General features: G+C 45.7%; 7 protein-coding genes, 1 long non-coding RNA gene, 1 other non-coding gene and 2 pseudogenes across 22 annotated transcripts; 4 read left to right on the top strand and 7 right to left on the bottom strand.

Annotated features, from left to right (window-relative positions):
* Positions 1–7443: 7443 nt before the first annotated feature.
* On the bottom strand, positions 7444–8636 carry LOC732720 (hemoglobin 2). The gene is made up of 4 exons (NM_001112349.2): positions 8493–8636; positions 8261–8378; positions 8058–8174; positions 7444–7876 (listed from the first exon to the last, which is right to left on the bottom strand). The coding sequence occupies exons 1-4, from the start codon at positions 8585–8587 to the stop codon at positions 7631–7633; spliced, it is 576 nt and encodes a 191-aa protein (NP_001105819.1). The 5' UTR covers positions 8588–8636; the 3' UTR covers positions 7444–7630.
* Positions 8637–11331: 2695 nt separating this feature from the next.
* LOC100856921 (uncharacterized) lies at positions 11332–13729 on the top strand. Its single transcript, NM_001351772.1, has 2 exons — positions 11332–11591; positions 13286–13729. Exons 1-2 carry the CDS (start codon positions 11440–11442, stop codon positions 13365–13367), a joined length of 234 nt encoding a protein of 77 aa, NP_001338701.1. The 5' UTR covers positions 11332–11439; the 3' UTR covers positions 13368–13729.
* Positions 13730–17288: 3559 nt separating this feature from the next.
* On the bottom strand, positions 17289–22959 carry LOC103630619 (uncharacterized). Of its 11 annotated transcripts, XM_020539616.3 has the most exons (8): positions 21659–22876; positions 20833–20970; positions 20618–20683; positions 20418–20498; positions 19254–19333; positions 18971–19070; positions 17648–17804; positions 17289–17571 (listed from the first exon to the last, which is right to left on the bottom strand). In XM_020539616.3, exons 4-8 carry the CDS (start codon positions 20469–20471, stop codon positions 17357–17359), a joined length of 606 nt encoding a protein of 201 aa, XP_020395205.1. In that variant the 5' UTR covers positions 20472–20498; positions 20618–20683; positions 20833–20970; positions 21659–22876; the 3' UTR covers positions 17289–17356. The 11 variants fall into 11 exon arrangements, 9 of the variants coding, with proteins under 9 accessions (XP_020395205.1, XP_023156155.1, XP_020395203.1 ...); XM_023300387.2 differs by lacking the exons at positions 20618–20683; positions 20833–20970 and having other exon boundaries at positions 21659–21814; positions 22043–22876; XM_020539614.3 differs by lacking the exons at positions 20618–20683; positions 20833–20970 and having other exon boundaries at positions 21659–21814; positions 21911–22876.
* LOC100382584 (uncharacterized) lies at positions 21893–23030 on the top strand. The gene has a single exon (XM_020539621.2). The coding sequence runs from the start codon at positions 22215–22217 to the stop codon at positions 22788–22790; it is 576 nt and encodes a 191-aa protein (XP_020395210.1). The 5' UTR covers positions 21893–22214; the 3' UTR covers positions 22791–23030.
* Positions 23031–26173: 3143 nt separating this feature from the next.
* Positions 26174–28342, bottom strand: LOC103630618 (leucine-rich repeat extensin-like protein 3; annotated as a pseudogene). Its single transcript, NR_144527.1, has one exon. The product of NR_144527.1 is annotated as a leucine-rich repeat extensin-like protein 3 (transcript).
* Positions 28343–28632: 290 nt separating this feature from the next.
* LOC109940132 (uncharacterized) lies at positions 28633–29753 on the bottom strand. Its single transcript, XR_002262655.3, has 2 exons — positions 29645–29753; positions 28633–29069 (listed from the first exon to the last, which is right to left on the bottom strand). It is a non-coding gene; the product is annotated as an uncharacterized lncRNA (long non-coding RNA).
* Positions 29754–29858: 105 nt separating this feature from the next.
* Positions 29859–32173, top strand: LOC103631597 (osmotin-like protein; annotated as a pseudogene).
* Positions 32174–32847: 674 nt separating this feature from the next.
* LOC103630616 (uncharacterized) lies at positions 32848–45121 on the bottom strand. 3 transcript variants are annotated; one of them, XR_004850390.1, is made up of 7 exons: positions 45073–45121; positions 35130–35212; positions 34967–35044; positions 34653–34893; positions 34170–34245; positions 33972–34074; positions 32848–33415 (listed from the first exon to the last, which is right to left on the bottom strand). It is a non-coding gene; the product is annotated as an uncharacterized protein (transcript). The 3 variants fall into 3 exon arrangements; XR_555158.3 differs by lacking the exon at positions 45073–45121 and having other exon boundaries at positions 32848–33069; positions 33221–33415; positions 35130–35272; XR_004850389.1 differs by lacking the exon at positions 45073–45121 and having other exon boundaries at positions 35130–35272.
* Positions 45122–49054: 3933 nt separating this feature from the next.
* On the top strand, positions 49055–50793 carry LOC100285560 (cyclic phosphodiesterase). Its single transcript, NM_001158451.2, has 3 exons — positions 49055–49516; positions 50185–50239; positions 50321–50793. Exons 1-3 carry the CDS (start codon positions 49220–49222, stop codon positions 50521–50523), a joined length of 555 nt encoding a protein of 184 aa, NP_001151923.2. The 5' UTR covers positions 49055–49219; the 3' UTR covers positions 50524–50793.
* A 252-nt stretch (positions 50794–51045) lies between these two features.
* Positions 51046–52582, bottom strand: LOC100127518 (ZCN7 protein). Its single transcript, NM_001112775.1, has 4 exons — positions 52336–52582; positions 52071–52132; positions 51944–51984; positions 51046–51277 (listed from the first exon to the last, which is right to left on the bottom strand). The coding sequence occupies exons 1-4, from the start codon at positions 52579–52581 to the stop codon at positions 51048–51050; spliced, it is 579 nt and encodes a 192-aa protein (NP_001106246.1). The 5' UTR covers position 52582; the 3' UTR covers positions 51046–51047.
* Positions 52583–56024: 3442 nt separating this feature from the next.
* Positions 56025–58817, bottom strand: LOC103630621 (GDSL esterase/lipase At4g18970). Its single transcript, XM_008651668.4, has 4 exons — positions 58524–58817; positions 58236–58360; positions 57639–58149; positions 56025–57562 (listed from the first exon to the last, which is right to left on the bottom strand). The coding sequence occupies exons 1-4, from the start codon at positions 58765–58767 to the stop codon at positions 57453–57455; spliced, it is 990 nt and encodes a 329-aa protein (XP_008649890.1). The 5' UTR covers positions 58768–58817; the 3' UTR covers positions 56025–57452.
* Between the last annotated feature and the right edge of the window lie 9769 nt (positions 58818–68586).

Consider the following 68586-nt stretch of genomic DNA (forward strand, 5'->3'; position numbering starts at 1 on the left):
TAGATGTGTCTGTCTTTAGAAGAAGTGATGGTTCACTAGCTTTTAAGGGTGTATTAGACAGCAAACTTTACTTAGTTGATTTTGCAAAAGAGGAGGCCGGTCTAGATGCACGCTTAATTGCTAAGACTAGCATGGGCTGGCTGTGGCATCGCCGCTTAGCACATGTGGGGATGAAGAACCTTCACAAGCTTCTAAAGGGAGAACACGTGATAGGTTTAACTAATGTGCAATTCGAAAAAGATAGACCTTGTGCAGCTTGTCAAGCATGCAAACAGGTGGGAAGCTCTCATCACACCAAAAATGTGATGACCACATCAAGACCTTTGGAGATGCTTCACATGGACCTCTTCGGACCCGTCGCCTATCTAAGTATAGGAGGAAATAAGTATGGTCTTGTTATAGTTGATGACTTTTCCCGCTTCACTTGGGTATTCTTTTTGCAGGATAAATCTGAAACCCAAGGGACCCTCAAGCGCTTCCTAAGGAGAGCTCAAAACGAGTTTGAGCTCAAGGTGAAAAAGATAAGGAGCGACAATGGGTCCGAGTTCAAGAACCTTCAAGTGGAGGAGTACCTTGAGGAGGAAGGGATCAAGCACGAGTTCTCCGCTCCCTACACACCACAGCAAAATGGTGTGGTAGAGAGGAAAAACAGGACACTTATAGACATGGCGAGGACGATGCTTGGAGAGCTCAAGACCCCCGAGCGCTTTTGGTCAGAAGCCGTGAACACGGCTTGCCACGCCATCAACATGGTCTACCTTCATCGCCTCCTCAAGAAGACGTCGTATGAGCTACTAACCGGTAACAAACCCAATGTTTCGTATTTTCGAGTTTTTGGGAGTAAATGCTACATTCTAGTGAAGAAGGGTAGGAATTCCAAATTTGCTCCCAAAGCCGTAGAAGAGTTTTTGTTAGGATATGACTCAAATACAAAGGCATATAGAGTCTTCAACAAATCATCGGGTTTGGTTGAAGTCTCTAGCGACGTTGTATTTGATGAGACTAATGGCTCTCCAAGAGAGCAAGTTGTTGATTGTGATGATGTAGATGAAGAAGAAGTTCCAACGGCCACAATACGCACCATGGCGATTGGAGATGTGCGGCCACAGGAACAAGATGAGCAAGATCAACCTTCTTCCTCAACAATGGTGCAACCCCCAATTCAAGATGATGAAAAGGAGGCGTGTGATCAAGGGGGAGCACAAGATGATCATGTAATGGAGGAAGAAGCACAACCGGCACCTCCAACCCAAGTTCGAGGAATGATTCAAAGGGATCATCCCGTCGACCAAATTTTGGGTGATATTAGCAAGGGAGTAACTACTCGATCTCGATTAGTTAATTTTTGTGAGCATTACTCCTTTGTCTCTTCTATTGAGCCTTTCAGGGTAGAAGAGGCCTTGCTAGATCCGGACTGGGTGTTGGCCATGCAGGAGGAGCTCAACAACTTCAAAAGAAATGAAGTTTGGACACTGGTGCCTCGTCCCAAGCAAAATGTTGTGGGAACCAAGTGGGTGTTCCACAACAAACAAGACGAGCATGGGGTGGTAACAAGGAACAAGACACGACTTGTGGCAAAAGGTTATGCCCAAGTCGCAGGTTTGGACTTTGAGGAGACGTTTGCTCCTGTGGCTAGGCTAGAGTCCATTCGTATCTTGCTAGCATATGCCGCTCACCACTCCTTCAGGTTGTTCCAAATGAATGTGAAGAGCGCTTTCCTCAATGGGCCAATCAAGGAGGAGGTGTACGTGGAGCAACCCCCTGGCTTCGAGGATGAACGGTACCCCGACCACGTGTGTAAGCTCTCTAAGGCGCTCTATGGACTTAAGCAAGCCCCAAGAGCATGGTATGAATGCCTTAGAGACTTTTTAATTGCTAATGCTTTCAAGGTTGGGAAAGCCGATCCAACTCTTTTTACTAAGACTTGTGATGGTGATCTTTTTGTGTGCCAAATTTATGTTGATGACATAATATTTGGTTCTACTAACCAAAAGTCTTGTGAAGAGTTTAGTAGGGTGATGACTCAGAAATTCGAGGTGTCGATGATGGGCGAGTTAAGCTACTTCCTTGGGTTCCAAGTGAGGCAACTCAAGGATGGAACCTTCATCTCCCAAATGAAGTACACACAAGATCTGATCAAGAGGTTTGGGATGAAGGACGCCAAGCCCGCAAAGACTCCGATGGGAACCGACGGACACACCGACCTCAACAAAGGAGGTAAGTCCGTTGATCAAAAAGCATACCGGTCTATGATAGGGTCTTTACTATATTTATGTGCTAGTAGACCGGATATTATGCTTAGCGTATGCATGTGTGCTAGATTTCAATCTGATCCAAGGGAGTGTCACTTAGTGGTCGTGAAGCGAATTCTTAGATATTTAGTCGCTACGCCTTGTTTCGGGATCTGGTATCCAAAGGGGTCTACCTTTGACTTGATTGGATATTCAGACTCCGACTATGCTGGATGTAAGGTCGATAGGAAGAGTACATCGGGGACGTGCCAATTCTTAGGAAGGTCCCTGGTGTCATGGAGTTCTAAGAAACAAACCTCTGTTGCCCTATCCACCGCTGAGGCCGAGTATGTTGCCGCAGGACAGTGTTGCGCGCAACTACTTTGGATGAGGCAAACCCTCAGGGACTTTGGCTACAATTTGAGCAAATTCCCACTCCTATGTGATAATGAGAGTGCTATCCGCATGGCGGATAATCCTGTTGAACACAGCCGCACAAAGCACATTTTCATCCGGCATCACTTTTTGAGAGACCACCAGCAAAAGGGAGATATCGAAGTGTTTCATGTTAGCTCCGAGAACCAGCTAGCCGATATTTCTTACCAAGCCTTTAGATGAGCAGACCTTTTGCAAGTTGCGTAGTGAGCTCAATGTCTTAGATTCGCGGAACTTGGATTGATTTATAGCATACATGTGTTTATGCCTTTGATCATGTTCCTTTTGCATTGTGTTGTCTATTTATGTTTCTTAAGTTGTACATGCACTCCCCGGACCTCACAAGTCCTTTGCCAGTGATGCACAAATTTAGGGGGAGATGTGCTACAACTTGACCCTTCGAGACTAACTGTGTGCTTGAGTTTGCTTAATTTAGTCTCAAAGGAGGATTGAAAGGGAAAAGGTGAACTTGGACCATGCAAGACTTCCACTGCACTCCGATGAACGAGTAACTTCTTCCAAGTTCATCTTAGTACTCTTATTGCCTTTTACTCTTAGTTGAAGATTTTTGGTGAGGCAATGGGTTTAAAGGGCCAAAATTGATCCCGTTTTGGTGCTTGATGCCAAAGGGGGAGAAAATAAGGCTAAAGCAATAAATGGATCAGCTACCACTTGAGAATTTTGAAAAAGTAGAGTTAGAGTTTTTGTTTGTCAAAATACTCTTGTTTGCTTCTTATTATCAAAAGTTAGTCCCTTGTGGGGAGAATGGTTGACTATGGGAAATAGGGGGAGTTTTTGATACTGTGATCGATTTCTATTGGAACAACTCTCTTTATGTCTCTACAAGTGTGTTTGACTTAGAGTTAAGAAATTGAGGTCGATTTGCAAAAACAAACCAAGTGGTGGCAAAGAATGATCCATATATGCCAAATTTGATTCAAAACAAATTTGAGTTCTTATTTGAATTGATTTTGTACTTGTTCTACTTGCTGTATGTTGTGTTGGCATTAATCACCAAAAAGGGGGACATTGAAAGGGAAATGTGCCCTTGGGCCATTTCTAAGTGTTTTGGTGATTTAGTGTCCAACACAAGTGCCTAAGTGTCAAATGGTGGACAAAGTACAAATCAAGTAAAAAGGTATGTTTCTTAGACTTAGTACATTGTTTTAGAGACTAATGTATTGTGTCTAAGTGCTGGAAACAGGAAAAGAACAATTGGAAATGTCTTGGCTCGAGCAGCCAAGACTCTGCTCAGTCTGGGTGCACCGGACTGTCTGGTGGTGCACCGGACAGTGTCCGGTGTGCCAGGCTGGCTCAGGCGAACTTACCGCTCTCGGGAATAAATTAACGGCGTACGGCTATAATTCACCGGACTGTCCGGTGTGCACCGGACTGTCCGGTGAGCCAACGATCAGCCGGGCCAACGGTCGGCTGCGCGATCCGCGCGAGACACGTGGCCGAGCCAACGGTCGGGAGGGGGCATCGGACTGTCCGGTGCGCCAACGGCTCCAAGGCTGCCAACGGTCGGCTTCGCCAAATAAGGAAGGAAATCCGCACCGGACAGTGTCCGGTGGTGCACCGGACTATCCGATGCACCAGGCGACAGAAGGCAAGAATTGCCTTCCCGGATTGCTCTCAACGGCTCCTAGCTTCCTTGGGGCTATAAAAGGGACCCCTAGGCGCATGGAGGAGGACACCAAGCATTCCTTGAGCACTCTTGATCACTCACACTCCATTCTTGCGCACTTGTTCAACATTCTAGTGATTTGAGCTCCGTTCTAGTGTGCTAGTCTTTTGAGCTTAAGTCTGGGTCTTGTGTGTGCGTATTTGCTGTGATCTTTGTGTCTTGTGTGAGTTGCTAATCCCTCCCTTACTCCGTGCTTCTTTGTGAACATCTTTGTAAGGGCGAGAGACTCCAAGTTGTGGAGATTCCTCGCGAACGGGATATAGAAAAGAAAAGCAAACACCGTGGTATTTAAGTGGATCTTTGGACCGCTTGAGAGGGGTTGATTGCAACCCTCGTCCGTTGGGACGCCACAACGTGGAAGTAGGCAAGTGTTGTACTTGGCCGAACCACGGGATAAACCATTGTGTCTACCTGTGTTGATTCTCTTGTGGTTATTATGTTTCGCTAAGACTCTTCTCTAGCCACTTGGCAATACTGTGCTAACGCTTAACCAAGTTTTTGTGGCATTAAGTTTAAGTTTTACAGGATCACCTATTCACCCCCTCTAGGTGCTCTCACACGCGCAGGTGAGATCGGGCGCGACGACGTTGGGCTGGCGAGGGAGAGAATGTGTAGTGGGCCGAATGGGGTTGGTTGGTCCATGAAGCTTTTTATCGTTTTCTGTTTAATTTTTTTGCCTTTTCATTTTCAAATTTCAAAGTTGAATCTGGATCTTGCTATGAATTTCACCATTGGCCAAATGTTCAACTTCATTTCTCTAGTGTAAGAATAATATATTTTTATATATTTATTTTTATCCACAAAATATTTTATTTCTCCTCCTTTCTAATTTCTAGAATTCCTTTTACATTATTTTTGTATTGTCACAAAATGCACACAAAATGAAAATCCCAGCATGATGCATAATTTAGTGTCAAATATTTTATAATTATTTGTTTTTTAAATATGGTGTTCACATGTGAGGGTACAAAAAGGTCAAATTCACACATAGATAAAGTGAAATCGTTTCTCCTGTTATATTATCTCTACAAATTACAATTTGGGTATTACACATATAATAATTTGTTTTGAAAAAATAGAGGCATATATGCAAAGTTTAAAAAATAGGGACAAATCTTCAGTTACACCCTAAAACAGGAGCACTAACATAATTGGCCCCTTTTATAGGGTTCAGGCTTTGGTATGAGTACCATGGGTCCTCTTTAGCGTGTGCATTACTTTGGAAAAACGTGGCAGTTGGCGTGACCGAAGGCGGGCTGGCAGAGATTACGTCAGCAAGCGCACGAAAGCGGCGCGCCAATCGCCAACCAGGCTTTGGCCCCACCTGCAGGGCTCGTATCCTCCCCTGAGGTGGGCCCGGGGGCCACTGTCGGTACCCTGAAACAGGGGTACCCCTTACTACAGTATAAAGACGCGGTACCGCGCGACTATCTCTAGCCGCGTGGAGAACAGCACCCGACTCCCCCACGTGACCAGAGAAGGCGATATCCTCCAAGGTATCAACGGTGGGTCCGAACCCCCATGGGAAAGTGTTGGACCCGTGCATATGCGGACCAGACCTCCTGGCAGGGTCTAGGGCCTCCGCGGATACAAACCGGACCCCCGGGACAGGTCCCGGACCTCTCTGTGTGGGGTCTGGGCCACTCTCAGCAGGGTCTCGGGATTCTAGGATAAAGAATACCCAGGCCTTAATCAAGGCCAGGCGAGGGTTCAGAGCCGACACGTGTCCGGACCATACCGTGTACGTTACTGCTCCCCGCTCAGGCGGAGTCCCGATGCTGCCACGTGACCTACCGCCCGTGACGTAAGCCGGCGGGCGGAGCCTGACGTAAGGCCTCTGGGCCGCGCGGCCGCTGCATTTATTGCGGATAAGGCACGTCGCCTGTCTATTCTACTAGCAGGTGATGTGCCGCCTCAGCATTTAATGAGCCCTGCTACTCCGCTGGCAGGCGATGTGCCGCCTCAACATTTAATGTGCCCTGTCCACTCCGCTGACGAGCAGCGACCAGACCATCCTGCAGGCGGCGTGCCTGTCCAATCCGTTGGCAGGCAGTACGCCCGTGCTGCGGCGTACACTGTACTCACTATGGCCCGCGCGTTACCGAGGAAGCAGCCGCGAGATATTAATATTATATGGACTACGGACATTAGGGCGCTTAGAGATCTTCTAGGTGACACTGGCATTGGATACTTCTATTTGTATTCCCTCCCTTTTGCCCCTGGGCCTACATGTCGGGGCTCAGCACCCTTGTACGTGCCCCCCTTGAGCTATAAAAGGGAAGACACACAACGATACAAGGCAGATCCAACTTAGTCTCTCAAGCTTAATACAGCACACAGTGGAGTAGGGTATTACGCTCCGACGGTCCGAACCACTCTAAACCCTTGTGTGTTCTTGTGTTCATCATCCATCTAGACAGCAGACAAAACGCTTAGGCCCCTCCTCATCTTAGGATTTATGGCGGGTGCGTTCCGCCACCCGGCCGGAGAATTCCCTCTCCGACAGTTAGGGTTCGAGATTTCTAGTAGGATTTGTTAGCCAAACCTGCAGGATTAACTCGGGAACCGACTTATAACGGGTCCAGACCTCCCTCCCTTTATATAGACGAAGGGTTACAACCGATTTAAGCCCCTTACAATCGATCCAATTAAAACTATTTATCAATTTTTACCTTATTTGCATCGTTCTTCCAATTTAGGAGTAGAAGTAATCAAGCCTTAGTTTTACATCTAGTTTAGTCTTCACAAAATCTCTCTTCGACTCTACATCGATTAGAGAAGTGTCGGGCGACCTGCTGACCCGGAGCAATATCTTAGAACTCTCTCCCTCGAAGGGATCTCTCTCGAGGGTGAGTTCTAGTGTTCTTCGCGAAAAAGAAGACCCTCGGTTGCGGAAGCGTGCACCGGTGCCCAAGTTGCGGACTATACGACCCTATGTCGCGGAGTGTCCGTGACTCCACAGAGAGCACCGCTAGATAGTTTGTTTCAGTGTTTGGCGCCCAAATCAGCGCCAACACTTATACAACTAGAGATGTCACTGTTTCGGCCTTAAATTCTCACGACGTTCAGTCAAATTTCACTCGCATGACGGGCCTTTTCTGAATATTTTATTCATCATCACAAAAATGATGCGGTCGACAAACAAAAATGCAGCAGCATTAGCGACAGCTCCGTAGTTAGGTATCAGGCCAGCAGCAGTCCAAAAACACCCATTAACGCAGCGGTGCGCGTGCCACGGTCGCTAGCAGAGGAGCGTAGCAGGAGGCTAGGCTAGGAGCTAGGAAGCATCAACAGCCGCGGCGGCGTTCGTCGTCTCCTCCTCGGCGGCGGCGGCGTTCGTCGTCTCCTCCGCGGCGGTGGCGGCGTTCTTCGTCTGCTCCTCGGCGGCGGCGGCGTTCTTCATCTCCTCCTTGATGACGGCGGCCAGCTGGTCGTAGGCCTCCTCCCACGCCGCCTTCATCTCCGGCGTCCACATGTCCGGGACCGCGTCCCTGATGGTGTCCAGCAGCGCCGTCTTGACGACCTGCACGTTTAAAGACGAGCAAGACCGGTGGGTCTCTGTCTGTCAATCGCCACCGCTCACAGCTCACTCACTGCAACCGACGACACTTGCGAGCGCTGGAATATATAATCTGTGCCATCGAGCTTGCACTTGCAGAGGTTCATTGCGCCCCATGGATAGAAACACGTGTTAATGAAGTTACCTCGAAATGCGCGTCGGCGACGCCCGCCCTGGCGTGCGTCGCGCCCAGCCGCTTCAGGGTGGCCTCCCTCACCTTCACGTCGCCGGTGCTCCTCAGCTGCGTCGCCGACTCGCATGCCTGGACGCCAATTAAAGCAAAGCAGCAGGTAGCTAGATGAGGATAGAAACATGCGTACAGTACAGAGATAGATCGAGGTGGCTGACCATAACGAAGACGGTGACGGCGTGGGCCTTGAGCTTGGGGTGTTTCTCCAGCGGCGCGTCGCCGGCGTCGCGCAGGAAGGAGAACATCTGCTTGGCACCCGGCGCGATCTCAAAGATCCTGTTTTTATTTATTTATTTATTTAGCATGGCACGAAAGAAAATGACGGTTCCAGAGTAAACACATGCCATGGAAAACAAATTGCACGCGAATGTACGTAGTGTCATCACACACCTGAGGAAGAACTTAAGAGCAGTCGACTCAGAGTCGCTCTTCATGGCTTTCCATGAACGGAGGACGAGCTCTTCCTGTGCCTCACTGAACCCCATTATTCTTGTCTAGCTACTTCTCAGCGCTTCGGCAGGAGTATGTTTTGTGTGTTCCCCGTGTGATGCTACGCCGGTGCGAGATCTGATCTTCGTTTATATAGGCAACCAGCGTGAGGTGAGGGGAGACCGGGAGAGACTCAAGCTAGGGCTAGCTACAGGAGGCTGTGCTTTGATTTTTCGGAGAGGTGCGTGGCCCTTGAACGTGCGAACGGGGCAGAAGAAACGGGGCAGAAGCATCTTCTGTCCATGACGCTGATTCCCACGAGACCTTTTGTTTTTGAGGGGCGGGGGTATCGTCCCGTCCATGACTCCACGTGCTGGTCACGTCGTGGAAGATTTTAGATCGTTTCCACTACTTTTGGGGTTTTATATAAGGCTATCCACACTCATTCAACTCTAAAAATCCACTCTAAAAAGAATATTTCGTCCTAATCAGCAATATTCTCTACTCTATACAACAATTCCCTGCGCTCATGTTTACTCTACATCTCAACTCTATACCAACTCCCACGTTTTATATTATTTTTCCCACTCTCCTACCCTGCCTACCTACCTCCCCGCTCGGCACTCCGCCTCCCCCGCGGCAGACAGCAGCCGCTCGCCTCCCCTCCACCCGCTCGCTCTTCGTCCTCCGCCTTGCCTCCACCTCCCCAGCCTCCTTCCCTCCGGCCGGCCACCGCGCCTCCTTCCCTCTTCCTCCTCCCCGGCGTCGAGCGGATCCGGGCCGGCGCGCCGCTCTCCTCTCCCACGCCGGCGCGCGCGGATCCGGCGAGGAGGCGTGCGGATCCAGCCCGGCGGCTCGCGAATCCGGCTCGGGCACGCGCGGATCCGGCCAGGCGACTCACGAATCCGGCGAAGCCACGCGGATCCGGCGAGGAGGCGCGTGGATCCGACCCGGCGGCGCGCTGTCATCCTCCACCGATATAAGCCCCTATCTACATCTACTTTCCTTGAGTGAGCATAATATAGATTTTTTGATTCGATTCAAAATTCCAAGATAACTCATTAGAATTATTAATAAGACCGTCCTGATATATTAGGTAGGAATATTTAGATTGCCGATTTTTATGTACTTTATTACTTCTGTTCCAGAGCCTATCCCTATTGTTTATCCTTATGAAATATGATATAAAATTGAAGGTAGAAGAAAGGGATATAATGAAATTCTTGATTTGATTTTCAACCAAACCACGTGGCCGCCTGCTCCTCCGTCCAAGTCCGGCATCGCGCGCGAGGAAGAGGTGGTTGTCCACGTGGAGGAATAGGGTATCCACTGCAAGACGCTATATCTGAGGTTCGAGCTCGCCTTGGGCCCGGTGTAGTTGGTCATACAGTCCACCGCTGCAGGGATATTTTACTGTAAATGGCGATGCATCCAGTTTGCAGTCCGCGAGTGCAGATAGCCTAACACAATAAGGAAATCGTTTCCACTTTCCCTTATCCCTTTTTACTATGAATAGAACATCTAGAGGCGCAGTCTTGACGGAGGTGCTTCCTCTGTCTAAAAAGAAGGAAGATCTTTCTTTGATGGACCACAAACTGGAGAAAGTCTCTCCAGCGAATTTTGTTAACAAAGGGCAGCAAAGTTAGCCACCCGTAAAAAATGTAATACTAGATATGGTTTTAATAAAATTCGATCAAATATGTAGTTAAAGATACTATTGTTTATAATGTCAAATGAGTGTATTTTGCATATTTTTCTCATAATAAATCTAAATATTTTATTTGATACCAAAATACTAATATTTTATATATATTAAATTTAAGATAATTCAACTTATCATTGTGTTAGAATTGTATTCTTTTTTTATAAGTCAATCATGATTCAAGTACCAAGCAACAATACTAAACTGTTCCTCCATGCATCCATCGTCGACATGGGGAGCTTGTTAAAAATAGCCACGAGAAACAGCAAGACAGCTCGGAGTCTTGGACTTGTTAATATACTGGTTGTTTCAAAGATGATTCTTTGGACTGCTGCAACTATAAATTCAAAAAACGGTAGAAATCGATACGGATTAAAACCATATAAACATGTCAATATTCTTTACTCTCTATTTTAAAAGTAGGCTAATATTTTCTTTATAAGTCTTCAATTTTATTCTTAGCTCCTAGCCTCCAATGATAAGACCTCTAACAGTACGTGTACGGTGGACGCCAGGGCAAGAACAGTAGAACACCGAGAGCCTGAGAGATGCTCAACAACGTAATGGCAAACAAGGACGCCACTGAACAGTATCAGTACCTGAGGAAGAACTTGAGTGCAAACGATGCCGACTCGCCCTTCATGGCGTTCCACGCGTTCAGCACCAGCGCCTCTTGTTCGTCGCCAAAGGCGGCGGCGGCGGCGGCAGTGGCCACATCCGACGAAGTCCCGCTTGGTTTTAGCATCCTTCGCCGTCGTCCCCGCGGCTTCCATGCTCGCTGCCTGCTGCTCGTGCCCTGTCCGTTCTGAGCAGCGAGCCCCAGAGTGTTTGCACTTTGCAGGCGCGTGTGGCTGCCTTGCGTCCTGTGACTGTGATCGATACGGATCGTAAGCAGCCAACGAGCATAGGTTGAGCCCATAGATACCGCACTGCTAGTCTGCTACAGCGTGGCCGATGGATGGACCTGAACACAAACGGGCCGAGAGCATGGGCTGGAGGCCCGTGCAGCCCATTTCATCAGCGTGCGGCCCACGGGCTAGCTAGCTTCTCTTCGGGTCGACTGGTGCAGGTGGCCGGCGGATTCTCCGGCTCTCCGCTGTAGGGTTTTCTGGTCCTGGTAGGCGAGCTGGGGAAGACGCAAGGTACTGCGGCTGCGCGCGAGGGGTCGTCGGACGACCGACGAGGACGAGCGGCATAGGCGCGTGCATGGCGCTCACGAACTTCATCCTCACGGTGGTGGGGGTGGGCGCGGCGGTGATGCTGCTGCGGAAAGACGTCAAGCAGTCGGCCACCGTCTTCCGCCGCAACGTGCGCCACATCCGCAACTGGCTCGAGGAGGAGTCCGCCGCCGCCGCCAAGTACGCTCCTTTTCTCCATTTCGTCTGTGCTCTCGCCGCCTCGCCTCGCGTCTATCTATCTGTCTAGTAGTCTTCACGGCCCGTTCGTTAGCCTTAGCCATTGCGGCTGATTTGGCGATTAGACCCGCCCGGATTGGATCTGAGATAGGCTAGCTGCCTGCTACTGGTTATTCAGTGGTGGAAAAATGGTTATGGTGTAGTTTTAGTTTAATCTGGTTAGTTGAGCTGCAATTCAGCCAGGTGGGAGTGAAATTTAGGAGTGAAATTAGGTGGCGTTTGGTTCACAGATGAAATTTCCAGGAGTATGATGAGAGAAATGTCGATTTCTTTTATTTATTTTGGTAGTGATATAGTGAATTAGATACTCATTTGCAATATTTGGCGTGATGGCAATGTACTGTGTAATGGCATAGCAGCGCGATGCACAAATCAAAACAAGAGCTGAAGGATAATCTTCTCCGCATAAGAGATTGAAGGAATGGGAGGGGGGATAAGAAAATTTCAGTTAAGAAATACATGCGCATAAGAACAGAATATGAGATTCATAAATTAATGCTGACTTAAAAAATTACACCAGCTGACAAAAAAAGAAAGAAAGGAATAAAATATCATGAGCTCAGTTGAAGAGTAGGGAAAAAAATAGAGTGGATGGAAAATTCATAACTACCTAAATGAAAAGCAAAAACAAATTTGGTTGACAAATGAAGCAACAAGTCTAGGTGTCATGCTTGCCGCTGGGAGGGTGTGCCAACTGGGTAGAGAACTCAGCAACGGGAGAGTGGCCAGTTCAGGATGTGTTGTATCCCTGCATTCTATATCCGGTGGGCGGAGGATGAATCTGTTTTAAGAGATGGTACTGCTAGAGGGACGTGTGCTGTTTACTGGGTTCATAACTCAGCATTTATGAAACTGACCAAGATGAGGTGGGGTGCAGAACACTCCACTATTGGATCATTGGATGAGAAAATTCCTTGAATGTCACCGAAACTTATAATGATCCCTTATGTGCCGTTGGAAATATATTTTTTCCTTCGACGACACTATTTAAAATTTCCCCTCCCCTCATGCCATCAAGCAATTTTCATTGGATTAAAGCTAGTTAGCATACCATCCAAGCTGTGCCAACGGTCGATGACGGGCCAGGAACATGTGCTGGTGCATTTGGCGATACAACTTTGATTTTGTCCATGTCCATGTGCGGCACTAGTGCAGGACCAATGTAATTAGCCGTGGATGATTAGTCCAAATTGTAATTAGCCAGTGCATGGTGCTCATGGCACAGGGCCGCACCGACCCCAATGAGGACAGACATCACTTTGGCCATTTTACTTTAAATTATTCGGTGGGCTTATTTGGTCTGGAAGTGAAATTTTATTGGAATCAACCATTCTTATATGGATCCAGAATAAGCAATCTACTGTTACTATTTCGAATGAATTAGTGATGATGTGTTTGTACATCAAACTATCAAAGTTTACAGTAGTCGCATTGGTGCTTCAGCGATACCTATTTTTGTTTTGTTTATTACACACCTTTTGTTGTAGCCATTATAATGCTGCGTGTGTCACTGTGTCTTCTCTCATGCTTTGAAGCTCTGCTCAAAGTTGAAACTTGAAACCACCAATAACCATTTGAGCATCACATTTGCTTTAATAGTTCTGTACGGTCTCATGCATTTTCATGATTCAAAATAGATCTACTGAACAGTCTTCAGTGAAGGAGTTGGAGTCCCAAGCTGCCAAGAAAGACGCTGTGCCCAAGGACGACAAACATTAGATGATCTTACACCCTGTTTCTTGTAATGCGTTGGCAGTTTGAGGTCCAGGATTTTGAATTGGTCCTTTAAAAAAATGTATGTGTTGTAGGACCTTTAGTTCTGTTGGAAATTTTACTGAATAATGGAAGACATCTTAGGTTCAAGGTTCTGAAATGGGATCTTATATCTCAATGAGATTATGATGGTGGATATCTGCACATCATGTCTAATCTTTGTCGAGTCTTCCTGTGCTTCAGATTAAATTGTACCTGGAAAAAGGTGTACCATCCTCACTCTACATTAATCTGACAACCCGTTATACATGTAATCCGATAATGGTCCTTGTATTCAGTATTTGATGACATAAGCATTGATTGCGTATAATCTATTTTTATCATATCTTTTAAATCATGAGGTGTCTTTTTCCTTTGACGAAGGGTAACCCAGAATTTGATGGCATGGTATTGGTTGCATATAATCTACATTTGTAATGTCTTACCGATCACTACGTGTTCTATTTTTTTAGGAATCTGGCATTTGGAAATTTCTAGGAATCTGGCGTTCTGGAAATTGGGTGGGATCTAAACAGCCTATTTTATGTCAGTTTCTTGTGCCAGTTTTTGTCAGATTAAAACTAGAAAACCAATGATACCTAGCTTTGCCAATTTTTTTATGATTCAAATAGCAATGAATAAAACCAGATTCTTACAAAAACTAGGGATCTACACACCTAACTTTTTTGCATTTCAGCCCTTTTGGAGTTTTTTTTTTGCACAATTATGCCCTTTGCAGTTTCATTTCAAAAAATAGACCCCAACCTCGGCGCCATCATTATTGGCGCCGAGGTAACGCATAGTGGCGCCAACATAATTGACGCCAACTTTTCCTACGTGGCAGACGATGTGGCAAGTCCCAGGGGGGCGGCGTCATAGATCTTGGCGCCGACCCCCCTGAACAGCGTCGGGCATCGTCGTCAAGGGGGGTCGGTGCCAAGATCTATGGCGTCGACCCCCTAGGACTTGCCACATCGTCTGCCACGTAGGAAAAGTTGACGCCAATGGTACTGGCGTCGCTGTGCGTTACCTCGGCGCCAATGGTGATGACGTCGAGGTTGGGGTCTATTTTTTAAAATGAAACTGCAAAGGACATAATTGTGCAAAAAAACTCCAAAAGGGCTAAAATGCAAAAAAAAATGGTCTACACACCCCACCAGCTTTTGTTCAGAACCCAGATTTTACAAACTCTACGGGCAAAAACTGGTTTTTAAAACCAAAACGAATCCAAATAGGATCTAATTGTTCTCTATGTGTTAGAGTGGACGCACTAACCAGTTCAACCCAAAAGCTTAAGCTGATGGTAGAAGCTGAAGGTAATCAATCCACTTATACACTTCAACACCCCCACTCACGTGTAGCCACAGAGAAAGATGCAAACATGGAAATAAATGTGCGGAGGCACAAATAAAGCCTCTGCCACGATTTGAACTTGAGACTGTCGGCCCATTAAGGTTAGGGTTTTCCTGCCCACCCCATAGCCGTCGGCCACCTCGTGAATAGCCGCCGGCTGCTACTCGTCGCTGTCCCGGGAGGCTCTCGAGACGTCGCCCCCATCTCCCTCCATCACCTGCCCACCCTAGCTCCCTCCTCGCCACGTTGGCCCCCTCTCCTCAGCTGTCGAACGCGGCCCTGCCTCCATCTCGGCCCTAACGGCGCGACCAACCTTCGCCACTGCTCCACCCGTGGCGGGATGTGTTCGAGCACGACTCCAACAACCTCCAATGGTCGAGACCTAGATCGCCCCCCCCCCCCCCCCCGCTTGGAGGCTACACACCACCTCCCCCTCGTCGGCAATGGTGGTTGTCGCCCCAATCCCTAGGGTCGGGCCAGGGCAGATCTAAGCCACTGCGGTCCTGCTGGTCAGCGATCGGCCTCCCTCCCCCTCCCCGCTCTGTCCGTCGTCCCCTGTCGACTGCAGCCGCGACACCCCTCAACTCTGACGGCGCGCCCGCAGCCACCCCTCCCCTTCCAGCCCGGCTATGGCTACCGTCGGATCTTGCGCGCAGGTCTTCACCTCGCGCGTGATGTGCAACCACCGCCCCATCCTCAAGGCGCAACTCCACCTCGACCGTTCAGGCTGCACGCCCTTCCCGTCGTTGCTGCGGACGCGCCGCGCGTTGCTAGTTGCCTCTGCCACGTGTCGTTGCCCATAGCGAGCGCGATCGAGCCCTTTCGATCTCGCCGCACTTGTCGTACCCGCGTGTTGCAGTTCGTCGACGGCGTCGCCATGTTTCTTGCTCCGGCAAGTAGGACATTGTTTTCCTTCATGAGCCGCCCAGCAATGCCTCCTACCACGCTTCTTTCGTCGTCGGTGTCCACCCCCTACTAGGACCGGCGCAACCCCCTGCTCGACTGGACCTGACCCATCGCCCTCCCCCCTCATCGCCGCCATCGTTGGTTTCGTCCCTACCACGACTTTCCCGGCCAATCCTCGTTGCTGCGGCCTTCCCGGTCGGATCCGTTGTTACCCCTTCTACTCTGTCGCGGGGCGTGCCACCCTGACCGCCGCATACGCGTGCGCTACCGTAGGCCTTCCTAGCGGGGCTCCTCGACGACCGAACGCTGTTGCTGTCCCTTTTGCGTCAGGCCTTCAGGCTGCTGCTGTCCCTTTTGCATCGCCCCGCCGACCATTGACGTTCGAACGTCGACCCCTCTCGAAGAGCAGGCTACTGCTGCGCATCTTCTGACCACGACCACTTTGACTTCAACTACCTCAGCATCCAGGGCTATCATCTTCTTGAAGTCCACGTCGGTCTGTACTCCAGCCGTAACATTCGCACCCTCACGACGCTGGGACTGCGGGGGGATTTCAACCCATCGACTCCTACCTTCAGCTTCTACTATAGTCTTATCGTGTGAGGTGACTCTATTGCAACTGCGGGGGATGTTAGACTGTATGTGTGAGTCGGCACCCCACACAGTCTAACACTATGGTCCGCATAATCTTAAGGTACACAAAAACTGTCATTTTGTCTTGTGTTATTGTCATGAGGTGTCTAAGTTTGACTTGATTGAAAATCGAATATGAGAATTCAAAATCATATTTGTATTCACCTTCAAATTTTAATGTACAAATTTGTGCGACATTACTTATTTTATACTCTTCCTATTTTAAATAAATTGTAACATGTAAGGCGTTATATATATATATACTAGGTAAATACCCGTGCGTTGCAACGGGAAAAAATAGTGCAATAATAACGTATGTATGATCATGTGTTATGTTGTTAATTAAAATTAACTTGCCTCTAGATATTTGTAGTAGTCCTACATCTTTTAAGATATATAAAGATTCACTTTTAGTGATGTTAAAAAGTACAAAATAACAATTAGTGTTTTTGCATATCAATGTATATTATCATATTGATTTTATAGCAACGCACGGGCATATACCTAGTGATTGTAATAAAGACCAAAGAATATTCTCTGTGCTATTGTGTTCAGACAATGGTTGAACCTGTGTTCACAATGTTTCAGACAACGCGTATTCCAAATGTTGATGAATCAGTGTTGTGTGTTCCTGAGTTTCAGAAAATGGTCCAACCTCTGTTGTTGTGATCCTGCATTTGTGCATAATGTTGTTGATCCTACACTTGTGACATAAAGTGTGATCCTGCACTTGTGTATGCCTTTGGAGTTTCAGTCTGTAACCTGGTAACAGTCTCATGCAGACAAATTGTATGCCTACACACATTGTCTGCCACACATTGTATGTCTACACACAGATTCAAAGGCACACATTATCTATCACACATCCAATTAGCTATGGTGTTGTACACAGATTTAGCTATACGACTGTACATAAAATCCAAAGAGAAGCATCACATTTCATCTAGATTGAGGCATAATTTCACAAACAGAAACACCATATAGATTGAAACATAATTTCATCAACATTTCGTGTGATAGCATAGCGTAACCAAAATACAAGAACCATAAAACTTGTTGTCTCTTTAATCACATAAAGATGTTTCAGATAAAAGCACCCTACAACCACCCACATGGTTCATATTATCACCATAGATTACATTGAACCATCTCAAATATCCTCCATTGTCAAGTGCCCAGTCGGCATAGATTACATTGAACCATCTCAGATATCCTCCATTGTCAAGTGCCCAGTCGGCATCAGTTACCCCTCCCAGTTCCCCTATGTACATAGTGTTTTCTGCATACAAATCATTAGAAATTGAGGCGGGGAGGACTAAGCTCCTCAGCAGCCATATGACCACGATCAACTGCACCTTCGAGAAACATAGCCATCTCTTGAAGTCTCGACGACACTTCATTCAAATTCATTGTCCATAGCGAGTCAACAATCTTCCTCATCTCTCTAGCGCAGTATTGCATTTCTGAAACTGCAGAAAGCAGTCCATCCTTGACTTGCTTAAACCTACATAACTAAAACAACAACTAATGGTTAGTTAGAAAAAACAGTGATGAAGTGAAATGAATATGAGCATGCATTATGATGATACAACAGGGATAACAATGATACAACAGAAATTGCAGATAGCTTGTTCAGAAGTTTAACAGATACAATTGTTGCACAAAAGCGCTAGCCTTGTGTTTCCGTGAACCGCAATTCTACAACAATGCTACCTGCGTCATATTGGAAAGTGTGTATATATACTGAGGAAACAAGAAACAAGGGATACATAAGCTACTTAATTCTGTTTGTCAAATTGGAGGCCTAAAATTAGTCGCAATGCAGTAAAAAATAACTCAAAGATATCTGTGGTGCGAGCGAGCCTGATACCTGTAGACCACAAACTGATAAACAGTTATGCAGTAATCATGTAAGGATTAAAAATAGGAGTGCAATTATGTGCTCTTTCAGACCGAACACAGGTTATTCAGGAATATTAAATAAGTGACAAAAAGGGACCTACCTCTTTGGATCCTATTGTGCTTTCATAATGCCCATGTTCTTTAATGAGCTTTTTTTTGTTTTGAAGGTCATCCTAAATTGAAAAGAAAGCTTTGAGAAAAAATAAATATTTTGTGAGCTTTACTGAAGAACCCACCAACTAAAATGAAAACAAGAAGTATTATGAAGACCTTTAGCAATCCTCTTTCTCCTTGAATTGCAATTCAAAATCTTCGACTATGCTATAAACTTTGCGCTCTTCATCAGTCCTCTTCAATATTGTTTGTGGTACAGTGAACCAACACAACACAACACTGTAGTCTCTATATGTGCAGTCAAGGTTAAGTATGTTAATCTGATTATTAGTATTCTTGTCTAATTGTCACCACAGGAGTGTTCTTTTATGAAAATGGCTTAATTAATGTCTCACCTATAAAATATCAAATTTTCCAATAATAAATATTCAAAACAAACATTACAGCTAAGGCATAAAAAATAACAAAAAAGAGGAATAATTGAGATCTTAGAGCGACTTAAAATAAATCGCAGCCCACAAAACAAATTGATAAAATTAGAAATCCGTGCATCAACAATTTAGTACCTTGGACCTATTGACAACTCAAAACGATAAGTCAATATGTAACACATGCACTAACAAATCATAATCCATGCGATATATGTTGTGTTTTCTCCATACTCTGTGCTTCAACGAATCGAGCAGGCAACAGATACAGGAGCTGGTTGGCAAGGGATACTGTAGGACATGTTTCACAATGGATAGCAACGAAGAACACTCCCTACAGTAAAATCAACCAAACTTTTAGGTTTCACAATGTATTTCTAAAGTTCCTTCACTATTCTGAAACCTTTAAGGACACAATTGCATGTAAATTGTTATTGTTTGATGATGTTTGATCATGCTTATTATGATAGCATCCATGTGCACATTTAGAAAACACAACTATAGTACATAGAGTTACCTGATAGACCTCCATCGCTCGCTCATTCTTAAATCTGCAATTTCTGGGTCCTTGCAAACATCAGGATGAAATTCCTTGACCTGTACAAAGCTCCCAAAGTTATGTTGTGGTGGTATTGTTAGACAAGAAAATAACACATAGGTTTGGCCTAGCAAAAGCTCACCCTACACCCCCAGTTTATAACAAGAAATTGTTACTTTATGGAGAAAAGTAAGTTGAAGAAAAAATTAGGCATGGTGTCGGTGTTTGTGACCCGACTGTGCACCACGGGGTTACCCACGTGATGCTTTTGGGTAGGACAACGTTGTAGATTGTGACTCAATGGTATGTGCATAGGCACGTCGGTATTGCTCGTAGATTTATATAGGTTCGGGCTGCTTTTAATTGCGTAACACCCTACTTCATTTTGTGGTTAGGTATTGATTTCTAGAGTATGGGGATTACACATGAGCTTTGTGATGGCTCAGCTGCTGTCGATGAGGATGGGGTGAGATGATGTGGGATGAGATGATTTTGTAGGGGACCCCCTCGGCCTTATATACCCGATCAAAGAGTTATCCCTTTACAAGTTGTGATCACTATCTACTTCACTTATCTCCTTTGTCGCTGCTTGCAGTCCTATATATCCAGAGTCTTGATCACCTTCTCGCCCGAGTTATCGCCGAATGCTTAGCTCCTCAGGGTGCTTGCAACTGCACCACCCGAGATATCAGTGCTTCAGTAGCGCCTAACTCGGACGTTGGTCTTTGTCGCCTTGGATCAGGCTTGCCTAACCCGGCTATATCCTCCCCGCCCATCCCATAGGATGACCCAGTGGGAGGCCCATCAGACGGCCCATGATACGTTTTAGTGTTCAAGAGGACCCGGGGGATATCTATCCCCCACACATGGGGTGATTGAAGGAATAAAGTAGGTCCTGCTTGTGACGAATAAGAACTCCAGTGAGTTCATGAGAAAATAAAAACTCAATTGTAGAAAAAATAGGCATGTCTACTAAAAAGGGAAAATTAATAAATCTATATTTGTCTAGAAGATAATATCACCAACAATTGCGCACCACACTTGCACTGTAAATTGTAGTTGTTTGATGATGTTTGATCGTGGTTATTATGATAGCATTCATACGCACTTGTAGAAACACACAACTATAGTACACAAAGTTACCTGATAGGCCTCCATCACTCGCATCATTCTTAAATCTGCATTTTCTAGGTCCATGCAAACACAAGGATGGAATTCCTTGACCTGTACAGAGCTCCCAATGTTATGTCGTGGCAGTATTGTTAGACAAGAAAATAACAAACTGGTTTGGCCTAGCAAAAGCTCAACCTACACTCCCAGTTTATAACACAAAAAAATCTTACTTATTCTTATGAAGAAAAATTGAAGAAAAAAATAGGCATGTGGTGATTGAAGGAAAAAATTAGGCCCTGCTTGTGACAGAGTAAGAACTCCAATCAGTTCATGATAAAATAAAAACTCAGTTGAATAAAAAAATTAGGCATGCTACTAAAAATGGGAAAATAAATAATTCTCTATTTGTCTAAAAGAGAATATCATCAAACCAATTTTCACTTACATATATATTACATTTTGTGTTTTTAGCCTGGTTTTTATTTGATGGTCAGCCTTTTAAGATGATTTCGAAAAAATTGTCGAGCGCCAACTTTTTCTTCTGCTGCTATTTTCTCTTCAAGCTAAATCTATGGATCGGCACCTATCAGAAGCAAAAACATAGAGTGAATCACCTTAACAACACAGTAATATTGAAGGCACCTTGCAAATGGAATACATTTTAGCTGCCTGGATTGCCGTATTGTGCAAAAAACATAAGTACTTCAGCCAAGTGAATATGGTAGTTCAGTTTTACTAAGAGGCCAGTTAACACTTCTCAACTAACAGGTTCCTTTACTGAAAGATTAGAAAAAGGCCTTTTTAATTCTCAAATACACGAGAACTACACACCTTTGCTTGGGACTAAAAGGCTTTGTTATTGTAACAGTAATCAATAGCTTCAACTGACCAAAAATGATCAATGAAGGTATGTGCATCAAACAAGAAGCAAGTAGCATTCAAAAAGGCTTTCTATGTGCAGCTTGCACAACAACAACCACTACACTGATGTAGAAAAATGTAATGCAAGGGCAGCTTCGGTTGATTACCATTGATTTATTTATCTACAGGAATCAATATTAAGAATTGTTCGTTCAATATATATGCTCCAGAAATTTAGAGCAATCCAATTCAATAATCAATTTCATGCACACAAGAGAAGTCTATATTTTTCCATGAACAAAGAAAGGGCGGGTTCAGTAAGAGAACAGGACACAGGTGGCAATAAGGAAGCAGCCTTGTATGATACTGATCTAAGAAATTAGATTAGCTAAGAGAGTGAAGTGTTTTACCTCCACGTAAACCGTCATACACAAATATCAAATCACCAAGCGCGGCAGCTGCGTGCCTGCACGGCCGTGTAAGCTCTACAGAAGCATCACCACCTGCTCCATCTGCACTATACCTTCCTGTCCTTGGAGTTGTAACTCCATTAGCATTGTCCAATACTGAAAAGGCAGCATGCCACGAGAACTAAGTAGATAAACATGGAAATAAAAATATTACTCACATAAAAGATACTCGCCAATGATAAAAGTACTGACCTTGTTCTGGTATTTTACAAACCATATACGCGCTTCAATGAAAAATGTTTGTATTACAAGTAACCAGTAACTATATAAATACTAATACCGGTATATTTACTAATCAACTATAGCAGTAAATGAGCAATTTACCAGCAACCAAAAAACACAATGTTGAGTGCTCAGTAAAGTCCAGAGAAACTGAGATCTAGGTTGATGAGGAGAAACTCTCAGTAAAATCTAGGTCGGGGCTCCCTCCAAGGGGCTCACGTGTCGATGGGGAGAGCATCGAGCTTGCGACAGGAGGTCGTGACACGCCAAAAGAATGTCGTTCACGGGTCTGCCCCTATGGCCCGAGGTGCTCCGACACGGAGAAGAAGACGGTGTTGCTGAATGCACCGCCGGGGAGGAACAAGTGTGGGATGTGCGTGCGCGTGACTTCGACCGTCCACCCAAAGAAGACGTCGGCAATGATTCGGATTGGGGAATCGATGCCAGAGACAAACTTCTCGAATGTAGATCGGAGCGAGATGGATCTGGATGTCAACGCCTGGGGGCAGGCCGTGGTCGACCGAGGCGAAGTGCTGCTGCGCGTTTACGCCGCACCAAGTTGGGATGCGTGAGAGGTCGGGTTGTGGAGGAGGATGTCGTGGTTGGCGGTTTGAACGTTGTTGAGGAGATGGTGGGTGCGCGAGGCGAACATGGCAGCGGCGCGAGTTCGCCGTGGCGGCGGTTTGATAAGGCCCTAACAGACCGAAGGATAAATCGGCTGAGACTGGGCAAGATGCCGCCGGCGCACGCCGACACGGAGGGGATGGCGGGGGTGAGGAGCGCCTCGGTGAAGATGAGCGAGCAGTCGAGGCTGAGCGAGAAGGACCCGAAGGCGGCGGCGATGGCGTAGGCGATTATGGGATGCAGATGCGGCGGTGGGGGGCCAACAAGTGCTTTGAGAGGAGGGAGTAGGAGAGGGAGATGCTTAGAGGAGGGCAGCGGCAAAGAGAGAGGAGAGGGACAGGAGGCGACTGCGACACTGGCGAGCGGTTCTGCGTCGCTTCGAGAGGGAGAGAGAGCGGTTGTGCGTATGGCCGAACAGGGAGAGCCTTATCGGAGGCGCGGGAGGCAGAACGAGAGGGGAGGCAGAACACGACGGAGGCAGAACAGGAGAGGCAGACTACTGTTACTGTCTTAATAAGTAGTATATATATATATACACACACATACACTAGGTGAGTGCCTGTGCGTTGCAACGGAAATATATAATTCAAAGATAACTTATATATAATACCAAGATAATTTATGTACAAATGTGATATACTCTAAAAAGAAAAGGTTTCGTAATCCGTTTGTGATTTTACCATACATAAATTTTATTATTTTAATCTAACTATTTCACCACTACATAGTGCAATGTCGCAATGATATACAAATTATTCGATAAAATGGTAGTGCAAAACGGATAAATGAAAACGAACAAGATAATCATCGACCTCAATATCTAAAATTTTCTTTTCTAACATATAATCTCTACTACTATAAAGCATCATCTACCAAAACCTACAGAAATAATTCTACTCATGTGTTGCTAATCGAAGCAAGGAGGGGGTTTCATGAAAGCCGAAGCACGAGTTGTAAGGCCTACGACAAGGAGCGATGAGGTATACGCGTTGCTAATCGAGAATAATGTAAGTGCCTTACTCTCCCGAGAAACTAATCAGCACAGCGGAATTCCTGCCACCGCCTAATCTACTCATGTTAAGCATCTCACTCTGTCAAACTGGAGAGAGCCCATGAAACCTACGACTCACTCTTAAGCATCAGAGCACAATATCATCTGCTCCAAATGGAAGGCCATCCTATCAAGCCATTGTCCTTGGGGTGGACAACATGCGGAACTGCTTCTAGCACCGAGTTATGTCATTTATGCCTGAAATATTGAAGAACAGAAATGAAAGCAACCTGTAAACAACCCTGCTCGACATACGAAGTTAAAGAAAAAAGGGAAAAGATTATAGGTGATCCTGAAGATATATATGAACACACATTTGGACGGATTCAGAATTCAAGCACGTGCTCTCTAGCTGAATCAACAAGAGCTTTTACGCACCATGGTAGAGGAATCTGCCTCGATCTAGGACAACTTTGGAGATCCCTTTCTCCAGGCAATATTTGGCGATCACCTCACCAATCTTGTGTCGTTTCCTGGAAGCCATTAGCAAAAAATGTGTCAGAAACATATCATAGCCTACCTGCAAGAGCACATCTCATCGTGTTATTTTGAATCTAAGAATAACCAAACTTTAACCAACAATATCAATATGAGATGTGCTCACCAGATGAGATGTGCTTGTCGAAAGTAACAACACAGCAAAGGAGAGGAAACGGGGAAAACGAATAAAGATCATTTAAACCGGTGCAGTATATTAAGGCTGCAAAGGGGTAGCCTGCCTACCCTGGTTTTGCCGTTCTACAATCTTAACCGTTCGATTTGCCTTTATGCAATCTAAACCGTGCGATGGAGCCCCTACCCCATCGTGTCTCTCATCCCCGTTGATCCCTCCTCCCCTTCGTCCCATCTCTCCTCCTCGCGCCCTCTCTGACCTAATCGCCATCCATCGCCACACGAGCGTCGCCAGCCTGAGCCCGCCTCTCGACGCGAGGACTTCCTAGAGTCGTGCCTGGTGCACGCCATCGCACTCACCTCGCCACGCGATGCTCGCCACTGCGCCGCACCAAAGAGGGACTATCGTGCCATCTTCCTCACCGGATGATATTATCATATTGATATCGTCATCAGCCCCCGCCGCGCCGAGGAGTATAGGTAAGAGAAGGGTAAGAAAAAAACGAGGTAAGAGACTCGTGTGCTTTGGGATTCCGTCGCTCGTCTGCGCCACTCCATCATCCTCACGAAACCTTAACCCGCGCCGCACATAGCTCGCAGGGTCGCACAGTTGTCGCCCTCCCCTTATTTCCCCCGTCGCTGCCCCACCTCCTGCCCCCAGTTCGCTCCTTTCCGCTGTGCTCCTCGCCGCTTGACCTAGCCATGACCGATCGTCCGCTCCCTATACTCGCGCTTGTGTTGCTCCTGGCGAGGTTCACTGGCTGCTCCTGAACAAAATGTTGCTCTTGGATTTTGTTGGATTGCAGTAGTAGTGAGGAATAGTTCGACCTGGTGAGGGTCGTGAAGATTGTTACACACGCTAGGTTGTTCTTGATCCTACGCATCGGGGCTTATGTGGCCACCAGGTGGAATCATGGGTCACCTTCCTTTCTTCACTGTTACATGATTAATTGTAATTTTTAAGAGTTTTTTGGGTTTCCCTGGCCATCAATCTGGCCATTGTCTATGGAGTTGCATAAGCGTGCTGGTGTGGTTGCACTACATGCTAGGAACATTTTCAGCGACCACACTATCATTGACTTGGGCATCGCACCCAAATGATATTACCATATTGATATTTCCACGCACATTTATAATCATCCATTGCAACGAAGGTATTACAAACAAATCAACTGTGGGTAGTGCTTGTTAAGAAATACGAAGTTTTTCTCATCAAGACATGTAAAACTTTAGGATGACATGAGAAAAATACAAATCAACCGGTCAAATCAAAGGTTAGCAGGCAATTAAAAAACTACAGAAAAAGGGCTTGGTACAATACAGTACTGCTAAAAGAAGATTTGTGGTGCAAAGCCTGCTCAATGCAGTCTAGACATCATGGCAGCCACCAGCGGCAGTACCAGGCAATGCCCTGGCAGTCACAAGCGATGTTCTGGCCTTCTGGGTGAACAGAAAAAAGAAGAGGGTATTGCTGAGTCCTGACCAGGATACTTTAGGCGATCAAGCAAGCACGCACATGGTAGGAAAGGCAGGACAGCAGTACCTCGGCCATACCTTGACGAGACAGAGACACCACCAAATCCTGAAAAAGGTTGCAACGTTCGTCACATATTTTTTTTATGTCTTTTAGATTCTCGTTCATGTATTTGAATACGAGGGGATCCACTTCAATCCCGCTCAATCCACCTCTAACCGAACAATTTCTTAGAGAGGGGATGAATTTTCGTTCATCAGTAGCACCAATGGAACATATCCAATGAACCAATTAAACTGGTGCAGTATGCAATGAATCGCTTGCCGAAAGTAACAACACAGCAAAGGAGAGGAAACGAAGAAAACGAATAAAGATCATTTAAAGATAATACTAACAAGACTAACATGCAGCGGAGAATAAGAATAACCTAGAAAAAAAGATAAGTAAAAGTGCGGATGTTAAAGAAAAGGAGTGAATAATATAAGAGCAAATAATCGATGGTAGCTGTGATACAAAAGGAACAAATGACAATGGAATTTTTGTTGTTTCTAAACTTTTATGCCTGACTGAACTTAACTGGGCTGGAACTTCTCTATACACTCAGATATATGATAGATCGCTGGACCTACAATCCTCCTCTGTCCCTCTCAATCTCTCCTTTATTCACAGACAATTAACCACAAATCCCAAGCCTACACGCTCCAAAGCCCCACCACCCTTAATCCATTCCCTTTCAGCAGCAATGACCGACACCGACAAACCATAACTCAGAAAATTCTGTGGAGCTTACCACGCTCTCTCTCGAGGCCTATAGCCATCAGCCAACGCTATTCGCTAAGCGTGACAATGAGTCAATGACCACGTACACCGGTGAATCTGGCAGCTGCTAGCCATTGCCACAGGGGGGCTGGGCAAGAGCAGAACCAGCTTTCCTTCCTTGCATCTGAGATTGGTTTCTACGGATGCAACAGAGGGGGCAGTGGCGATCCATATTGAACTGGGTGTACTGATGGCCATGGATGGTGCTGCTGTGGAGGAGGAGACGATGCATATCGGACAGGGTTTGTGGGTGGCAATGGGCCAGGGTAACATGGTGGTGGCGATGGCCATGGATGCGTTGGGGTGCAGGGCAGCGGTGGCGGCAGGACGAGGCATGGCGGGTGATAGACTGGCGCGGGAGGAGGCAGGGATGGTGGAGGTGGGGAATGCGGTAGTGGTGGTGACGACAGAAGTTGAGGTGGCGGTGGTGAAGGCAGCGGCGGAGGTGGAGATGGCGGCGGCGGCGATGGTGGAGGTGGCGAAGGCGGGGCGGTGAAGGAAGCCGCCGCGGCGGCGACATGGGCGGGACGAACGATTTGCACTGGAATGCGGCGCAGTTGACAAGTGGGCGGGCGTAGAAGGCGGCGCACTGCTGCGGCGTCCGCTGCGACGAGCGGTTGGGCAGGCAATTGCTCCGGTCGCCGTCCCGCGCCACGATGCGCGCACAAGACGGCGGCTCGCACGTGAAGAAGTTGTAGGCCAACGTGAAGTTCTTGAGGCGCGGCAGGTCGCATATCCCCGACGGTACCGCGCCGGTGAGCAGGTTGTGCGCGACGTCCAGCTGCTCCAGCTTCCTCATCAGGGCGAGCTCCGGCGGCAGCGGGCCGGCGAGCTGGTTGAAGCTGACGTCGAGCACGGTGAGCTCCCGCAGCAGACCGATCTCCGGCGGGAAGCAGGAGGAGAGGTCGTTGTTGATGAGAAGGATCTCCTTGAGTGTGCCGGACATGGTTGCGACGCTTGCCGGGAGGCAGCCGCCGAAGGCGTTGTGCGCGAGGACAACGACAGACGCTGGTGAGTTGCCGAAGTTGTCCGGGAGCTGGAAGCGGAGGCGGTTGTGGTTGTGGTTGAGGAAGATGGCGTCGAGCGGGCGGTCGAAGAGGCGAGGCAGGACGGTGCCCTCGTCCCCTCGAAGTCGTTGAAGCGGACACCCAGGAAGCGCAGCGCAGGGAGGTCCAGGACGACGTCCGGGAACGGGCCGACGAAGCAGTTGTTGCTGAGGTCGAGCTCGTGGAGGAGGCGGAGGCGGCGAAGCGCGCGGGGGAGTACGTCGCAGAAGCGGTTGGAGTTGAGGTGGAGCAGGGCGAGGTCGGGGAGGAGGGCGAGCTCCGGCGGGAGGAAGCCCGCGATGTCGCCATGGTTGAGGTTGACCTCGGCGACCGCGAGCGCGCCGCGGCGGTCGGGGCCGAAGGGGAGCGGCGCGCAGTAGACGTCCGTGTAGTTGCACACCCCCGGGCCTACCTAATCGGCGGTGAGGTTGTTGGGGTCGGAGAAGATGGCCTGCTGCTTTCGCGTCCCGCAGGCGTCGGCTCGGGAACCGCCACGACGGGTCCACCTCCACTGCCACCGTCGGCCGCCCCTCTGAAGCCGCGGTCGCCGCGCCGGCTCGGGAACCGCCACGACGGGTCCACCTCCACTGCCACCGTTGGCCGCCCCTCTGAAGCCGCGGTCGCCGCGCCGAAGAAGGAGGAGGCGGCGGCGGCAAGGAGCGCCAGAATAACGGATCCTCTCATCTCATCTCCGGCGCCGAAGGAAGGTGTAGCGGCAGAATCGTGGTAGGGGCGGTGGGGGCGGAGTTCCCTTTTGCCCGGGATCGATGAAGGGGAGACTGGGACACGACGGTTTCGGGCTGAGATGGTTTCGCGGTGCGATAGGGGAGCGGGAGTGGTATGCGGGACCAGGGAGCGGGACTCGAACGCGAGATCGGACGGCTAAAAATTGAAATTATATAGAACTAACGGTTGAGATCAGCTAACGGCAGAACGGCAGGCTACCCTTGCAGCCTTAATAAATAGTATTAGTATATATATATATATACTAGGTCAGTGCCCATGCATTGCAACGGGAACATATAAATTAGTCAGGAATCATCTTAGAAGATTTTGCCAAAACATATTCACACAAACAGTAAATTAGTCAGCATTATATTCATTTACGAGAAATTGTTATACAATCACATGAAAAACAACTAATTGTGATTCCTCTTTTCAAGTATTGCTCTAGCTAAATTAGGAACTTGATTCCACACAAGAGGACACATTAAAGAATTTGGTATTCATAAAGGAAAATAAAGGAGCACATCGTCGTCAAAATATGAACGCCTTCCAGAGATGGTCTCAAGCAGTACAAAGCAAACTTATACACTGCGTTGTACTCATCAGGAGCATTGTACTCGTCATCTTGTTTCTTGTCAACGCCAAAGCTGATGTCTGAAACCTTTGCAACATCGTCTTCAGTCAAGGATATGCATGAACTGTTTAGTGTTACAGGAGTGTTTTGCTGGTGTGTATATTGCAGACGTGACTGCTAGTTCAGGTGCTCCGCTTCGTTAACTGCAGCAGTGTTTTGACGACAATTAGTAAAAGCTAAAATGAGCGTTATCCTATTAACAACTACTAATACCATGAGCCTTAGTATGACGAGTACATACACTTACATGTATTACATGTATTCTTTAGATGGATAATAATAGATAACCATTTTACTCATTTTTCATATCTGAAGACATCTTAGAGGTTAAACTCTTTACTACTCTCATGTATTACTAAATACTTACAGAAGAATGCGCCAGGAATTGCATGTTCAAGTACACACGAGCAAGCACTCCTGTTGACCGAAGGTTGTTCAGTGAACTGGCATATTCAAGTGGCCACAGTAGCAAGTGTACCACATTGGTGATTGGTGGATGAGAAGTTGAACGAACACAAATATGAGAACTTATTGATATTTGCGCTAAACCAACTGATATGTTCCAATATTGCAAGTGTGGACAAGTTATTAATTATTGTAGTCATTTCACAAAGTAATGTTCATGTACGGTGTTTGTGAATGCACAAAAGGAAGCATCTGGCATCTGTTTAGCGATGTAACAAGTGTATAGAATCATTAAGGAAGTGAAAAGCATCACCTGACCATCAGGACCAGTCTGTGTCCATCATATCTGGGTTTGGCCTATACTTCAGGAGGTCTTCCTCATCCGAATGCCCATCCTTCCCATTCGTCTCTGCATTTCCTGATTTCTCTCGAGCAGTGGCATTGTCAGCCGCATTGGTGAGCTTCTGGATTTGGTAATCTACCTTCTTGTCACTCGGACGAATCTACAAGAGCGCAGCAGCAGAGCCATGGGTAGAAACCACATGCACTGGTAAGATGCAATAAGATGTAGAAGCACTATGATAAAATACATTGATGTGCAAAAACAATTATTGTTATTCTATACTTTTGTTAGTTACATACCTAAAAATATAGTACAATGACTGTGTGTTGCAATTACACACAAATTCGATAAAATGTTAATGTACAACGACTGCACAAAAAACGAATAGCATACATTATTATAGATCTCAATTTTTCACATCCTAGTTTTATATCAGACTCCCATCTTATTATTAGTTTTTAGGCGAGAAACAAACATGTTAAGAAAACTTGGTCCAAAACCTCTATAAAAGCCCCTCCAGCCATCTTCATCAAGCAACAACCTGGCAATTTTCATGACTGAAGGCCTACCCTTACCATAGTTGTCCATAACCTGAAATCACATGAAAATAATAAAACACCCTGTGATGGAATTCTCACAATTACCATGCATGATAATAGTTCCTTCTATGACCGTAGTTAGCTACTTAGTTGTACTAACTTTAAGTTCGGGTACATAGCCTATGTAACAAAGGTGATATGATAAACAACCAACTCAAAGGTAATCTGCATACCTAAGGTATAACATGATCATCACAGTATTGACCACCACAGTATTGTAGACATCATTCACTTGCACATGCCATAACTAAAATGTTGTAGTGCCAGCCTTGAAATGTCATATTGAAATTGAATAATAGGTGTGGTCGTTGTGAAACTGAGGCACCTGACATAGAGGAACAATAAGCTTGAGACCAAACCTGTGTCACCCAGGTTAAGTGCTAAAACATGATTTCACAAGCTACCTAGCATAGTGGACATGTCCTTCTCCATCGTATATTGAGGAGCTTTGGGCCTAGTTGAAATCATGTATATTGAAGCTACCGATATTTCACAAGTCAGAAAGTATAGCCTAGGCATGTCAACTTCTAAATTTCAGGAAGAACTACCTAAGGAAACCCCTGTGATCTTCTAACACTTACAATGATTCATCGTCCTAGTCCAAAAATCTTGTCTAATAAATAAGCTAGTAGCAAAAATATGGGACGCTAGATTCCTTATACCAGAAATAAGGTGCTAGCAAAAAGAAAACATGACGAATACCACAGAAACTGTTTCTGCAAAGATACATAATCACACTTTCAAAAGAACAATTAAATTTATCTAAAGCCGAGTCTTGATGGTATCTATTGGAGTGGTGATAATCGACCAGCAAGCACCAGCAGTTGTTCTTCCTCCCGCCGCTCTCCCACAAGTCGTTCCTGGCGCCGGCCCACCCCTGGTCTGGCAGCATCTGGGCGCGCACGGGCTGCGCCGGCGCCGGCGCGCAGCTCCACTGCGCCACGGGGACTGCGGCGGGCGGCTCTAGTGCGGCGGGCTCGGCGACGCGGTGCCCGCGACGCTGGCGTGGGTGAACCTCCACCACGACAACGACCAGACCTCGTACGACGTGAGCGTGGTGGACGACTTCAACGTGGGCCTGTCCGTGACCCCGCACGAGGGCCGCGGCAACTGCCCCGTCCTCGCCTGCTGCAAGAACCTCACCGAGACCTGCCCCGGCGAGCTGCAGCTGCGCTCCTCGGCCGGTAGCATCCTTGCATGCAAGAGCGGCTGCGAGGCCTTCCGCATTGACGAGCTATGCTGCCACAACATGTACAACAGCCCGCGCACCTGCCGCGCCTCCAAGTACTCGGAGTTCTTCAAGCGCGAGTGCCCGTAGGCCTTCACCTACGCACACGACAACCCCTCGCTCACCCACGAAGCAATAGCGAGAGCAAGCGATGAGGGGTTAGTTGTGGCTCGCGTGGAGGGGGAGACGACCGAGGGGGATCTGGGGGCGACGCACGCGGGCGGGGTAGGGGCCATAGGATGGACGGTCCAGATTAACAGAAGGCAGAACAAGGGGAGGAAGACTATCCCTTACAGCCTTAATATAGTAGTATAGATAGTCAATTAAAAAATAATTATATAACAACTTTCATAATACAATATGTGCATTTAATAATTGATCTACTTCTTTCTTTCATAAATTATCTAGGGTAAGTGAGCAGGCCATTTCTACTGAGTGCTCATGAGCAATCTGTTTTTCTTCTCTCTATGTTTCCATAAATAATTCTAACATGGCACCCCTTACTATCTATCTATGTCATCTTATTATACTCTCTCTTGGGGACCTCAATCGTGCGCATTTAAGCTCGATAGGCTCTTGTCGCACTGAGCCATATTGCAACCGATTAGAGAATGGTTCCACAAGTCCTCCGCTCCACGTAAAATTAAGCATGAGTGCTCTGTGTCGACATGATCCTGTGTTTGAGTTGAGAACGTCGTCCCCCGTTGGCAGAGGGTGACGTGCTAGTCTCTATAAAAAAACACAAATACTGGATGGGAATTTGACCTGGCATACTTTAAATCCGACCAGTCTGGCTCGTAGGCTTTTGTATCTGGCGCTCGTCCACCCATGCCTCATCACGGGCCTCGTTTTCGATCAGCATGTGATACGCTTATTGAGCCCGGGTAAAAATCCCAAGTGCCAAGCCCAAAAAAACATCTTGTATAATTCTCGTGAGAGTTTAAAACAGGACATATATAGTACGTCGGAACTGCTTGTGCAATCGCTTTGGTAAGAACACTCTTTCTCTCCGGTTGACAAAGCTTGCTCCATCCATCCCTGAACCCTTTTCCAGACTCTATCTCAACATCCATCGGAGAACACTAAAACATTTTTAATCTCTTCAGGATTACTGGCAGCACTTCCTAGAATAGGTAGAGGACATGTCCATATTTATCTGTTGCTTTGAAAAAATCGAAGGCTATCATCCCTAAAGAAAGAGTACGTAGAGTAGGTGACTGTCTGACTGACCATCGGTGCCCAATTTGATTGGATGAGGAGCAAACCCTTCCAGTTCCAGTTTGCATTGCCAGCACGAGAAATGAGTGCTGAAATAGCAGCACATGGAACATGCTGAATGCCATTTGAACTTTGAAGCATTTCTATAACTTTCAAGGAAGATGTCATTCGTACTGGTTCAATGTGGACAAAATTTGAGGTACCCAGGACCTTCATATACATTATATTAAGCGAAACTTAGCATCTTTCATCAGCATACCACTGGATAAACCATGTAAATGTTTACGACTAAAAAAAGGTTTCCACTTCGATGAGAGGCTGGTTTCAGTTCCATTACAAATGGTGAAAATCTGTTGTTGAAAAAAATAAAAGCATCAGGAATCAGGATCGACAATGATAAAAAATCGCATGTACAAAGCTCTTCAGATTATCTTTAGGCCTTGCTTAATTTTGTTTGAAAATATTTTGTACACTTCATTTGTGTCCTGTGAGGTTACCCACCTAAAGCTGGAGCATGAACAGGTGCCTCCTCGTAATAACCTCCGACCTGTTGGTATTCAGGCTGGTTATTGTCGCCGCCTCTCCTACCACGGCCCCTGAAACTGCGACCTCTTCCATGGGCATATCCATTGCCCATATATGTAGGGGCGTGATCGTCTTCCCAACCAGCATCAGCATACTCATTGAACCCATTTCCTGAAACATAACAAGGAGAAGAACCAAGTTTCATATGTGCTTCAAAACAACATATTCGCTGTAAACAACCAGAATCCTGCAATCTACTTGCCCTCTCAACAAATATCTGTATTCTGAGGATTAATAAGTGGTGTATATATGCAAATGAGGCTGTGAGCTTTGCATGAGCGCCTATGTGTTATGTGTCACATGCATTCTGGTATGGATGACATTAATACACATGCAGATATAAGCAGAAATTTAATGATAATATGTCAACTGGTAGCAAGTATTGCTCCCAGCAACCACCTAACACAATAACATGTCTAACTCAGTGGCTGCTCCATAGGTACCTTTGGTCTTACATAGTTACATTCCTTAACAAGGACAACCACATTAGTTAGTGCTAGCCTATGCACTTCCTAAAATATATGGCCACCAACTCAAGTAGGGCCTGACTAAGAGAGGAGATTTGATCTAGGAAACAGATTCAAAAATCTCCTTTACAAATGGAACCTAAGGCTAAGGGTAAGCAAAAGAAGCTGAGAAATATGATGAAAAGGATATATCAATATACCTGAGAAGATCACTATAGAAATCAGGGTTCTCCATCAGCTTGTCAGTTGGAAATGAAGCATACTTAGGACCCAACTTCTCACGGATAGAAGTTGGTTGCATATCTATAAGAAAATTTCATCACTAACGAATAGAGGTTTGTTAGTATTCATTGGCAAACTGACATGGAACAGAACCAATTTAAAAAATTATGTCTTACATAAACCAAAAGCGTAGAGGTTCAGATTTTTGACCCTCATCACTCTCATGCCTTTGAAACCTATCCCAACAAGGACCTGAAGGTTTAATTATCAATGGAAATCGTCACATGGAGGGATCAAATCGAAGAATTTATACAAAATGATACGGAATCTGGAAATAATATTACCAAAATTATACGCTTTAATTTCAATGTTTCAAAACCATTAAAATGCATTGTGCAGATACCGAGTGCATAATAACAAATCAGTACCAGTATACACTATATATGATTATGTAGACTTTTAGTTCAAAATTGTCAAAGAAGCAAGTTTGAATAGCCATAAAGTAAATCACAAACCATGTACCCAACTGGTACAATTTATGTATTGATCGTAATACACCACTAACTTGAAAATGATTTCAATTGAACACACACACACACAAAATGAAGTCAATTCCTCCAGATTAAGAGAAGTTATGGTTTTAAAGAAAATGGAAATACCGCTGCAGATGGACTGGAGTCGTCTTCCAGAAATGTTGGAAATTTTATTCCAGTTTTTGGTTCAATTGGATCTTCTTGAAATAACCTCCGACCTGTTGGTATTCAGGCTGGTTATTGTCGCCTCCTCTCCTACCACGGCCCCTGAAACTGTGACCTCTTCCACGGGCATATCCATTGCCCATATATGCAGGGGCGTGATCGTCTTCCCAACCAGCATCAGCATACTCATTGAACCCATTTCCTGAAACGTAACATGTGAGGAATAATTGAACATGTGACAAATTGATGGTTTACTCTGCAGCACTCAGCCTCACCACGTCCACCTCTGCCCCTGCCCCGCCCACGGCCTCGACCACCACGACCCCTTCCACGGCCACCAGGTGAGTGTGCATCTACAATCAATTAAATGAATTATGATGCCATACAAAATTATTAGAACGTTAACAATAAATAACACAAGGGAATCTCACACAATACCTTCATCATTATCATATTTAACCAAAGGCTTCACTTCATCAGCAGGCAAATGAGATATGCCAGAATGAGATAACCTTGAACTTCTGAAATGAAACAGGGCTAGCAAAATGATAGATACTTCACAGACACATTAGCGAGATGAATTGTACAGAGTCATGCTGATAGTCGCCTAGAGGGGGGGTGAATAGGGCGAAACTGAAATTTACAAAAATAATCACAACTACAAGCCGGGGTTAGCGTTAGTAATAAATGAGTCCGCAAGAGAGGGCGCAAAACAAATCCCAAGCGAATAAGCAAGTGACACGAGGATTTGTTTTACCGAGGTTCGGTTCTTGCAAACCTACTCCCCGTTGAGGAGGCCACAAAGGCCGGGTCTCTTTCAACCCTTCCCTCTCTCAAACGGTCCCTCGGACCGAGTGAGCTTTCCTTCTTCTCAATCAACCGGGAACAAAACTTCCCCGCAAGGGCCACCACACAATTGGTGCCTCTTGCCTCGGTTACAATTGAATGTTGATCACAAGAGCAAAAGAGAAAGAAAGAATGCGATCCAAGCGCAAGAGCTCAAAAGAACACGTCAAATCACTCTCTCTAGTCACTAGGGTTTTGTGTGGAATTGGAGAGGATTTGATCTCTTTGAATGTGTCTAGAATTGAATGCCTAGCTCTTGTAAGTGGTTGTGAAGTGGAAAACTTGGATGGCAATGAATGTGGGGTGGTTGGGGTATTTATAGCCCCAACCACCAAATGTGGCCGTTGGGGAGCCAGTCTGCTCGATGGCGCACCGGACAGTCCGGTGCACACCGGACATGTCCGGTGCCCCTGCCACGTCATCAGTGCCGTTGGAATCTGACCGTTGGAGTTCTGACTTGTGGGCCACCCTTGATGTCCGGTGGCGCACCGGACAGCTCCTGTTCATTGTCCGGTGCGCCAGTATGGGCAAACCTGACGTCTGCGCGCGCTGCGGCGCATTTAATGCCTCTGCAGGTAGCCGTTGGCGCGGAATAGCCGTTGTGCTGGAGTCACACCGGACAGTCCGGTGCACACCGGACATGTCCGGTGAATTATAGCGGACGAGCCGTTGGCTTTTCCCGAAGCTGAAGAGTTCCTGAGGCCGCTTCTCCATGGCGCACCGGACACTGTCCGGTGTACACCGGACAGTCCGGTGAATTATAGCGCGAGAGCCCCTGGAAATTCCCGAAGGTGGCGAGTTCGAGCTGGAGTCCCCTGGTGCACCGGACACTGTCCGGTGGTGCACCGGACACTGTCCGGTGGCACACCGGACAGTCCGGTGTGCCCAGACCAGAGGGCCTTCGGTTGGCTCTTTGCCCTTTTGTTGAACCCAACACTTGGTCATTTTATTGGCTATGTTGTGAACCTTTGACACCTGTATAACTTATACACTAGAACAAACTAGTTAGTCCAAAGATTTGTGTTGGGCAATTCAACCACCAAAATTATATAGGAACAAGGTGTAAGCCTGATTCCCTTTCAATCTCCCCCTTTTTGGTGATTGATGCCAACACAAACCAAAGCAAATGTAGAAGTGCATAATTGAACTAGTTTACATAATGTAAGTGCAAAGGTTACTTGGAGTTGAGCCAATATAACTACTTACAAGATATGCAAGGAATGTTTCTTTCTTATATAACATTTTGGACCACGTTTGCACCACATGTTTTGTTTTTGCAAAACCTTTTTGTAAATCCATTTCATAGATCTTTTGCAAATAGTCAAGGTAAATAAATAAGAGTTTGCAAAAAGCATTTTCAAGATTTGAAATTTCCTCCCCCTGTTTCAAATGCTTTTCCTTTGACTAAACAAAACTCCCCTTAAAAGAGATCCACCTCTTAGTGTTCAAGAGGGTTTTGATATACCATTTTTGAAATACTACTTTCTCCCCCTTTTGAACACAATAGGATACCAGATGATAAAGACTTTTTGGAAAGCACTAAGTTTTTGAATTTGGTGGTGGTGGTGCGGTCCTTTTGCTTTGGGCTCATTTCTCCCCCTTTTTGGCATAAATCGCCAAAAACGGAGTTATTAGAGCCCTTTGAAGTGCAATCTTCCCCTCTGGTCATAAATAAGTGAGTTAAGATTATACCAAAGACGAAGTCCTCTTGCGTTTGAGCTTTTACTCTCTCCCCCAAGGATGAAGTCCTTTTCCTTGATGCTCATTTCTCCCCCAAAGAAGAGAGAGTTGCTCGGAGTGGTGGCGAAGTATGAGTTGCGGAGTGGAAGCCTTTGTCTTCGCCGAAGACTCCAATTCCCTTTCAATATACCTATGACTTGGTTTGAAATAGACTTGAAAACACATTAGTCATAGCATATAAAAGAGATATGATCAAAGGTATTCAAAAGAGCTATGTGTGCAAGCTTAGCAAAAGAAATTTCTAGAATCAAGAATATTGAGCTCATGCCTAAGTCTGGTAAAAGATTGTTCATCAAGTGGCTTGGTAAAGATATCGGCTAATTGATCTTTAGTATTAATGTAAGAAATCTCGATATCCCCCTTTTGTTGGTGATCCCTAAGAAAATGATACCGAATGGCTATGTGCTTAGTGCGACTATGCTCGACGGGATTGTCGGCCATTTTGATTGCACTCTCATTATCACATAGCAAAGGGACTTTGGTTAATTTGTAACCGTAGTCCCGCAGGGTTTGCCTCATCCAAAGCAATTGCGCGCAACAATGTCCTGCGGCAATGTACTCGGCTTCGGTGGTGGAAAGAGCGACCGAATTTTGCTTCTTTGAAGCCCAAGACACCAAGGATCTTCCCAAGAACTGGCAAGTCCCCGATGTGCTCTTCCTATTGATTTTGCACCCCGCCCAGTCGGCATCCGAATAACCAATTAAATCAAATGTGGATCCCCTAGGGTACCAAAGCCCAAACTTAGGAGTATAAGCCAGATATCTCAAGATTCGTTTTACGGCCGTAAGGTGTGATTCCTTAGGGTCGGATTGGAATCTTGCACACATGCAAACGGAAAGCATAATGTCCGGTCGAGATGCACATAAATAAAGCAATGAACCAATCATCGACCGGTATACCTTTTGATCCACGGACTTACCTCCCGTGTCGAGGTCGAGATGCCCATTAGTTCCCATGGGTGTCTTGATGGGTTTGGCATCCTTCATCCCAAACTTGGTTAGAATGTCTTGAGTGTACTTTGTTTGGCAAATGAAGGTGCCCTCTTGGAGTTGCTTGACTTGGAATCCTAGAAAATACTTCAACTCCCCCATCATTGACATCTCGAATTTCTGTGTCATGATCCTACTAAACTCTTCACATGTAGACTTGTTAGTAGACCCAAATATAATATCATCAACATAAATTTGGCATACAAACAAGTCATTTTCAAGAGTTTTAGTAAAGAGTGTAGGATCGGCCTTGCCGACTTTGAAGCCATTAGCAATAAGGAAATCTCTAAGGCATTCATACCATGCTCTTGGGGCTTGCTTGAGCCCATAAAGCGCCTTAGAGAGCTTATAGACATGGTTAGGGTACTCACTGTCTTCAAAGCCGGGAGGTTGCTCAACATAGACCTCTTCCTTGATTGGTCCGTTGAGGAAGGCACTTTTCACGTCCATTTGATAGAGCTTAAAGCCATGGTAAGTAGCATAGGCCAATAATATGCGAATTGACTCAAGCCTAGCTACGGGTGCATAGGTTTCACCAAAATCCAAACCTTCGACTTGTGAATACCCTTTGGCCACGAGTCGAGCTTTGTTCCTTATCACCACTCCATGCTCATCTTGCTTGTTGCGGAAGACCCATTTGGTTCCTACAACATTTTGGTTAGGACGTGGAACTAAGTGCCATACCTCATTCCTTGTGAAATTGTTGAGCTCCTCTTGCATTGCTACCACCCAATCCGAATCTTGGAGAGCTTCCTCTACCCTGTGTGGCTCAATAGAGGAAACAAAAGAGTAATGTTCACAAAAATGAGCAACCCGAGATCGAGTAGTTACCCCCTTATGAATGTCGCCGAGGATGGTGTCGACGGGGTGATCTCGTTGGATTGCTTGGTGGACTCTTGGGTGTGGCGGTCTTGGTTCTTCCTCATCCTCCTTTTCTTGATCATTTGTATCTCCCCCTTGATCATTGCTATCATCTTGAGGTGGCTCGTCTTCTTGATTTTGCTCTTCATCATTTTGAGCCTCATCCTCATTTTGAGTTGGTGGAGATGCTTGCATGGAGGAGGATGGTTGATCTTGTGTACTTGGAGGCTCTTCGGATTCCTTAGGACACACATCCCCGATGGACATGTTCCTTAGTGCGATGCATGGAGCCTGTTCTTCACCTATCTCATCAAGATCAACTTGCTCCACTTGAGAGCCGTTAGTTTCATCAAACACAACGTCACAAGAGACTTCAACTAGTCCAGTGGACTTGTTAAAGACCCTATATGCCCTTGTGTTTGAGTCATAACCAAGTAAAAAGCCTTCTACAGTTTTAGGAGCAAATTTTGATTTTCTACCTCTTTTAATAAGAATGAAGCATTTGCTACCAAAAACTCTAAAATATGAAATGTTGGGCTTTTTACCGGTTAGGAGTTCATATGATGTCTTCTTGAGGATTCGGTGAAGATATAACCGGTTGATGGCGTAGCAGGCGGTGTTGACCGCTTCGGCCCAAAACCGGTCCGGTGTCTTGTACTCATCAAGCATGGTTCTTGCCATGTCCAATAGAGTTCGATTCTTCCTCTCCACTACACCATTTTGTTGTGGCGTGTAGGGAGAAGAGAACTCATGCTTGATGCCCTCCTCCTCAAGGAAGCTTTCAATTTGAGAGTTCTTGAACTCCGTCCCGTTGTCGCTTCTTATTTTCTTGATCCTTAAGCTGAACTCATTTTGAGCCCGTCTCAAGAATCCTTTTAAAGTTTCTTGGGTTTGAGATTTTTCCTGTAAAAAGAATACCCAAGTGAAGCGAGAATAATCATCCACAATAACTAGACAGTACTTACTCCCGCCGATGCTTATGTAAGCGATCGGGCCGAATAGATCCATGTGTAGGAGCTCCAGTGGCCTGTCAGTCGTCATTATGTTCTTGTGTGGATGATGAGTGCCAACTTGCTTCCCTGCTTGGCATGCGCTACAAATCCTGTCTTTCTCAAAGTGAACATCGGTTAGTCCCAAAATGTGCTCCCCCTTTAGAAGCTTGTGAAGATTCTTCATTCCAACATGAGCTAGTCGGCGGTGCCAGAGCCAACCCAAGTTAGTCTTAGCAATCAAGCAAGTGTCGAGTTCAGCTCTATCAAAATCTACCAAGTATAGCTGACCCTCTAACACTCCCTTAAAAGCTATTGAATCATCACTTCTTCTAAAGACAGTAACACCTATATCAGTAAAAAGACAGTTGTAGCCCATTTGACACAATTGGGATACGGAAAGCAAATTGTAATCTAGAGAATCTACGAGAAGAACATTAGAAATGGAATGGTCAGGGGATATAGCAATTTTACCCAAACCTTTGACCAAACCTTGGTTTCCATCCCCGAATGTAATCGCTCGTTGGGGATCTTTGTTTTTCTCATAGGAGGAGAACATCCTTTTCTCCCCTGTCATATGGTTTGTGCACCCGCTGTCGAGTATCCAACTTGAGCCCCCGGATGCATAAACCTACAAAACAAGTTTAGTTCTTTGTTTTAGGTACCCAAACGGTTTTGGGTCCTTTAGCATTAGATACAAGAACTTTGGGTACCCAAACACAAGTCTTGGAGCCCTTGTGTTTGCCCCCAACAAATTTGGCAACTACTTTGCCGGATTTGCTAGTAAGCACATAAGATGCATCAAAAGTTTTAAATGAAATGGCATGATCATTTGATGCATTAATAGTTTTCTTTCTAGGCAACTTGGCATGGGTTGGTTGCCTAGATCTAGATGTCTCACCCTTATACATAAAAGCATAATTAGGGCCAGAGTGAGACTTCCTAGAATGAATTTTCTTACTCTTATTCTCAGGATACCCGGCAGGGTACAAAATGTAACCCTCGTTATCCTGAGGCATGGGAGCCTTGCCCTTAACAAAGTTAGACAAGTTCTTAGGAGGGGCATTAATTTTGACATTGTCTCCCCTTTGAAAGCCAATGCCGTCCTTAATGCCCGGGCGTCTCCCATTATAGAGCATGCTTCTAGCAAATTTAAAATTTTCATTTTCTAAGTCATGCTCTCTAATTTTAGCATTAAGTTGTGCTATGTGATCATTTTGTTTTTTAATTAAGGCAAGGTGATCATGGATAGCATCAACATTAATATCTCTACATCTAGTGCAAATGGACACATGCTCAATAGTAGATGTAGAGGGTTTGCAAGACTTTAATTCAATAACCTTAGCATGCAACAAATCATTCTTAGTTCTAAGGTCAGAAATAGTAGTATTGCAAATATCAAAATCCTTAGCCTTAGCAATTAATTTCTCATTCTCATTTCTAAGGCTAGCGATGGAAGCATTCAATTCATCAATCCTAGCGAGCAAATCAACATCATCATTTCTAGGATCAATGCAAACATGAGAATCAACCTTAGCCAACAAATTAGCATTTTCATTTCTAAGGTTGTCTAAAATCTCATGGCAAGTGCTTAGCTCATTAGATAATTTTTCACATTTTTCTCTTTCTAGAGCATAAGCATTTTTAACCTTAACATGTTTCTTGTTTTCCTTGATTAGGAAATCCTCTTGGGAGTCCAAGAGATCATCCTTTTCATGGATAGCACTAATTAGCTCATTTAATTTTTCCTTTTGTTCCATGTTAAGGTTGGCAAAAAGAATACGCAAGTTATCCTCCTCATTTTTATCATCCTCATCACTAGATGTTTCATATTTAGTGGAGGACTTTGATTTTACCTTCTTTTTGCCGTCCTTGGCCATAAGGCACTTGTGGCCGACGTTGGGGAAGAGGAGGCCTTTGGTGACGGCGATGTTGGCGGCGTCCTCGTCGTCGGAGGAGTCGCTTGAGCTTTCGTCGGAGTCCCACTCCCGACAAACATGGGCATCGCCGCCCTTCTTCTTGTAATACCTCTTCTTCTCCTTTCTTCTTCCCTTCTTGTCGTCGTCCCTGTCACTGTCACTAGACATAGGACATTTTGCAATGAAGTGACCGGGCTTACCACACTTGTAGCAAACCTTCTTGGAACGGGATTTGTAGTCCTTCCCCTTCCGTTGCTTGAGGATTTGCCGGAAGCTTTTGATGATTAGGGCCATCTCCTCGTTGTCGAGCTTGGAGGCGTCAATTGGTTGTCTACTTGGTGTAGACTCCTCCTCCGTTGCCTTGAAGGCCACGGGTTGCGCCTCGGATGTGGAAGGCTCATCAAGCTCGTTGATCTTCTTGGAGCCCTTAATCATGCATTCAAAACTAACAAAATTCCCGATGACTTCCTCGGGGGTCATTTGTGTATATCTAGGATTGCCACGAATTAATTGTACTTGAGTAGGGTTAAGGAAAATAAGGGCTCTTAGAATAACCTTAACCACTTCGTGGTCATCCCATTTTGTGCTCCCGAGGTTGCGCACTTGGTTCACCAAGGTCTTGAGCCGGTTGTACATGTCTTGTGGCTCCTCCCCTTGGCGAAGACGGAAGCGACCGAGCTCCCCCTCGATCGTTTCCCGCTTGGTGATCTTGGTGAGTTCATCACCCTCATGCGCCGTCTTGAGTAGGTCCCAAATCTCCTTGGCGTTCTTCAACCCTTGTACTTTGTTGTATTCCTCCTTGCTTAAAGAGGCAAGGAGAATGGTTGTGGCTTGAGAGTTGAAGTGCTCGATTTGGGCCACTTCGTCCGTGTCGTAGTCCTCATCCCCTACGGATGGTACCTGTACACCATACTCAACAACATCCCATAATCTTTTGTGGAGAGAGGTTAGATGAAATCGCATCAAATTACTCCACATAGCATAATCTTCACCATTAAAAGTTGGTGGTTTGCCTAATGGGACGGAAAGTAAAGATGTATGTTTAGGAATGCGAGGGTAGCGTAGGGGGATCTTACTATACTTCTTACGCTCTTGGCGTTTAGAAGTGACGGACGCCGCGTCGGAGCCAGAGGTGGAGGTCGATGAAGTGTCGGTCTCGTAGAAGACCACCTTCCTCATCCTTTTGTGCTTGTCCCCACTCCGATGCGGCTTGTGAGAAGATTTTTCCTTCTTCTCCTTATGGTGAGAAGAGGAAGATCTTTTCTCCTTCCGCTTGGAGGATTTCTTTTTCTTCTCTCTTCTCTTGGTGCGGGACTCTTCCGATGAAGATGAAGTGCTCCCTTGGCTTGTAGTGGGCTTGTCGTCGCCGGTCTCCATCTCCTTCTTGGCGTGATCTCCCGACATCACTTCGAGCGGTTAGGCTCTAATGAAGCACCGGGCTCCGATACCAATTGATAGTCGCCTAGAGGGGGGGTGAATAGGGCGAAACTGAAATTTACAAAAATAATCACAACTACAAGCCGGGGTTAGCGTTAGTAATAAATGAGTCCGCAAGAGAGGGCGCAAAACAAATCCCAAGCGAATAAGCAAGTGACACGAGGATTTGTTTTACCGAGGTTCGGTTCTTGCAAACCTACTCCCCGTTGAGGAGGCCACAAAGGCCGGGTCTCTTTCAACCCTTCCCTCTCTCAAACGGTCCCTCGGACCGAGTGAGCTTTCCTTCTTCTCAATCAACCGGGAACAAAACTTCCCCGCAAGGGCCACCACACAATTGGTGCCTCTTGCCTCGGTTACAATTGAATGTTGATCACAAGAGCAAAAGAGAAAGAAAGAATGCGATCCAAGCGCAAGAGCTCAAAAGAACACGTCAAATCACTCTCTCTAGTCACTAGGGTTTTGTGTGGAATTGGAGAAGATTTGATCTCTTTGAATGTGTCTAGAATTGAATGCCTAGCTCTTGTAAGTGGTTGTGAAGTGGAAAACTTGGATGGCAATGAATGTGGGGTGGTTGGGGTATTTATAGCCCCAACCACCAAATGTGGCCGTTGGGGAGCCAGTCTGCTCGATGGCGCACCGGACAGTCCGGTGCACACCGGACATGTCCGGTGCCCCTGCCACGTCATCAGTGCCGTTGGAATCTGACCGTTGGAGTTCTGACTTGTGGGCCACCCTTGATGTCCGGTGGCGCACCGGACAGCTCCTGTTCATTGTCCGGTGCGCCAGTATGGGCAAACCTGACGTCTGCGCGCGCTGCGGCGCATTTAATGCCTCTGCAGGTAGCCGTTGGCGCGGAATAGCCGTTGTGCTGGAGTCACACCGGACAGTCCGGTGCACACCGGACATGTCCGGTGAATTATAGCGGACGAGCCGTTGGCTTTTCCCGAAGCTGAAGAGTTCCTGAGGCCGCTTCTCCATGGCGCACCGGACACTGTCCGGTGTACACCGGACAGTCCGGTGAATTATAGCGCGAGAGCCCCTGGAAATTCCCGAAGGTGGCGAGTTCGAGCTGGAGTCCCCTGGTGCACCGGACACTGTCCGGTGGTGCACCGGACACTGTCCGGTGGCACACCGGACACTGTCCGGTGGTGCACCGGACACTGTCCGGTGGCACACCGGACAGTCCGGTGTGCCCAGACCAGAGGGCCTTCGGTTGGCTCTTTGCCCTTTTGTTGAACCCAACACTTGGTCATTTTATTGGCTATGTTGTGAACCTTTGACACCTGTATAACTTATACACTAGAACAAACTAGTTAGTCCAAAGATTTGTGTTGGGCAATTCAACCACCAAAATTATATAGGAACAAGGTGTAAGCCTGATTCCCTTTCACATGCAAGGTACAGTCCATTTCATGATCCAAAAAACAGAGACCCTGTGTAGTTCTACTTCTACGGGATGTAGGGTTCACCCACACACACATAGAGATAATGTATATGGTAGGCAATATACTGTAAAAATGCTGACGAATTCGTGATCAACAACGACAAGATGGTATTGACACAGGTGAGCCAAGAAAACACCGATCCACACGACCATACCTGATGACCATTGGGATTGAGTTTTTTATGGCAACTACTGTGCCGCCGGCGGGCCCGCCAGGAAGGCGGACGACGCCCTTGTAAACGCTCCCGAAGCCACCCTCGCCGACCTTGAGCAGGCGGCTGAAGTCGCTGGTGGCGGCCCGGAGCTCCCGGAACCCGAACTCCCGGAGGCTGCTGGCTCCCCTCTCCTCGTACAGCTCCGGGATGCTCCGCGCCGACGACACCGAGGCCGAGCCCGATGACTTGGTCGCCTCCGGCCGCATGACCGCGCTGGAGTCCTCGGAGTGGCTCGTGACGACGGCCGACGACGCCGTGGAGAAGGTGAGGTTGGATGGCGCGCCCGTGGAGACGGTGGACAGGAACGAGGCGGCCGCCGGGGACGTCGGCGCCGTCGACCCCTCCAGGCGCTTCTCGCCCTTGCCCCTCTTGGTCCTGCTGCCGCTGAAGCAGCGGAAGCAAGACATCGATCTCGACCCGTGGAGGGGGAGGCGGGGCGGCGGCGGCTCACGCGGGGTGGGGGAGGGGGACGCGGGGGGACGAACGTGGGCGTGGGCGTGGGCGGACGGACCGAGTAGATTTACGGAAGCGAGCGAACGATGCAGATTCACCGAAGGCAGAACCAGATGAGGCAGCCTACCCCTTACAGCCTTAATAGTAGTAAAGATATATATATATATAGGGTAGGTATAACGGGAGCCCTGAGCTTCCAATAGTTAAAGGAAGCCCAGGCCGACCACCCTTACAAACTGGTTCAACCAGCGCGCCCAAACAGGCTGTCGGGTGCGCCACCTGCCCCACGTCTGTTAGCGCAAAAAAAGGAATGCATGCATGAGTCAAACACGATCCAATGCATGCGCATAAATTTAGGAAAGATATGTGCGGCAGTTTCTGTTTTTAAAATCCTTTATTTCCTCCATAAATTTAGGATCGCTGCAACAGCCATGTAGCTAGACGCGTAAGGACCATTTTATGATATATACTGAGACTAAATATGCTACACTGTGTTAATAATTATGCAATTCGATATACTGCGCAAAAATCTGTTACCAGCTGCATGACACGAATTTATGATAAAAATAATGTGCAATGAAAGGAAATGAATTACACGCATAGAAACAAAAAATCGTATTTAATGTTTTATTTCCTTCATAAATATAAGATCCCTCCAACAGCCATGCAGCTAAAACACATTAAATCTAGTTTATGATATATACTGATACAAATTATACTACATGGTGTAGGTATTTATGCAATTCGTTACACTGCGTAAAAAATCTGGCATGTTGTTCACTGGTGGACGCACCTCCGGGTTGGAGCGTAATAACCTTAAGTTTTGAGCATAAAATCCCTCAATTATAAGCGTATATACCGAGCCAATGTGAGAGGTTGATAGCTCTAGTAGGTTGTTATTACGATCCTATTTTTATGGCAGATCCGGAAAATATGGCAGTCGCATGCATGCGGTTATACAGATCCTAAAATTATGGCAAAATGCATGCATGAGTCAATCACGTTCCCTTGCATGCGCGTAAATTTAGGAAAGATATGTGTGGCGGTTTCTATTTTAAATGCTTTATTTCCTCCATAAATTTAGGATCGTTGAAACAGACATGCAACTAAAACTCGTAATGACCATTTTATGCTATATACTGATACTAAATATGCTACACTGTGTAGATAATTATGCAATTCGGTATACTGCGTAAAAATCTGCTACAGGCTGCATGCACACGAATTTATGATGGAAAGAATATGCAATAAAAGGAAATGAATTGCATGCATAGTAACAAAAAATCACATTTAATGTTTTATTTCCTTCATAAATATAGGATCCCTCCAACAGTCATGCAACTAAACGCATTAGAACTAGTTTATGATGTATACTGAAACAAATTATACTACACGGTGTAGGTATTTATGCAATTCCTTACACTGCGTAAAAAATCTGGCATGTTGTTCACTGGTGGACGCATATCCGGGTGGAGCGTAAAAACCTTAATTTTTGAGCATAAAATCCCTCAATTATAAGCGTAAATACCGAGTCAATTAGAGGTTGATAGCTTTAGTAGGTTGTTATTACGATCCTATTTTTATGACAGATACGAAAAACATGGCAGCCGCATGCATGCGGTTTCTATTTTTATACAGATCCAAAAATTATGGCAAAATCGTGGGAGTTTCCATTGCATGCGCGCAAATTAAGAACAACATAAATCAAGGAATTGCCTTTCAAATGTGCATGCAGTAAACTGATATACGAACTCTGTGTTAAAGCATAAAAACATACAGTTTTTAGCGTAAATAATACATGTGGTAGGCATAAAACACAATAAACGAAAAGAAAAATGCGCCGGATCAGAGGATGTCACGCGCGATCATCGCTGCGCGCATCTCGCCCCTTCCGTGACGTCGCTCGCTCGAACATCGCGCCTCATGCGTCGCCGTCGCTACTCGCACGTCGACGGGCGTCGCTTGCTCGCCGGCCTTGGAAGTGTCGCCTCCTCGGGGCTTCGGGGACGCCGCCGCTTGCCTGCACAAGGGCCTCGCTGCGGATCGAGGAACCTCCGCCACCGCGCGTCGAGGTAATGGAGTTGCGGCCACCGGCCTGAGAATCGCCGCCACCGCACAAGGGCGCTGCCGCCGCTCGCCCTCTGGATCGGGGGCCGCCACCGCCGGCCTGGAAACCGCGGCCACCGCAGAAGGGCGCTGCCACCGCCGCTCGCCCTCTGGATCGGGGGCCGCCACCGTCGGCCTGGGAACCGCCGCCACCGCCGGCCTGGCAACCGTCGATAATGAATCGAGATGGGGCATAAAAACTGATCCCTAGCACTACGGATTTTTCTTTTATAGACGTCTGGACCTGGTCCGGCTCGACCGGATTGCACTGTCTGGCCTGGGCTTCCAATAACTAAAGGAAGCCCATGGCTCCTAATATACAATATATATATATATATTCTCTCCATTTGTTTTACGCCCTATTTGGATCCTTGGAATTGAATTCCATTCTAATAATAGTAATTTAGGCACATATCAATTAAGCTAATTCAGTTTTATACAAAATATATTTGTATACTATTATTAACAAGATACCAGAGAGAATTATGTGCTATTTTTTTTACTATAAAAGAGTGAGCTGGGGTGTCCTATCAGTTATAGAGTGGAAACAAATTCTACTGATACATAAATTATTTCTTATCTTCCACCCTATGAATTTGAGATAGTCTTATATCCGAACTTTCGAAAATGGTGGAATGGTAAATTCCAAGCTAAATAAGTTACGTTATTAAGTAAATTCTAATTCCTCCAAAATGAATGGATCCAAACATCTCGTTAGAGTAATTATACTTTTATTAGGCATCATATAAATATAGTTTGCATGTATATCTATATACATTATATTTAAATGAATGTGGACGAAAAACAAAAGGGCTAGAAAAAACTATATTTTGGGATAGAGGGAGTATTATTTTTATTAATGTGCAGCTAAACATACATTATTCTTCTGTTCTTAAATATATGATGGCGTTGTTTTTTTAAAACTTTGACCACTCGTCTTATTCAAAATATTTATTCAAAAATGTAAAATTTCAAGCCATGCTCAAACAACCTTAATTGATAAAATAAATTATAGCAAAATAAACGATAAATCATATTATTTTTTCTGAATAAGACAAGCAGTTATTTTTTAAAAAAAATCAACTGCGTCAACGGAGGTAGTAGTATATTGATCCATTTGCAGGACTACATTTTGTTATTCCTGGAGTCAATTTACTCGTGCATGTGATCTGCACACCTAGATCTAAAATCCAGATCCAGACTGTAGTAGTCATTGTTAAACGAGGTCGATTCTACGCTAACACGTGTAATTAGTAACGCATTCACTGACAGTGGGGCTTGTCAGCTTGTGTTCCCATCACGGACCCACCAGACAGTGTCTCGTCGCTGAAAGGCACCGTACCGACTGCGCCCGTACCGCGGTGCTTCATCGGTTCCGCCTCCCGCGAACCGTGATGCTTCTTCTCCTCACAGCTGCAAAGCATATTCGCTTTCCGCCACCGCCCGATCCCCACACCGCCACCCGCCGCCTCTAACCCCGCTGTCCCGTCTTGTGCTCTGACCTCACCGCTGGTCAGTGTCAGACCGCATGGACCCCACCGACCAGTCGCCGGAGGAGGTGTACTCCGTGTGGGCCCTTCCGCCGGAGCCCGTCCGTGATCGTTTCCGCCGCATCATGGAGGGCCTCCGCGCTGCATACGGCGGCCCCGCCTTTGAGCCGCACGTTACCGTCGTCGGTGACTTCCGCGGACGCCGCTCGGAAGCTGTCAAGGTGCTCCGCGCCGCCGCCGCCAGCGTCCAACCCTACACTGCTCGTGTCACGGGGGTTGCCCGTGGCAGCTTCTTCTACCAGTGCGTCTACATCCTTCTCGACCCCACCGCCGAGGTTAAGCATCTCTTCTCCTCTTACTGGTTCCCTAGTTTTGTTTGTTCTGCTCCAATTTTCAAACTTACAGTCGGATTAGAATGCTGAGGGAATACTGATGCAGTCAGTGGTGGGCCTAGGTTTTTTTATAGGGTGTGCCGCTAAAAAAATTTATAGGCGATCAACAATCAACAATGTTGTCAATCCACAATGAAATATATATCTAGGTTAATCATTGCATATTTACGCTTGAAGCTAGCAGATACTAGATAGGGCCCGGCCCTCGGCTGGACGATAGGACGAGGCGTGGGCGGTGGGTGGCGACCGCATATCACCGATCGTGTGGTGCCGTGGCTGGGCTGGGCGGCGGGCTCTTTGGCACATACGCTATGTAAGGTCGGCGGCGGCTCGTGGCACTAGAGCCGGAGGGCGGCGATGTGTGTTGCAGGGCCAAGGCGGTGGCGTGTCTCTGCGTCTGGGAATTGCGATCATTACGAATCAATTGCATCGGCAGTTCGGCACATTTAAACAACGCTGATTAGTCTGCACGTGGGGCCAGGTGAGGGTCTTGGTGGATCTGGCTTAGGGTGTGCCATGGCCCACCTGGACCCCCTGTGGGTCCGCCCCTGGATGCAGTGTGCATTGGAATCATTTGGCCTTCTTATATCAGATTCTCTGAAATTTGTTAGGTGGTGGGAGCTAGCGATCACTGCTGCGCCAACTTCGGTTACAATAGAAAAACTCGTGAGTGTGCTCGCTGAATCCTGTTCCTGAATGAGAATTCATATGTTAGTGACTACTGACACTTGGTTGTGGCATTTGCAGCATACATGCCGCATGTCAGCCTCTTATATGGAGACCTTACAGATGAGGAGAAGGAGGAGGCAAGGAAGAAGGCAGAGGAGCTGGACAAGGATATCTATGTATTAGAGTTTGAGATATCTGAGCTTGCGCTCTATAGAACAGATACCACAGATAAAACCTTGGAGTCATGGGAATTGGTGGAGGTGTGCCATCTTGGCTCTTGAGAAGAAGTTATTAGTTTCCTCTCCATGGTGATTCTGCTGTAAGTTAACTCTTGGAATTTATAATGCTTTGTAGTGTCTTGTTGACTACTTTCTAAGAAACTGGTACGTACCACTGGCATAATACTTTCAATGGGAATAAGGAATGATGTGTTGTGCTCTTCTGATTGTAGTAAGGAATAATATACAATCTGTGATTCTCTGTTAGTTTTCCATGAAATATACTTTGTATTATTCAGATTGTGCTGAGTTTGTTTAATACCTGTTGAAACAAGCAGTACTAGTATGGCCCTGAAACTGTACTGGTTTCTCCTTGGAGAATACTTTGTCTGATTAATCATGGAATATATACTAATAATATTGGTCTATATTCCGTTAAGAGAATAAGCTCTCAATCCTTCAAGTCATTACAAATCATAGTTTGAGATACATAGCATTCAGCATATAGAGGTGGTGCATTGACATTCAATATAGTGCACATTATTGATGATAATTATATAGTGTAGCCATGCAGTGGTCTATGGTCTCTACTCTTCCCTAAACCTTCTTCCACCCGATCCACCTTCCCTTTGACAGTTGAAATGTGTAGCACTGGCAATGCTGAGGTGATATTGCCGTGCAAAGCTTCTGCAGTTGAAGTTTTGGCGCATTTCTGGTGCAAAAACCGTACCCCTGCCAAGTTGGCGGAACAACACAAATACCAGCCTGTGGATACCAGATCTTGGATCTGGTCTCTCATAAAATACTAGCTCTTGGCCTGCAAGAACATCATGACATTATCTACTGAAGAGTTTAAGGAACACTGAAGTGTGTGGGGACATCGACATTTATTGTTTTTAACTCTTTCAATTTGGACAAAGAGATGTCTTTTAGATATAGCTCATCTTGTTTGAGACAATTAATGGCTTCTTTGTTTCCAATATCTGTTTCAAAGTCTCAGGTAAAACCAAGCATGAAAAAATTATATATACTAAAAATGTACTACTAGAATATAACTTTAATATGACCACTGTAAATGAACCTAATTTTGCTGATGTTGCCAACCAATTAAAGGACAAACATGGGCCTTGTGAATCATACGTATACCTATTCATTTACACTATTAAATACTTGTTTGTATTTAATACCAATATATCCAGACTCCGGCAATGGTCTAGATTGAAACTGAGTTCTACCTGATTGCTTTATTAGTTATGCTACTAAGTTAGTGGCTTTCAGTAAGCGCTAAGCTGGGATATTGCATTCACCTAACAAGTTGGTCTAGCATTCAGTTTATGGTTGCTGATTTCATGTATTGATTGCATCATTATCTGCACCAATTCAGTGGTCAACAAGTCCGAGAAGCAAGAAGAGACTACAGCCTAAGCTCCACAGTATTCAGCAGAAACGCAACGGAATGACAGATAACTATATGCATTCATACCGAAGTTGACACTAGTTGTTTCAGGAATATCTGTCACCATCCTACACAATAGTGAACCAATATCATAATAAGGCAAATTAAAAAGAACCTAATTTAGGAAGAGTGGGACATATTGCACTTTATTTACCAGTGCAAGTACTCCCTTAGTGATGGATGGCTTGGACTTGGGGCGTCCGGGTCAATCAGTACCTTCTCAAGTCAAAGACAAACATGTTAGCATATAGACATGTTTATATACTGCAAGATTTAAGGCATTTTGTTCTTATTAAATTTATTCATACTAATGCTGATAAATCCACTATAAAGTGCACAATACTTTATATGCTACATAAAAAAGGATTGGCATACATTCTCCCAATCGGGTAGCATTATCTGTAAATTGCTTGGCTCACCAGGGTGTAGAAAGTCCTCATGTCATTGCCACCGATATCGACTCGTGGTTTACTTATAACCGCAGATGGCTTTAGCTCAGCACCTGCCAGAACTTGACTATTGTTGTATGTTATTCTTAGTGGAATGGTTGGTGTAAAGGTATCCAACACATCCTGTAGGACACGAGCCATAACCAAAGGATCGGTTGCTGACAAATACTGCAGAAAAATAACCCTATGGGACTGAGGAAGCTGCAGCCTGAGCATGAACTATTTATACTGGAGTTGAGGAAGGCTGTCTTATTCAACTTCCAGCATTTGAGATACCATTGTGATGTCATACGTCACCCAGATAGCTGAAGTGTGCTTCTTTGTCAAAGCATGATTTTTTTAACGTACTTTGTCAAAGCATGATCTCTGTAGTGTAGTCAGTCTGCATAGTCTTTTCAGTGATATGCTTCAGCAACTTAGTTATTAAAACATTGCTGGGGTTTGCTGGAGCAAAGCACGCAAACTACTGGCAGCTTTAGTGCAGTCAACTGTAGTGGTGTGAACATCGAGGTGTATTTAGTATGTTTTATTTTTCTTGCAAGAGCATATTAGGTTAAATATCTAAGTAGTGTTGTCTTGTTTCTCTTTTCGTCTGATCTGAAATTTGTGCTGCATACCTTAGTGTTTGTTCTTCCGCGGTTCCACGTAAACACCATACACTGTCCTTGAGTTGTATTTCCCGTTGTTGAGAACCCACATGTTGTACAGAAGATCTATCTATGGGACTTGTACTATTTAAACCTAGGGATCGCAGATAAATTACAGTAGGAATAACAAAACACGTCCCCTTTGCAAAGCTTCGACTGTGATATTGGGTGCATTAACACCATGTATGACTGGAAGTTCTTCAACTGATGCTGACGAGGTAGTTCTCGTCATGGAAGGGACATGACTCTTCTGTTAACACCAAATGAATTGCTGAAGCCTTTGCTTTTGTTGTGTGCAACTTCTGCAGATCTGAGGTAGTGTGATACTAGTTAGTAGTTACTGCCTTTTTTGTGCTCTCTTTGTTGCATGGGTGTTGTTTCTTCATTTGAATTCAGAAGTTGTAGATGTCCTAAAGTAAGAATAGGAAGAAAAAAAACTTGCAGCTGCGTATAGTTATTTTTCTGGGTGGCTGGGTACTGGGTAGCAGGGCGGTGAGCCATGGTGCCTTAACATCATTTACAAGGGGACTTGCTTCAGACAGGGTTAGTATCTTGTACTCTTGTTGAAGTAACAGATTGTACATATGGCCATGTAAAACAATGTTTTGCATTGTTTATAGAGTGAAGTTTAAAATAGCAGATGTAGATGAGTAAGCTGTTGGAGATAGCTTTAGAAGCAAACTCCCATCGAATTTTTGAACTCTGTTTTGTTCTATGCAAAGTTTCTCCAAATTTCTAAGGTAGTTAGTGTCATACTGAATTTGATATATCCTTGTTCTTTGGTGGGTTTCTTCCGTTGCTTATGATTTTTCTTCTTCTTCAATGTGTTTTTTTAACATGTATTGTGTCATAGTTTTATGGAACTACTATACATTTATTCCCTGGTTTACTTGATTTCTATTTTCCTGTGTACTGATATGGAGTTCAGGGGCAAACATGCTCAAATTGTAATATTGAGATCTGGTATAGTGGTATGCACAGATGACATACATAAGGTTTTTTCTGCCAGTACATTGGAAGGCGACTACATCTTTTCTTCGTTCCATGATAAGTTGATAAGGATTCTAGATTGTTCTTCTCGCTAGCAAAGGTAGAATCCAGATGTTCGTTGGCCACATGGGGGACGGGTAAATGTGAATATATACCTTGGAAACTTTTACTCCCTGATGTCCTATTACTACACTTTAGTCTTTACTGTGGCTATGGTTGAGTGACCGGGGACAATATCTGATTTACTTACCAGATCCTGAAACTGAAGGGTGATCCCCTCCGTAGTCCCTCTGAGAATATTAAACCTGGGAAAGGAGGGAGCGTATCTTCCCTGGAGATAAAAAAAAAATGTTCCCAAAATGATGGGGGCCGATTGGTTCAAGATAACCGTCGGTTTTTTGATTTGGTGGAGAGTGATACATCAGATCATTTTAATTTAAACCATGCAACTTTAGTACCATGTTTCATCTGGTTATCAATTGTGTCATAATCCGATTGATCAGATCGCATCGATAAAACTGTTCTTTGTTGTCAATCAAAGAACACAAGTAAGAGTAAAATAAATTGTAACCCAAGTAAGTTAAGTTATTATTGTAGATGTATGATTAAGATTTGAACGTGGATTTCACAAACTGGTAAGGACACAAATTGATCTAAAGCAAAACTTAAACCCTAACATGTGTGGTGACGACTCAATATAAGGTCTAAGTGTTGTCACACCCTCTGGATGCCTCCCCTAGTAAGCTTTACGACGATTCACGATCTAAGACCGTGTTCAGAAGTTCTGTTTTACATCGTAGGCTCTACTATTTGTAGAGTGTAATTTGAATATAGGTACACAGATTATAAAAGGTGGTAATAGAGCTCTTAACGAGCTCTAGACGATACACGGTCTAACTGACTAAAAACGACTATGCAGCACTACGATGTATTCTGGACGCTGACTTGTCTTGGCAATTTCGATTGACTCCAGTAAAATTTAGACTTCAAACTAAAGCCATTAGTTAGTTTATAAAATTATCTTTTTATTTATATATGAGTCATCGAAAATGAAGTTCAAATGTGTCCTGGTCATCCATTTTACCGCGAACTCGTCCTGAAGGCTAAGACAGACTCGGACTCGAATTGAACTGGCTCTCCGGCTCGCCTTGGACGTCCTTGTTAATCTTCTTTCTATATTCTCAAGTACTTCATGATCTTTTTAAATATGACATGACAATCTATTCTCAAAACTATAAAAAAGGATCGCTTTAAAAACCGGCTCACTTTCTAAATTTAGCTATCATATTATGTTTAGGTAATTGGACCTCACATAGCAGTTGAAGGATTAACGGGTGCATACGAAGAAGTGGTATGTTCTTTACAGAAGGCATACGGTCGATCAAATACGAGAATACTTTGAACACTCCTTTTGTGTATCTTTAACGAGTGGACATTTGGACAATATTCGTCTGTCCTTAGACGGCACACGATCAAATACGAGAATACTTTGGACACTCCTTTTGTATATCTTTATTGAGTGGACAATATTCGCCTGCCCCCTGTGATTCTCTCTTTTTTACCTAATGTACATAGCCTGTGATTTCTGTTTCGGGCTCGAAGCTAGGCTGGTAGGTTTTCTTGCACACGCTGGCCGTCCAGATTGGCAGGATCATGTGTCGCCGAACTTGTCTGTGCTCTGTCCAGCGATTTACTGAAGTAAATGCCTACTCTAGTAATGAAACGATCCATGTGTAATCTGCTGTGTTGTTTTTTGTTTTTCATTTGTCTTCCCGGCTTACAAACTAGGTTTGAATAAGCTTATACTCTCTACTCCCTTCGTTCTTTTTTATTTGTTACGTTTTAGTCTAAAAATAAATTAGTCGATAACAAATATTCGAGAATGGAGTTAGTATTGCTTTTGCTGCTCGTGCCAAACTTCTCGAGAACAAGACCAAAGTGGCGAGTATTTTTTGACTCTGCTTTTTTAGCACGTCTAATTTTATCCCACGACGGTAGAACCGTGATAAATAGAGATTTATACCATAAATAATACTGTTTCTAAAGTTGCGTTGAAAATAGAGGATATAACAATGGATAAAATAGAGGAGCAGCAAGTAAAGCCTTGCTGAAGCACTGGCACTCTCGGCCCGACAGGCAAGCTGTCCACGCACTTGGCAGACGAAAGGTGCCGCCCGACATCTTCCTAAAAATTGTAGTATCTAAAAAAGGTTCATGCTTCAACGGCTCTCTTTAATTTCAGTAAATATCAGTAGCCCATGGAGTTATGTTTGTATAGAAGTGTTTAGAAAGAAGTTATCCACGTGTCCGAATCGTGATTAAATATTTTTTCCGTTTAGGATCCGTTTGTTTGCCTTCATTTTGAGGAATTAGAATTTAACTAATGCAATAGCCTATTTTTTTAGAACGTGACATTCCACAACTTTCCAAAGTGTATATATAAATCTATCTCAAATTCATGTGGGCGAGAGATGGAAATTAATTCTATAGATTTACATGTTACTTTTCTAATGTACAATTTATAACACACTTTTCTACTTGTTTCTCTACAACATAAATGTAGTGTATAACTATCTATCTGATATGATTTAGCATAACATAGAATACATTACATAAATAAATATGTTAACTCAATTAGTTTTGCCTAAATTATAATTATTAGAATAGAATTCAATTCTAACAAAACAAACGGGGCATTAGTATTCTCAAAAGCTTTTCGCCCCTTTCTCTCTCTTTACTTTTTTATGATATTTCTTGTTGGGTTTTAACTCTAGCCTACTCTAAGAGACTAAAATGCTATGTTGACCTTGATCAGTAGCCCATCTTCCTGACGCCGGCGGCACGGCGGAAGATGAGCACAAGGAGGCAAAGCAGCCTGACAATGCGCGCTCAGAACATTCCCCGTATCAGATCTATTTCTCCAGAGCCATGTTATAATGGTGTGCGCTCACAGCTCTGCAGGACCTAGAAGCCTGACGCGCGGGAACGGTGAAGAAAACAGCGATTGGGAGGAGAAACCATGGCGGAAGTTTGGGCACTGTAGAGAAGTTTTTTTTTTGACGTGTGGAAAGACATGGTCTAGTGTCAGTTGTTTTTTTAAATTTTCCCCCTAAATTAAATATTTGCAAAATTAGATTACTAGTTCATTTTGATGCCATGGAGTGGTATGGAAATGCACTAGTTTACTAGTTTTTAACTTTTCAAAATTGGAGTGGCATATATTTCTAATTGATGGGACTAGTATTGGAATCTGGTCTGCCTTCTCGCCCGGTCGGCCCAGTAAGCCGCACGGCAGACAGCGGGCCAGCCGGCCCGACGCACTGCACTGCACTGCTCTGCCTCATCGAGAGCGCATCCGCAACCCCCAACAGTGAAAACCTGCAGAGCCTCAGGACGCACTCCACGCTTGTTGCCGGTGCAAAACAGCCTAGTGAATGCTGCATGCAACCTTCAGAAGAGGTACTCGTGGCGGTTGCCGCACGGCGTCTGGAACGGCAGGCACGTCACCTGCCCGTTGTTCCTGCCCACGCCGCAGCACCCCGCGTTGGTCACCTTCAGCCCTGAACAATCCATGCATCAGTATAATTATTAACCGACAGACGACTGCTGTGCCATCTTCTCTTCTAATTAACCCACCATGGGCTCCGGGTGACTTGATGATGTCCTCGAAGATGCCGTAGACGTTGACGTACGTGAAGTGCGCGCCGGGGAGGATCCTGTTGAAGCTGTCCACCAGGCCGACGAGCCTGCGGTTGAACATCCGGACGGCGCCGTTGATCTGCTCCAGCTCCACGCAGGCGACGCCGTCGGAGCTGCGCTGCGCCAGCTCGTTGGGGCTGCACCCGACCTGCCCCACGCCGACGAGCGCCACCTTGCGGGCGCCGTACCGGTACATCGCCCGCAGCGCGCCCGCGTACTGCTCGGCCAGCGCGTCCGCGTACCGCTCCGGCGTGTACCGGCTGCCCGTGCTGTACAGGGCCGGCATGAAGTAGTTGTTCAGGTAGTCGTTGCTGCCCATGCCCACCGTGAAGACGCACCGCCCCAGGTGCGCCGCCGCCGCGGCCTCGTCGTCGCCCAGGATGCTCACCACCTCCTGCACCGCCGCCTGGTAGTTCTGCACCTGCCCGCTGAAGCTGATCCGGGCGCCCTGTGTGCGTCGGTTTTCGTTCAGTCAGTCAGTCAGTTACCTACTCAGTTCGTATATGCATGCATGCATGCGTCTACACTACCTACCAGCTGCTGGCCCGTCTCCTCCCGGATCCCCGCGGCGGCGGAGGCGAAGTTGGCGCCGCGGAGGAGCTGCTGGCCGCTTGCTTCGGAGAACGGGGGCACCAAGTCGTCGAAGCCCAGGAGCTTAGCTGCACGCCACGGACACGAAGCAAACAATGCCACACTAGTGAACTGGACGTACTACGATGGCGTGAAAACTACTTGTAGCTATAGCTAGTATCCGTGCAGCAGGTTCGCTCGTCTTGGCCCTGGTCTTGTTGACCCGGCCGGCAGCCGGCAGCGGCAGCTTACCGATGACATCGACGGTGGTGAGGCCGTTGCTGAAGCGGCCGGTGGGCCCGCCGGCGAAGTCGATCCCGTAGGGCGGGTAGTTAGCCCGCGCCATCGACACGATGAAGTTGTTGTTGCCGTTGTCCACGAGCGAGTCCCCGAAGATGAAGTAGCAGGGCACCTGCGGCGCCGCCGCCGTCATCGCCGCCGCGCTGAGCACGGCCAAGGCCAAGGCCGCGGCAGTCACGACGGCCGTTCGATACATTTGGCTTTGCGATGAGATGATGAGAGCGGACGATGATTGATCGACTTGGGCGCATCACAGCAGGCTGCGCGCGCGGGGGTGACGCTGGTCTTATATCATCATCCGGAGTTCCGGACGACCGTGCCGTGCAGCCTGCTGCATGCATGGCATCAGTTACAAATATTGTTTTTTTTTTATCAATTAATTAATGACAACATATCTAGCGTAAAACGATTAGAGTATACTAGCACCAAATTTTTTTTAATCAGATTCGTCATCTGTAGCTGACTGGTGTAATCTCATCGTCTAGAGATGACACGCCTGATTCTGCGAAAAGTAGTTATTTAGAAGATAGTCTGAGAAAGGGGTTAGATTGCACTTCAACAGCCCACAATCTTTTATTTATTTCTACCTTTCAAAAAGAATTGTTTTCCCAGCGTCTGTGGATTTAATTGAACAGGGTGGAGACTAGTTGCAAGTCGTCCGGGCAGTGGGCCCGCATTCATTTCCGTGCGGCTAGGCCTGGGGTAGGGGGCGAAGCAGCGCGCACGGGCAACTGGAGCATTGGGCCGGCCTGGTCCAGCTTTTAGAAAGCGTATGTACACGGAAACAGGAGCTGGCTGGCTGTTGCTGAATTCTCACACTTGAATCATAGGCAGCGCCAGATCGACCCCACTTGACAAAAAAAAAATAACGAAGAAGTGAGCTGTTGTGCAAGTAGTGTGGTTATTATCGATACCGCACCGTAAACCCTACTGGCAAATTATGTCACGGTGTGGTGAGGGTGTGAGATGTATCAGTGATCGGAGATAGGACAGAGGGAAGTCTCCGAGTGGTTACGACTTTTGGAGCACGGCCCAGGTAGTACATTGCAGCAGTGTACTAGTGTAGTAGGTGTGCTGTGTGCAGGTGCGGCCCTTCTTTTCTTCCCCCGTCGAACTGAACTTCCGGCACTTTTACCACAGTCCACAGTAACGCAGGACCTGAGTGTTCTTGAAACCTGAAAGACTGCTGCTGGTGCTGGATCCAGGTTTCACTTTAACCACCGTCATTAACTCGCCGACATTTCGCCCGTGTGTGTGTGTGTGTGTGTGATCTACTAGCACCGAGGATCCGTCGCCTAGGCACAGTTTGAACGCGGGGCTTGGAAGGTTTTGGAAAAAAGGAGGCGTCGAAGCGTAGTGCCGGTAGGTACATACAGTACCGTCTTGCCACCCTGCCATGTTGCCCACTTGGCCTTGCCGAGAACCCGCGTACGCGTGGACAGTACACGACGCTGGATTCTCCCAGTCCCAGACACTCGCTCCACACCCTAGCCCGGAGTAGGCCGTAGCATAGCACCCCCTCGTCAGGCTCTGAGTCACAGCAGCGGGGATTCATCAATGCGCCGCCGTGGTAGGGATTTCTGCCTTTTGTTTCCACTGCACTGCACCGGAGTGATAAGGCCGGGAGGAGTACTGCTACCTTGACAGGGCTGAGTGTCCGAGCAACCGACGGCAACCGCAACTAGTCGATCGATCCGGGTCGGTTGACAGCCAATACGCCGTGTGGTGTGGGGTGTGGCTTCCCAACTCAGTACTCACGCTGTCACGCACACAGTACTGGTGGGTCCTGCGCTTGTGCTGCCAGAGTGCCGAGCGCTGCTGATTATTAGTAGTAGCTAATTGATGAGCCGACAGGTAAACCCTTGTTTGTGGCAGCAGCTAATTGATGAGCCGAGCCGTGTCATTTGCTGCTTCTGCTGTTGTTAACGTGTGTGCACACTGCCCAACTGCAACTGCAAACGCCGACAGTTTTTTTTTTTTGTTTTTGCGTGTGCAATCCGGCCCAATTAACCGCGTCTATCTCGAGAAGCCCAATCACGCACTATTCATGCATCGCGCTGTCTTGTCTACCAATTCATCTGCTGTTGATTCGAGCCCAGCCCACCGTACGGGCCACCACCGGCCGATGCACGTTTTCTCTCGCTTTTGTTCGATGGACAGGCCCCACGCGCGACTTCCGGCCCCGACCCGGGCACCAGGCCGGCGCTGGGCTGGGCTGGGCACGTAAATTCGCGCGGCCAGACACGCACGTCGGTCACGTGCTAGTGGTACCGGCGCGCGGGAGATTTTTTTTTTCAGAATCTAATCTCCCCTGTCTGTATATGGATTACATTGGCACGCAGATTCGTTTTCCCATTCTCGATCCTAATAAAGGAGACGCATACAAATCATGGATATACATTCCATCTCAATGTCTAGGTGTTTGGTTTCTATATAGACTAATTTTTAGTCTCTCTATTTTATTTCATTTTAGTTCCTAAATTGTTGTACGGAAACAAAAACTCTATTTTAGTTTTTGTATTTACCAGTTTAGTGACTAAAATAAAATAAAATAGATGAGTTAAAAATTAGTCTCTAAAAAAACCAAACACCCCTCTCAGTATTGAAAAACAACTCGTCAAAACACACACGATACATAGAAACACACATTATAGTAGCCCCTCTCTTACTCGAATACCATCGGAGTTATTAAAACTCCACCCCTTTTGGGCGCCTGTCCGCGTTCGGCGGTCTCTGCCCCTTCCGTCGCGCGACGTGTGTCTGGGAGTGGATCCAAAAATTTTATTCAATGAAGCTTAGACCGGCTACCATGCTCCTCTCCCGGTCTCCCCTCCCGGCCTCTCCCTCCTCCCATGCCGCGCAGCGCCCCTCTTGATCTGCCGCCCTGCTTCCTCTTCACCTCTTCCTCCCCATCGATCAACCGCCCGTTCTTCCGTCTCGATCCATCTGCCATCCCATCCCCGCTCTGCCTGTTTCCCCTCGCTTCCTCTTCGGCTCTTCACCCCCCTCGATTCGCCGCCCGTGCTTCCTCCTCACTCCATCTGTCGTCCCGTCGCCCTACCTCCCCGCGTCTGCGCCTGTCTTCAGCCTCTGGAACCATATTCGCGTTGGCCTCCACCTACGCACGACGCACCCGCCTCTGGCCTTAAGAGCTCCTCCCGTGCCGGCCTTTAGAGATCTGCTACCTCCACATCGATGTCTAGGGCTCCTCCATTGCCTAGATCTACCATAGTAAGTGAGCCTACAGAGCTGACCTCATCCAGGCTCCACGTCCACCCCACGGTCATCGTCCTCTGTTGCTCTACGTTTCATGCTTCTCACCTCCTCTCCTCAATCTCATCACTAGAGGCGGCCCATGCCTCACGGCCAAAGCAGATCAGATGAGATTTTTTGGTCTTGTGTGGTACTTTTTAATCTGCTCACATGATACTTCTTATTAATTGCCATCTAATTTAATTAATTGCCCTCGGCTGAATTGGTTCCTTTGCCATTTTACTTAGGAGGATAAAAGAAGACACTACCTTGGTACTGTTGCCACAATGGACAAAAGAAGATTAGTGTTGTGTGAGAGTTTTTCATTCCTTTGATCTATTGCATGATATTTGTACCCCAATCAACAAAATAAATGGGACTCAATTCAGGAGCAAATCATCAGTCCTGTTCACAATCCAATTCACTATGGCTAAAATATCAAACTTATGCTCCTTGAGGTTTGTTTTTTCCTGCTCTTCCTTTAATATCTGATGACTGATGGACTCGTGAGTTCATGATCTGCTTCATGCTTTTCCTTTTATATATGGTCACTACATCACTGGTTAGTTCATGATCTGTTTGATGTCTAAACCTACCATATATTGGCAGAGTATACTCCTTCTAACTTCTCAGGCTACACTTATTATAAATGCATTGGAGAAGAGAAACCATAACTTGACTATATACTGAACACCCATCATCACTATGATCATACTGGTGGAAACTTGGAATTGAAAGAAAAATATGGTACAAAGGTATAACTTTGGACTATTTTCTTTGTTATTTCGTTTCCTTTATTGTCCAGTGACTCTAATACAAAGTGTAACAGTGACATAAACAAAATATGTGTTGTCATGAGCTATAGCGAACCTAATAGTGTTATACCCAAGGATGGAGTTATTATGAGTGTTTTTATAGAATATATTATTCTTATTAATAAAGTGTCCATTCAATTTAATAATACTTACAGTTTTCAAGATTGAATTATGTAACTAAAGTTTAAAACTGAGCATATACTAATGGCTATGCCTCAAGTTTAAGCATGACTTTTGTCTACATTATCAAATCTACTGTTTGATGCAAACCTTTTTCTTTAGTTTTAATTGTTTCTACACTAAATTTCTCCTACTACCCAAGGCACTTAATGTTAATTGTATATATGAAGATTGGTGTGTCCGATTTAGTCTTCTGATGATCATATACATTTTAGGTAAATTGTTCTGAGAAGGATAAGGACAGAATACGTGGTATTGACATCATTCTTAAGGAGGGTGACACATGGATGTTTGCTGGCCATTCGGTTCTTGTACTAGAAACTCCTAGGCATACAGCAGGCATTCTTGCATTTAAAGTTGAATGTCAAAAGTTTGATTGAAAATTCTTATGACTGTCTTATATTCGTTCTTGCATTTAAAGTTGAATGCTTAACTCCTCCAGTGCACACAAAGGTTTTTGTTGACTTCCATTGTATTTCTATCAGGTCATGGCTGCTATTATTTTGCTGGTTGTGGAGCTATATTGACAGGTGACACATTGTTCAATCTATCATGCAGAAAGCTTTTTCAATGGAGCCCTTAATATATTGATATGTGTCTCTCATGCGGAAATAAAGAAAGTGATGTTTCCTAACTATAGATAGGTTTAGAACTTTTATTTTCTAGAAAAGTAGTTAAGGGGATTTTCTTATGTGTATTCTGGTTCGTAAATCCTAGAGAGCACTTGAACATAATATGATCTGGAGTTCTGGACAAAAGCACAGCTTACCTTCAATAAGAACTGAAATCTTAGGAGAAAAGGTACCAGACCTCAGGATTAAAGCCCCCAGAACTGACAGGTAGTGAATACAAATCGAATAACTAAATGTTAAAAAAGACTGGACAATCTTTCAGAAGATAGACAATATAGAATGCACTATTGGTTATAGATTAGCAGCATATCCTACCGCCAATATACACACCGCCCACTCATGTTGCACCCTTTGATACTCTTTTTGCAGCAGTAATAGTATGTTGCCTGGCATGTGACTTAGGCGTTGAACATTTTTTTTGAAAAATGAGCATTAACTGAACATCGTAATTACTACTGAATAAAGGATATGTAGGCATTACACAATTAGAGATTTACCCCAAGAAGATTCTTTTTAACATAGTCAACCACGAGGGTTCTTGAGTCCCCAATACCCAGCAGGCAGCAGAAGCTTGTTTTGTTTCCACTTTTATCATCAATAGATGTTATCAATACTTACTGATTAAATTCACATCCTTTGGTATATGAACTTTATTGCTACCCAGAAGTATGGCCTTTCTGGACATGTACCATCTGAGGTTGGTATGCTTGCAGATTTAGCTATACTAGACCTGTGAGGTAACAAACTGAATGGTACTACCACAGAAAAAACACTTTATGAAATTGAAGCACCTATAATTATCTAGGAATTCCTTGACCTTTGCGGTCCTCGTGCCTGTAAACGCTCTTTATCAGGAAGTTGCAGTTCTCCTTTTAATATTGTGTTTGGTATTCAAAAGGTTGCCAAGGATTATCAATGAAGTCATACCCTTCATAAGTTACAGAGAGTGCTTTTGTAGTATATTATATTTGGTAACCAGCAACTTATATCATAGACTTGTATCAAGACTAGGCTTCCAATAGGTACAGCCATATAGTCATAAGATTTAAAATGTAAGATAGTTTAGATGCGTGTTGTTCCTGCATTTTTGACTCGTAACTAATTTTGTTTGTTCACGATGTGTCGCAGGTTAGCGCTGTGTCGTGGTGCTCCACTTTAAAGATGTTCATGCCACGTCATTATCCAGTACGTAGAGATCAAAAGGGCACCTGAAGTTTTAGTGAGGTATAAGATTTGCTCTTGACATTGCAATGTGTCTGAATACTCTATCAAATATATATTGTTTAGATTGTCTATCCTTTTGATAAAATTCTATGTACCTCGCAGTTTGCAAAATATTGACCGAACTGAAACAGGTAGTGCTACACTTTTTATACTCATGTAGAAAAAATATACTCATTACTCGCTTGTTCATCAGAATGGAAGGATTGTTCTTTTTGCTGTGGAAGTATATCTGTTTTCAGATAACAATTTTGTATCGATTCAGCTGGATATAATTCAACAGCACTATGAAGCTTGTTTCTGCTCCTCTACAATTGAACGCAACCAAACAGAGTGTTCCGGATTTGTTTCCTTGTTCAGGAGACTGAATTATCTCTGAGTGCAAAGCTGAGCCAATCATTCATGGAAATTTGTCACCAAAGTAAGCTCATTAATCATTAGTTTGTAATTGAATTAGTGTAAGACTATAATATATAAGTGGCTGCATGTATTTTATACACTAACATGTTTGCCCCTTAATTGTTGCTTAAGGCTCAAACGGTGTGATTTCTGTGTTTTTTTACAGAAGTCCCTACGATGACCGAATGACAATAATATAGGTGCCACCACTTAGTCTACCAGGCTACCAGCACAGATTACTGTACTGTCTTGTGATGGTCAGAAACTGATCTTACTCCATGGGTGCATCTCTGAAGCACTCCGGAATGTATTAAACAATGCTTGAGCTCTCATGTCCTTTTACTTCACATGAAACATTATACATGGGTAAAAACTAAATCACAGAGGGGTGGGAAAGAATATTTTAAACTTTGGAGCGTTAACATGCTATTTGAGCTTGAGGAGTTTACTCGCTTCACTAAAAACAGTAAGTTCAGTTTGCTTGGACTTAGTTTAGAAGGGAACCGTCTTAAATTGGGTCGGTTAGCGTGATACCGATTTAATATGGTCTACATAACTTGTGGCATGTGATCGTACCTGAGCTAATGGACATTGATGTTGTTCAGCTGAAGAAGATGCACCAAGAAAAGCAGCTGGACACACTTGTCGACAAGGGCCTGGAGAGCAAATACGACCGCATTGAGCTAGAGGAGATGGTGCAAGTGGCGCTTCTATGTACCCAGTTCTTCCCTGGTCACAGGACCAAGATGTCAGAAGTGGTCAGGATGCTGGAGGGCGATGGGCTTGCAAAGCGGTGGGAGGCATCACAACACACAAAAGAGACACAAATTCAAGGTGCCCAATTTTTCCTTCAGTCGCTGCCACTCTGACCTGATGGGCGATTCGTCACTGCTGTTGCAAGCACTGGAGCTTTCTGGACCGAGATGCGGCCTGAACATGTTTGCACATTATGTGACACACACTTTCTTTTTACTACTACTTTCAGGATGAGCATGTAGGAATATTTGACCTTTCTGGAAGCTTTTAGAGTTGGGTCAAAATGATGTGTGTATTCTTTCTTTCTTTTAATTGCCATCTGCTCTCTCTTTTTTTGTTACCATATCCATACATACTTGCTTGTTTGTGTCATGTTTTTTATGGTCACAGGGATATGTTGGTATTGTAAATAGTACAAACTGTAATTTTGTTTAAGTGCTATTTTGTGTACAAGTACTGCTTAATATGTGTCTGAAAAGATTTTATTTTTTGAAGTGATTTCCAAACTTGAACGGGAATCATTCTTATTCTTTGAAATGTCTTATAGCAGTTATGTTTATGTGACATTGTACTGTTTTGTTTCTTAAATAAATGCTATTTTACAAATTTTGCATCATCTCTATAGGCCTATAGGGCGCCCGAAAGGGCGCCGCCGCCTGTTCTAGTAATATTAGAATACAATGATACGATAAAACTTCAGACATGATAGGACAATTTCATGGATTATAAAGACTGTCATTGAAAAAAAAACACATTTCTCTTTTACCTCCACGTACTATATATATATATATATATATATATATATATATATATATATATATATATATATATATATATATATATATATATATATATTCTGCTCATCAGTTAGAGCGTGAGCGTACAGCTTTTGTGCTAGTTTCTGTTAGCCCGGGGGGCATGCATGCATAGCCTATTTCATCCGAATCCGCCGCACGCTGCACTCACACTTTGGCGTGTCGCGCACGTACGGTCCCACTCGCGCACGCTTTTGTAGCGGGCCAAGGACGACGAGCGGAAGCGAGAAACCCTAGGAATTCCCGACAGAACGATCGATCTAATATTCCGCCAAGATCTAGCTACGTACGTACGGAGACGACCCAATCGTCGATCCTCGGCCATCTCCGGCACGTCAATCACTGTCTAGCTATAGCTAGCATAGATCGTGCAGTGGACGGGCACGCACGCGCGTCGTCCCTGCAGAGTGCAGAGGGATGTGTGTCGTACGCGCGGCGCCGCACCATTGGCCGCCCGGCCCAGGCTCCGAACAACTTGGCCGGGCTGACCACACCACCACCACAACACACTCGTGCAGACAGCACACACACGTCCACTGCTGTATGCCTGTGTGCGTACGTGCGCTGTCCGAGATCACACGTCCGATCCTTTACAACGACCGACGACGCGTCCTCCAGAGAACAAATCTGGGCAATCGATCCGAACCTTTTCTTTTTTGGCAGCCGATGTGAGGGGGCGCGGGTGAAAAAAACACGAAGCCTCCTCGCATGCACGCGCGGAAAAGATGGCTAGCAGAAGATCACATGATCTATCTAAAGAGTCGCCTAGTACGTGCGCGCGAAAGAAGGGCTACGCGCCACACCACACCACACCACGCGGTCGATGACACACACACCCTCCCTCGCAGCACCCTTTTGCAAGTTGCGCCGAGGCCCGGAGAAAAGGGAGGGGGCCCCCAATCCAGTCCTCTAGATTCGATCGCGATCTCGCCGCTGTGACAACCGGCCGCAGGCTCGCTCGCTCGCTGGGGCCTGGGGGCCAAGGGCATGGCGCGGCGCGGCTTGTTGTGTGCATGCTAGCGTACGGGCGGGCGCCGGGGCAGCAGCAGGGAGAAAGCCGTGCGGCCCGGCCCGTCCTGCCCGGGTAAGATCTCGCGCGAGATCGGACGGAGAAAGCGCGCAGGTGCAGCGCATGCCAGTGGTGTAGGGCCCGGCCCAATAGCCGGGTGGGGGCCGTGCGCGATTTTCCCGAGGAAGATTTGTTCCTCCGTGTCCGTGTCCGTGTCCGTGTCCGTGTCCTTGGATTGCAGGGCACATGCGTGCGTGCTGCTCAAGTGCCTGATGCGTCTTCTTTTTCCCCGTGTGGCGCCGCGCGTGACGTCACCCACAGAGGAGAGAACGGAATCGGCGGCATCACGCACCGTGGGGCTCAGGTCGGTCCACCCGACGTTCCTAAAGCATCCAGCTCATACAATAAATCTAATATTTTCAAGTATAATAATAAAATCTTGTATAGTTTTTTTGTGTGCATTATTTTCTTTCCACAATAAAACAAATAAAAAAGCATCTGAATCCGTATTCAGATATGTAGGTTTACCTTTTCCAATATTAATAGGCTCAATACTAAAAACAAGAAAAAAAATATAAATTTACATAGCAAATTATATATGTTATTTGTTCACAATTTAAAAAGAAGACCAAAAAATTAATATCTGAATAAGTATCTAGATCCATCCATGCCTCTGTCCCCTTGGGTGGCAAACTGCCAAAACAATCTTTTTTTAATAGTGTACTATATATATATTTGATAAGTTAACTAATATCGAATAAATATTATTAGATAAATCATACAATATGTGTGCACAGTAGACTTGTTTTGAAGATATTAATACTCACAAATAATCTAGTTGGGTTAAAATTGATTGCTCCTAAAAATGAGGTGCATACGTGCGACTCTTTTCTGGACAGAGTGAGTTAGCCAATGCAAAAATGGTCGTCCCGACGC

This window comes from Zea mays, chromosome 6 (assembly GCF_902167145.1).
Source record: "Zea mays cultivar B73 chromosome 6, Zm-B73-REFERENCE-NAM-5.0, whole genome shotgun sequence".
Lineage (NCBI taxonomy): Eukaryota > Viridiplantae > Streptophyta > Magnoliopsida > Poales > Poaceae > Zea > Zea mays.

Coding starts and splice junctions, on each gene's coding strand:
- LOC732720 (NM_001112349.2), bottom strand. CDS start 8,587: ATGGGGTTCAGTGAGGCACAGGAAGAGCTCGTCCTCCGTTCATGGAAA. Junction 8,379..8,492: donor GCTCTTAAGTTCTTCCTCAG/GTGTGTGATGAC, acceptor AAATAAAAACAG/GATCTTTGAGATCGCGCCGG. Junction 8,175..8,260: donor CCGTCACCGTCTTCGTTATG/GTCAGCCACCTC, acceptor ATTGGCGTCCAG/GCATGCGAGTCGGCGACGCA.
- LOC100856921 (NM_001351772.1), top strand. CDS start 11,440: ATGGCGCTCACGAACTTCATCCTCACGGTGGTGGGGGTGGGCGCGGCG. Junction 11,592..13,285: donor GAGTCCGCCGCCGCCGCCAA/GTACGCTCCTTT, acceptor GATTCAAAATAG/ATCTACTGAACAGTCTTCAG.
- LOC103630619 (XM_023300387.2), bottom strand. Junction 19,334..20,417: donor GAGTGATGGAGGCCTATCAG/GTAACTTTGTGT, acceptor AGCTTTGTACAG/GTCAAGGAATTTCATCCTGA. Junction 17,805..18,970: donor TCGATTCGTTGAAGCACAGA/GTATGGAGAAAA, acceptor TTGTTGTTTTAG/TTATGTAGGTTTAAGCAAGT.
- LOC100382584 (XM_020539621.2), top strand. CDS start 22,215: ATGTCGTTCACGGGTCTGCCCCTATGGCCCGAGGTGCTCCGACACGGA.
- LOC100285560 (NM_001158451.2), top strand. CDS start 49,220: ATGGACCCCACCGACCAGTCGCCGGAGGAGGTGTACTCCGTGTGGGCC. Junction 49,517..50,184: donor TTCTCGACCCCACCGCCGAG/GTTAAGCATCTC, acceptor GAAATTTGTTAG/GTGGTGGGAGCTAGCGATCA. Junction 50,240..50,320: donor CGGTTACAATAGAAAAACTC/GTGAGTGTGCTC, acceptor TGGCATTTGCAG/CATACATGCCGCATGTCAGC.
- LOC100127518 (NM_001112775.1), bottom strand. CDS start 52,581: ATGCTCAGGCTGCAGCTTCCTCAGTCCCATAGGGTTATTTTTCTGCAG. Junction 51,985..52,070: donor CTAAGGGAGTACTTGCACTG/GTAAATAAAGTG, acceptor ACTATTGTGTAG/GATGGTGACAGATATTCCTG. Junction 51,278..51,943: donor AACAACTAGTGTCAACTTCG/GTATGAATGCAT, acceptor ATGTTCTTGCAG/GCCAAGAGCTAGTATTTTAT.
- LOC103630621 (XM_008651668.4), bottom strand. CDS start 58,767: ATGTATCGAACGGCCGTCGTGACTGCCGCGGCCTTGGCCTTGGCCGTG. Junction 58,361..58,523: donor CACCACCGTCGATGTCATCG/GTAAGCTGCCGC, acceptor CGTGGCGTGCAG/CTAAGCTCCTGGGCTTCGAC. Junction 58,150..58,235: donor AGGAGACGGGCCAGCAGCTG/GTAGGTAGTGTA, acceptor CGACGCACACAG/GGCGCCCGGATCAGCTTCAG.